At 40.5% G+C, this 62130-nt stretch overlaps 2 protein-coding genes across 3 annotated transcripts; both read right to left on the bottom strand.

Annotated features, from left to right (window-relative positions):
• Nucleotides 1–11487: 11487 nt before the first annotated feature.
• Nucleotides 11488–14006, bottom strand: LOC307136996 (uncharacterized protein). Its single transcript, XM_079834414.1, has 9 exons — nucleotides 13983–14006; nucleotides 13512–13794; nucleotides 13182–13415; nucleotides 12991–13076; nucleotides 12800–12904; nucleotides 12317–12510; nucleotides 12065–12229; nucleotides 11724–11965; nucleotides 11488–11597 (listed from the first exon to the last, which is right to left on the bottom strand). The coding sequence occupies exons 1-9, from the start codon at nucleotides 13989–13991 to the stop codon at nucleotides 11569–11571; spliced, it is 1347 nt and encodes a 448-aa protein (XP_079690540.1). The 5' UTR covers nucleotides 13992–14006; the 3' UTR covers nucleotides 11488–11568.
• An 18807-nt stretch (nucleotides 14007–32813) lies between these two features.
• LOC307136843 (uncharacterized protein) lies at nucleotides 32814–60607 on the bottom strand. 2 transcript variants are annotated; one of them, XM_079834162.1, is made up of 3 exons: nucleotides 60501–60592; nucleotides 34069–34188; nucleotides 32814–33976 (listed from the first exon to the last, which is right to left on the bottom strand). In XM_079834162.1, the coding sequence occupies exons 2-3, from the start codon at nucleotides 34124–34126 to the stop codon at nucleotides 33093–33095; spliced, it is 942 nt and encodes a 313-aa protein (XP_079690288.1). In that variant the 5' UTR covers nucleotides 34127–34188; nucleotides 60501–60592; the 3' UTR covers nucleotides 32814–33092. The 2 variants fall into 2 exon arrangements, 1 of the variants encoding a protein (XP_079690288.1); XR_013817842.1 differs by lacking the exons at nucleotides 32814–33976; nucleotides 34069–34188 and adding exons at nucleotides 57085–58778; nucleotides 60089–60199 and having other exon boundaries at nucleotides 60501–60607.
• Nucleotides 60608–62130: the final 1523 nt, after the last annotated feature.

Below are 62130 nucleotides of genomic sequence, written 5' to 3' on the forward strand. Positions count from 1 at the left end.
AATATCGCAATCCTAAATTCTTTTGACCATAGGTTAAAATCTTATGTCTTTGATAACATGATTGACATACTCACCAACAGCCATGATAAAATTGTAACCTGAAGTAAATTAAACAAATGTGAGTGGGTTGATGTAACCTCCAGACAAATTCTTGTGCGTTTGATTATCATGCAGTCTGACATTAATGCAGCGGAGTTCCCACAGTGTGACATCAGGATCACAGTCTGAAAAGCAACGATTCACAATGATTATAAGCCGCACCGTGTGTGCCAGCTTTGGTGACGAGAAAAACAAAAAGCTCACTGCGAGAGAGCTCGTCATTTGCAGAAATCAGTACGCATGTGCAGACTTTGTCAAACAGTCACACTATATTTACTCCCCGTATATTGTGTTAGTCTCGATAGACTGACAAATGTTGGTGTTTACAATGCGAGCGTAGCCAATCACAGACACGTCTTTCCTGAAGCTCAAACAGTAGAGCGTAGCACCAGCAACTCCAAGCCATGGGTTCGACTCCCAGGGAAAGCAAGATCCGACAAAATACCAAATGTGCACCCTAAATACGATGCAAGTCGCCCTGAACCAAAGCGTCTGCCAAATGCGTAAATGTAAATGTCTGTGGAGCGCTTGAATGCAATGGCCAATTGGAGGAGCCAACACAACACGGAACATACACAATCAGGATTGAATGGCTCAGCGCTTGTTCACTGACCAATTCTGCCTTCTAGTGCATACGTTTGACCAACGAAGAGTAGAACATGCTATAGATTCATGATTTGGTTTAGTCAGATTGACCGAAACGGTTTCCACTAGTGTCCGAGTTTAGTTGAACTGAAGCATTTGACGGTTTCATGCATTTATAAAGGAAACGCACTCTGCTCACTTACTATATTCATAAAAGATTTGAATAATTGTATTCCCGTGCTGCGATTTAGTTGCTGTACAGGATGCAATCTTTATGAGAAATGGGTCGGATTGAGTACGGAATTAAATTACTGCTATTGAATATCCAGTCAAACCTTGTTTATTAAGCAAACCTTACTTGACATATGGTGCTTTGAGTACTAGCGAGATACGCTTTGTTTAATTCATAATTGTAACCATGGCGTCGTAGTACAGAAGGACCGAATGAGACATAGCACTAAATTCTAAAGTTCCTAAAAATAGACAAAGGCATCCAGATATCAGTAGCGGAATAAAACACGAATAGAGTCATATTAACTGGAGTAACGCAAAGACAAAAGCACAATTACTATACATGTTTGCTTTAATGAACTAATTTATTAATATGAAGCGCATATTTATAAAGCAATAAGCAACGGCACCTTTATAAGAGCACAGAACGCTGCGGTTCTTCCTCATGGTAAAGGAAGCCATGTTGAATCACACAAGGAAGCCATTTCAACACTGGGTGCCCTGTATGTTTGAGCAAAATATGTACTCTGCTAGATGACAGGCCCATAACACTTCTAAGCTTGAAATTATGGTGTCAGTTTCAATTGCATTTTGTATGTGACGAACTCACAGCGCTTGCAAGATGAATAGCACCATTGAATGAGAACGGATCAAGCACTGATGTCGGTGCTGTACTTAAAAATATATGCTGAGCAAATTAGCATAGTTAATTCAACTTTAGCGATCTGATAACACTGAACCCATTCGCGATTTCAGCTTAACTTCTGTTAATCATGAAGCCCCGATTAATGGGTGCATATCGCTTTAAAACCCGTGTTGGATTCCTTGCATTCGTGGGGAGAACGATAGAGGCTAATATGCTGTGCCAGCTGTTCGGTTTCAGCTTTTCTAAACAAAATACAATCGTTAACGGTAACCGGTGTCATGCGAATCATTTACGAGGCACTGTGGATAGTTTACAACACGAGCAAGCGATAACGAGCAACGCACAAGCAGGTGCGGGTCTCGTGCACGCATGCTTGCGACAATTTGAGAAAGAGAAAAATACTACACCCGATCGATATCGGAAATGCATAATCATATACATATCACTGTGATGAATGGTGATGAAGTGATGACGCCAGAATGGTGATGAAGATCACAGCCGTGTCTTTGATAACATGCCCAGATAGTCCTCCATTGAAAGTGATTGTTCCGCATCTAAACGCGTGTCTGTTGCCGCGACAGCCCAATGAACAGAATGATAGGCTGACATGGACTTTGAACGCCACTGTATTGCACATTAAGACCAGCGATCGACCGCCACGGAACGTCCGGATCGTCAACTGCAATGCTGGCGTCAGCATCTGTGAACTCAGACATGTGTTAATTACCGATCTTTTATACTCTGAGAATTATGACTTGATTGGATAGGTCTGAATGTGATAAGTGACGTAACATTGAATCTTCCTGCCAGAACTTGCACATAAGCTTCATTTCTACACTTTCATTGAGCTGAGCGGGAGACGCTGGTGGAGCTGGACCGGGATGGTAATGCACAATAGAAACCCTGGTAAGGCCTGTGCCAGCGGGACATCATCTTCTGGGATGAGCGCATATTTCCACTGTCCGCAGGTTTGCGGGGCTGAATCGGTCGACGGCTGGCATGTCATAAAAAGTAGCTACAATTGCATCTGAGATGATGTGAGTTGAATAAAAATAAGTACTTAAATAAAGACTTGGACGTAAATATATAAATGTTTAAAATATATTGCAACAGTTACATTTAACATAATAAATAAACAATAGTTGCAAATTAACGATTAAATATTTAACCATATGCGGATTTACGTGCTTATGGTCCGGTCACCATCATCGCAGGCTTTGAAGCATGTCAAAATCCAATAAAACTCATAAAAAGCAAAAAATAAATAAATAAATTCTGCTCCATTTCTCTTTTTAAAATCTCCTCACGAACGTCCGCTGTCAGTTGTCACACACCTGCTACAGCCCATTCAACGACGCGGTTCAGTGTTGCCAAGTCTGGAATTGGGAAGCATTTACTGTTGATGTGGGTTGTTTGTAGCATATAGTCCACAGGTGTAAGTTGTCTTTACTTTAGCAATATTTGGCATATTCTGGCCCATTTTGGCCGTGATTCCGCTACTTTTGATTAGCAATTGGAGGGGTATATTGTTGTGCAGACCTGGCAACCCTGTCCCTCGGTTCGCCCTTCATGCACTTTGTGCACTTCGAAGGCGTGGCCTGGTCTGGCCTTCGAAGTGCACGGCCTTCAAGGTGCGCACCCTTCACTTTGGGACACAGCTGTAGTAGGCTATACGCTTTTCGGGTTTTGCACTTTGCAGACAGTCCCTTCGGACTTGTCTCTCAGCCGCCTGCTCATATAGACCAAATAAATTTATATTATAAGGCTCGTTTTGAGGAAAAATAGATTGCAGCTTGTTGTCTACGTTAAAGAGACATTGTGTTTTAACAACGTTTAGCTCACCGAACTCATTGAGCACTAGCCTAGTCTATAGCCTAAGTCCAAGTTCAAAATAACTCTAACTGCTCCATTAATGGATACAATATTGTTAACGTAGCCTACTGAGCTGTTTGAAACGGCCCGTGGGACATCTATCTTTGCGAGGGAACGCAAATATCTTTGCGAGGGAACGCAAATATCTTTGCGAGGGAACGCAAATATCTTTGCGAGGGAACGCAAAACTTTTGCGAGGGAACGTCTCGGTTACGGATGTAACCCTCGTTCCCTGAGGAGGAAACGGAGACGTAACGTTAGTGACTAACGAATGGGGGTTTCGCTTAGAAGCCTATCATCTTCGAGCTTAGAGAAAACGCCCAATGGCGTGCCAATGCCATGGGGCATGCGGAATTTGCATACGTAATTCCGCCTCACCGTGTGAGTATAAAAGGAAGTACGTGGCAATATCGCATTATGTTACCTGCTTGAGGAGTCAAGACTGAACTCCTGCGTTCCAGGTAGCACAGCTGATGTGGCAACGGGACGTTACGTCTCCGTTCCCTCCTCAGGGAACGAGGGTTACATTCGTAACCGAGACGTTCCCTTTCGTTCAGTCACTACGACGTAACGTTAGTGACTAACGAATGGGGGTCCCAATATAATCACGCCACTCAGCTGTCTTCCAGTGCCCTGCGTAAGTGCGAGTACCCTGTCGTAAGGCTAGTACGGACGAAGGACTCCCACTTAACACAGGATTACCAAGGTACACTGGGAAGCATATCCCAGTGAGGGAATGCAAAAGATGCCTACCCGTGGGGAGGACTTAAGAGACACATATGACCCGATTAGGGGCTGCATATGGAGATCTCTAGGGTACCAGCCGAAAGTGGATTTTTAACCCTAGGGTTGGCGGGGGACACGTCAAGGGAAGAAACCCGCTCGCTGCGGAGACTTATGGTGAAATACTCGTGTGGGGGTCGCCGGAGGGGAACCATGCACACGGGGCACCTGGCCGGACATGAGGGTCTGGGCTCGAAAGGGCAGACTGAACTGACGTCGGCGTTGACAGTGCTGGAGGAGCTCAGGGCTCTCGGGGAGCTCACCTGAGGAAAATATTGCACGTATCCAGTCCGTGGAGTGGAATGGCGAGCAAGCGAAGACACCTGAGCCTGGTCCATTACCGGCCCCTCGGGGGGGCGAGTACATAGTCGGACACTGGCTCCTCTCGGAGATTGTAGAATCTGGCGAATGTGTTAGGTGTCGCCCAGCCTGCAGTTCTGCAGATGTCTGTTAGCGAGGCGCCATGCGCTAGAGCCCAAGAGGAGGCCACACTCCGAGTGGAGTGTGCCCTCACACCAAGGGGACATGGTCGACCTTGCTGCTGGTAAGCCAAAACAATGGTGTCCACTATCCAGTGAGACAGCCTTTGCTTTGAGAGAGCACTCCCCTTCCGCTCTCCACCATAACAGACAAAGAGCTGGTCTGAGGTCCTGAACACTGCGTCATGTCTACGTAGGCGCGGAGAGCGCGTACTGGACAGAGCAATGCCAAGGCTGGGTCTGCCTCCTCCAAGGCAACGCTTGCAGGTTCACCACCTGGTCCTTAAACGGAGTGGTTGGAACCTTGGGCACATATCCAGGCCGGGGTCTCAGGATCACGTGAGAGTTAGCCGGCCCGAACTCCAGGCACGCTTCGTCAACCGAAAATGCCTGCAGGTCCCCGACCCTCTTAACTGAGGCCAATGCGGTCAGCAGAGCCGTCTTCATAGACAGGAACTTAATATCAACCGACCGCAAAGGCTCAAAGGGAGGCCTCTGCAGAGCACTTAAAACTACTGCAAGGTCCCAAGAGGGTACGAGAGGAGAGCGAGGAGGATTCAGTCTCCTCGCCCCCCTCAGGAACCTGATGACCAGGTCGTGCTGACTTACCTTTTTGTTCTCCAAGAGATCGTGGTGGCAGATATTGCGGCCACATAAACTTTGAGGGTGGAGGGAGACAGCCTTCGCTCCAACCCCTCGAAAGCTGCGCGCACATGGCGACCGAGTCGATGTCCATACCAAGAAAAGAGATCCTCTGCGCTGGGCAGAGATTGCTCTTCTCCCAGTTGACCCGAAGGCGCAGGCGGGCTAGGTGTTGGAGCACCCGATCTCTGTGTCCGCAAACCTGCTCCCGAGAGTGGCCCAGTATGAGCCAGTCGTCGAGATAGTTCAGGATGCGAACCCCGTGCTGCCGAAGGGGCGCAAGGGCTGCCTCGGCAATCTTCGTAAAGACGCGAGGGGACAGAGATAGCCCGAATGGGAGGACCGCGTACTGATATGCCTGCCCCTCGAAAGCAAACCGTAGGAACGATCTGTGTCGAGGAAGGATGGAGACATGAAAGTAGGCGTACTTCAGGTCGATCGCTGCAAACCAATCGTGAGGACGAACGCATTCGAAAAGGCGTTACGCAGTCAACATCTTGAACGAAAGCCGGTGGAGGGATCGGTTCAAGATGCGAAGGTCCAGGATTGGTCGTAACCCACCGGTTTTCTTGGGTACAATGAAGTAGGGGCTGTAGAACCCCGACCTCATTTCGGCTGGAGGGACAGGCTCGATCGCACCCTTCGCCAGCAGGGTGGCAATCTCCGCACGCATGACGGGGGCATGGGCCCCGGTCACGGTATAGCGGACTCCCCTGTAGCGGAGAGGAGCCTGCGCGAACTGAATCGCGTAGCCGAGCCAGATGGTCCGCATGACCCAGCGGGACAGCCCCGGAAGCTGAAGCCATGCTTCCAGAGACTGCACCAACGGGGTCATACGGACGGCCGACGTACCCAGGGTGGGGCAGCGAGGCAGCGTTACCGGCCCGGACAGGGGAGGCTGTTGGGCGTCCCGGGGTCGGGGCACGGTTAACGGCTGCGTCCTGACAGAGGAGACCAGGGAAGGACGCACGTTCCACTGGGGTCTGCTCTGAGAGGAGGCTGGCGACAGAGAGGGATGCGAGTGGCGGGACCCGTGGGTGGCGCACACCATCATCACCGGTCTCTGGGTCCTTAGAGACAGGAACATGAGTTCTTCCCAAGCGCTGCACTGCATGAAAAGTGGGATTTTCGACCCCGTAAACGCCTGTATACTCCCGGAAATCTCCCTAATTTTCGGCAGTTTTCGACAATTTAGAGGCAGCGAACGTCGCGTTCGTCTGTGCCACAAATTGTCGTAAACGAACCATGACGTAGGTGGAGAGCCCCCCGCTGAGAGACAGCGCAGAGGTGCGACGCCTCTAATTAGCATATGAATAGCAGCGAAACCAGAGAGTCAACGGCCAGACTTGAATTTACTCACTCACTATTGGCTGAAGCCACTACATTTAAAAAAGAAAAATCCCTCGTGATTGGTTGGCAGATCACTGCAAACCAATCATTATTGGTCCCCCTGGCTCATTATAAATGTAAACCCCAATAATAATAATAAATATATAATTTATGTTGTAATAATTTGTTTTATATTAATGTTATTGTGCTATGAAGTATTCATACCATCAAGGAATATATGGGAAAATTATACGGACCGTGCCGTTTATTCAAAGAAAGAGCTTCATTTATAAGCATACAGCTGTTCATTCAAAGAAAGGGCTTCATTTATAAAACACAGCTGTTTATTCAAAGAAAGAGCTTTATTGTTAAACACACAACTATGTACAGTGCAGCAGTAATGTCTCGTAATGTAATGTAAAGTTCGGCGTGCTCCAGGCTCCGAGAGCGCGGTGGCCGCACAATCCATCCAGACACCCCGTCAACAATGCGTCTTCCTCGTCAAACATGAGTTCAATGGTCGCGGACTTCCAAATGTCCACCTCATCCAGCACACTCTCGCTTCCAGCAACTGTAATACAATCCATAAAGAAAATAAGCAACCTGAAAAATACTCACATTGACAAAAAACGGATCTAATATAATAAATCTTACCCTTTTTCTTCTTGATCGACTCCGAGCTAAACTCCGCCTGCGATGTAAGTTCAGGTTGTTTGTATCTGAAGCTGCGGGGTGTCGATTCATAATACGTCTTACAGGCAGCTGGAAAACAATTACATGAGACTGGTATTAATAAAAACAGTCACGGTAAAATTAAACAAGGAATGAGAAACACATTAGAAGTTACTTACACACAATTTCGTCGTGATCAGCGGTTAAATCTGGACTCGCGGAAATCGCTCCAAGCAGATAAGAGGTCACGGCTTCGTTATGAGGCGAGGATAGTCTGTGAAAACAAAATGTGCAGTTTTAAGCTCGGATCTATTAACGCATCCATTTCCTTATACAGCTGAATAAAAGCATATTCTTTCAATCGTAATGTTACATTACCCATGCTCTGGTTCATTGCGCCTGCAGTTTGCCTCAGAGTTGTGAAGCCGAAGACAGCCTCCTGAAAATGAGTTGAAAAAGTTGGTCGCGTCCATGCAGAGATTGAGTTGAAGACGGCGTCCTGTCATAGTTGATCACGAAAAAGGAAAGCAGCGAAAAAGATAGGAAATGTAAAAAAAAGTTTAAAGCTCGTCTTCTACGCGTCATGGCCATGACCTCGACCTCGCACGTCATTGGACTAGGGCTCTACTATGGAACGCGCCCGGGGCCAAATCTCTTTATACGAAACGCGTGACTTATGACTGTTTCAACACGCACTGTTTTCTGCGTCAACGCAGCAATTTTTTACGTGTTTCTTTTGTATGTGTAGACACGCACATTCTGGTCGTGTAACAGGCATACACACACAGTCGACGCACAGTTTTAACATGTTAAGAAGACACATTTGAACGTGTTTCTTAACGCGCACATTCTGTACATGTCGAAGTGTAATATTTATATATTTTTTTAAAAGCAGACTTACCTTTAGATGTGGCCTAGGCTACATACATATTAATATAAGATATTAATTAATTGCTTAACTGACTACTGTGCTAGAGTAAAGTAGCCTAATGTTACAATGTATATTAAATAAATGCTTAATATTATACAATTATTATAATTTATCTATATGGGTTATTGTTTGTTTTTTAAAGTTAGGCTATATTTAATTTCTAAAAGTATATATAGGCTAATTTACACAGCACATATGTATAACTGAAAACACACACACACACACACACACACACACACACACACACACACACACACACACACACACACACAACTTTATTCACTTTCACATAATAATGTTTTTGTAATTTGGTGTTTAGTTTTTTGTATAGTTTGTTTATACTGTTCTGTCTCTGTTTTGTTTCCAGGAACATCTGATGAGTGCTATAATAAAATGACTTCATTATATTTAAAATATGTTTTGATATACATTTTATTTATATTATTAATATTTTATTTACCCATAAACGTGTCTTTAGGAAGCCATAAGTTATAGAGACAAGAATAACTTTTGCCATTTAAATGCCACATTAATTTACTGAGGACCCATACAGCCAATGATCATGTGTGAAAACACTTATACATAAATTGATCACTTAGAAATCAAAACTAAGGTTTGAGAAAGAAAGAATATGCATACAACAAAATATATTGTTTCATAGCAGCTTCAAAACAAGTTCTGCTGTAAACCGGCTCTAACAAGCCAATATAGTGTCAATATTCAGCTCAAGTGACTTCAGTGTTGATTCAGTTCAACTGTAAATTCCTCAGTTGCATATTTGTGTGTAGTTAGATATATGCAAAAACAACATTTTTGGAAGAGTTAAAGGAGCTGTATGTAGGACTGTGGCCAAAACTGGTACTGCAATCACTTTCAAATTACTGTAGTGCGGTGTATCTCTCTCCCCCTCCCCCCTGACTCGAGGTTGCCAGATAGGCTGCAGTATCCAGCGGGAACTTAGGCTGCTACACGGAGCTTTCAATGGCAAGTGACGAGTCGTACACAGTAAGTTTTTTTTCTTTCCTTTAATTATATTTATGCTTCAAGAGCGATGTTTTGTGAAGTAATTATGAATCGCAAAAATGTACTAATGGCGATTAGCCAAATATAATCGTAAATATGAACGCTCGTATGTGACAGTACATTCCCACATGAAAAATACTATAGTATATTATATTAAAATTACAGCAAAATTAATCTAGTAAATACTATAGTGTTTTTGAACCATACTGTAGTAAAGATGCTACAGTATATTGTAGTAACGTTATATTATAGTATTTACTACACTTTGTTAATTTACTGTAGTATATTTACTATAGGACGGTTCAAAAACACTATAGTATTTACTAGAGTAATTTTACTATAATATACTATAGTATTTTTTTCATGTGGGTTGTTAGAACAGTAAGTTAGCTGTTAGTCTAACTTGTAACGGTAGAAGCACAAGCCTAAGTCACTATGTGTAACAGATTTGCAGCTATTCATTTAGCTGAAGCTATAAGTGAAAGCGACCAGCTGTATTTTTTAACTTACCCTGCGGTACACGTCCATAACGCTAAAATATGTGATGTGGAAGATTACATGACATTCTATTATTTAGCTTGAAAAACAAGTAAGATAAAAAAACGTTACAAATGGGCCAAATTATTCACATAATAGGCTACAATGTGCTTTTCATTGGTGTAATGGACGTTACAAAAAGTTATTTTACCGTGTAATTGCGCCTAATGCTTCCAAACCAACGCTAACTTACTGCATAGTCCAAAAGGTAGATAATGTTTATTTTGAAGTAGCACTTGTACTGCTCACTTGTTTCAGCCTGATGCAGACCTCAGTTATGAGGTGTCCGCTGTCCTAAGTGAGGCTGATGAGAGCTGGCAAGGTGAGAGGAGGCCCAGACCAAGGAAAAGAAGAGCGAAAGGGAGAGACACAGGTGGAAGTGGTCCAGGAGACACAGAGCAGAGAGAAGGAGAGAATCTAGAGGGAGGAGATGGACCAGGTGGCAGAGGCCAGAGAGCTGGAAGAGGTCAGAGAGGTGGAAGAGGTCAGAGAGGTGGAAGAGGAGGAGATAATTCAGGTCCAAGTGCTGTAGTTGGCAGCAGAGGAGGGAGAGGGAGAGGGAGAGGGAGAGGGAGAGGGAGAGGGAGAGGGAGAGGGAGAGGGAGAGGGAGAGGGAGAGGGAGAGGGAGAGGGAGAGGAGGCAGAGATGCAGAGGAAGAGAACAGAGTTCAGATGATCCAAAATGACCGAAGGGTACGGACAGAGGTTTGTGTTTTCCAGAGTATGCTAAACATTTGATATACTGCAGTAGCATTATATACGGTATAATGTACTATATATATACTGTATTATATACTGTAGCATTATGCCTTGTAATAAGATGTCACCATTTAAATCAATGTCAGCATCTTTTGTAGTTTTAATCAAATGTAAATGCAAAAATTTTTTTTGTGGTTTGTTTAATTAGGCACTCATTCAGGGCATGAGTGAATTGAGGCTACGAGCACTAGCCACCCAGGTCTTCTCCCGGAACCCTGGATTAGTTTTTGATGCTCTTCCTCCATTGGATAGCACAACCCCACCTAACGCTGCTCTTCCATGGTGCACCTGTGGGAACTGCAGGGAAATGGCCACAGATGCTGAAAGGAAATGCTGTGGACAGTGTCCTGACTACTGCATCAGCAAATTGGCACATTTTGATCTGTATTGTCTGGAAGATGGTTATTTACGTATACACAGAGATTACAGAAATGATGTGTTGGTGGTAGCTGAAGTTAGAGAGCCAGGAGATGATAACAGACAATTTAGGTATGCTGCTTATCGTCAATACATCTTTTGGCAGCATGGGTCAATGGGTCAGGGGAACCGGCGTGTTATTCCCAGCTGCTGTATATGGAGAATAAGGGACAAATACCCCGACCCCCAGGGCCAGTACACTGGCTTTGTACCCACCATTTGAAACTACTCTGCCGTGAACAGTTTACTTTTAGTTATTTATTGTTGTAAATATGGTTTTATATATTGTTTTCTGATTTGTTTTGTTTTGTTTTTTAATTTATTTGTTTGTAAAGAGCCTTCCTCCCTTTTTCAATTAAACATTTTTATTCAGAATAACAATGCTATGCTTTTTACGATGTAGAGAAACAGTAACATAAATGGTATAATGATATACTGATAAACAGTATAGATAAATAACTAGACTCAGCTGCTCTGTACTTTTGAGAATTTTTATTCTGAAATTATTCATAAGCAGTTTGTGACACAAAAGGTCAGGGTTGTGAGGCTCTGGAAACTGGGCTTCACGGGTCTTCAGTCTGGAATGTTGATACTGAGGAGAGCAAAATAAAAACTGAAGTTAGTTTATTTCAAACTTGGATGTGTTATGTCTGACATCTGACTTGGTGTGTGGCATGTAGCCCAAGGTGCAAAATAAATAAATTGGCATTCAACCTACCAAGACCTCTCCTGACTTGGGTGTGCAGGAGTTCCTCAATGGTAGGTGCCGGCACAGGGGGAAGTGGGCCGTACTTCCTGGGGTCATCAGGTCGTAGTGTTCTCCGTCTGGGCATCCCCTTACCAGCTAATCTCTTTTGAAGGATCATAGCTTGCAGTTCTGGGATGTAGCCATACGTCTTGGACACCTTCAGAGTGTAAAGCATATACCTGCGAGCATTCTTTTTGTACAGCCTCCTGTACCTGAAATAGAAGCAGAAAGGGGAGGGAAGAAGACATTTACAGCCCAAGGGCCATAATTGTTCAAAACAAATAGCATGTATAAATAAGCAAGTAACTTACTGTTTGCTTCCATCAGATTTGCACAACTCTGGGCGGTCCTTGTGGTAATTATAGTCCATCGCTGCTAGGAGCATCCTGGCCTCAAAGACAGGAGGGCTAAATGCTGTGCGCTTGCTAGCGTACATTAAAATATGGTTCTGGAAGGACTCCAGATCAGCAGTGGACCTGTGGGGGGTGGTTGAGAAGAGACATTTTGTTGGATTTTGAGAAGCACTTTCTAACTATAGTATGTGTACATACTCATTAAATTACCTAAAGTTTAGATATTTGTGGACCTCATTTAGCCACCGCTTGTTTCTAACAATGCTCTTCAGGGCCTCATGTGCCATGGAGCCTCGCTCAAGCCACTGTTGAGTTCCACCTGATTCCAAGTCTGCATGCTGGCAGCCTCCCAGCACCCACCTGTGTTCATTTGTCACATGATGTAGGAGCCCAAGCCACAGCTCCTAGAAATAATATAGAAATATAATGTACAGACAAAAACAAGCATGCATATTGTACATAATTCATTACTAATGATGATGCTGTTTGTAAGTTCTGTAATCTAAGTGGGTCACATAACTGACCACAATGACAACTCTAGTTAGCTACCTAATGAAATAGCCAATATCCAACATCAAGAAACCATCCTAAATTATTATTTTTGCCAACAAGGTATATCTAGTAAGACTGCATGTTAGTTTCAAACAATATTCTTTTTAGATGACAACTATTTTCCAAACTATAACAACTTACAAGGAACTCTTGGTAAGAATCTGCTGTTTTGCAGCACCACCAAAAGTGGTTGACAACATCTTTCAGCCAACTGCTCAAACTGGACTGACTCTTGACCTGTGAAGCCTGGGATAGATATAACAGTAATCATTATAACATATGGTAGATTGATATGCAGAAAATCTAGCCATAGAAATGACAGCTGAACTTACAGCATGGATCCTTTTTGCCAAATTCTTGGCCCCATGCCACATATCCAAGCTGTGCTGAAGCCCAAGGTCTTTGTATTTTCCTTTGTCTAATTAGGAAAAATAACATGTACAAGTAGTACAGTAATGCCCCCCCCACCCCTCCAAAAAAGTTGTTCTATTTCAAGTAATGCATAATGTCAGTGCCAACTTACTCATTAGTGCGGAGATCTGGACATGGGCATCAGTGCAGACCTCCACTAGTTTCACTTCTTTTAAAAGAGTGTCGACTGTCCGCACAAATGCCTCTCTCTCCATGATCACAGAATTTCGCCCTGTCTCCCTTTTGTCCACAGTGATGACAGAGATGATTTCCCTGGATTCGTTCTCCATGGCAGTGTATGTACAGTACTGGGCGCAATGTCCAGGGCTGTCCATTCTTCCATCCGCTATTCAATTTGTAAACAAGAATCAATGAGTTTCACAGAACATCAAATTGACATAACATACTACTCTAGCCTAAATGAATAAGATGTGTACATTACCTACTATTACCACATCTCTGTCTTTTAGCTGTTGTATTGCCTCAGCCCTCCTCTCCTCCCAAAACTCCTTCACAGTGTCTACACCGTAGGTGTCCTGAATTGTGAAAAATGAACTACGGTCCACCATTCCCATGTTCATAAATTGAAACAGAAGCAAGACTTTGGCGTAGTTGCTTCCTGAGAGTAGGATGTTGCTTGCCAACATGAAGTCCCCTGCCAGCATACCGTACCTCACAGTAGGCTGTGACCTCCATCTCCACACAGTGTGGCCAACAGGGCAGGTCTGACAATAAATGGGACACAACTTAGGCTATTAAGCGTTATCAAATGTAAACATAGAATTGCTTCCACTAAGTGGAACTACAACTCTGGAAGCTTAATTGGGTTTCATAAAACCACTGTCAACGTATTACCATTGTCTCCAACATCAATCTACACTTATTTGAAAAGTATTATGATTATAACACCTACCCATTCCATGATGCTTGCAGTACCCCTGCGCGTAATGGAAACTTCGAATGGAGGGTGACACTGACAATCCACTTGGCTGACGTCACAAATGTAAGGGCACTTTTGGACCGGAAGCACAAGGAATGTTGCAAGCTCCTTCAAACAGTCTTCATAAGTGATGGAGGCCCGTTTCCCGATTAGGTCATCTTCAGTCATGACATCCAGTCTATCAGGAAAGTCAGGTTGTTGAAGTGGAGGTACGGTGACTGATGGAGGGTCTACATCCGGGATGTCATGTACTGTCTCACTGGCATCTATCAAAGGCAGATTGTCAAGGCATGGTGGTGCCTGCAATGCTCCACCCAACCTAAAGACATGAAATATATATTTCTCAATTACAGATAGAAATCCATTTGATTAATAAAATTAAAATGGCAAATACTGAGAGGGGGTTATATTTGAGGTACTACAGGGACCAGGAATTCTTTAAAGCACCCACATCTTTTATCTTTATGTGTTTACATATTTCATTGAATGAATATCCGAGGATGTATTGTGAATAATTTGTGAGGATCCAATGGTAACATACCGAATACAAATACGAGAGACACAGTCCTCATCTTCACTATCATCTGCTTCAATCTCCTCATCATTACTAACACCTTCACTGTCACCCCAATCAATTCTGGCAAATTTGATAGAAAATGATATTGGTTAATACACAGCATATCATCTTGTTACACAATATACAGTCAAACCCAGTGGAACTTACACACTGTTCATTAGGTCATTAATCTCCTGCTCATTCATGAGCTGGTTTTCAGCATCCTGGATGCTCATGTTCTGTAGACTAAAAGAAAACAATTCAGCGGTCATAATGGATTTTTAAAAAATCCATGTTGCTTTGTTCAACATAATTTCTTATCATTAGGCATATTAGGAAGCTTGAGAGGCTTTTTCTACCTTTCCTCCAGAACCTCAGATGCATCCATGGTGCGCTCATCATCTTCCAGTCTTTCCTCAATAGGCGGCAGGTCCTCTCTGTACATGTTGTAGTTGTTTTAGACCAAAAATGTTTCCAAATATGCAATGGCAATTAAAACAAATGCTGTACTGACTACTGACCGATTTGAAAGTGTTTCAGACGATGCACATCCAATACTGGAAAGTGATGGTGCAGTCTGGTGGTGCTTCTTCCAGTATCTCTTACTGGGGGTTGAGGTGCTGGGGCCATAATAGCTGAAGAGACAAGCGTTTTTGTCATAAGTAGGCTAACAAATAACAAACATTGCCACAGCAAGTATAACGCGGGACAAGTTACGCCATGTCAGCGTTCAATATCAACAATGGCTATCACATCGTTGATTTCAGTCCCATCAGAAACGATTGAGAGTAACTAAATAACATTTGCAATGGTCATACAGGTCAACTTGCAGCATGTTTTATCCACTATATATACGAAGAAAGAATGAGGAATCATTTTTACGGAGGTAACGTTAGGCTACTGTCTCAAATACGTTTTCACATTGCCATAATAGGCGTGCTAATGTTGTTTTCATCAGCGTCTCAGCATAATGACAGAGAAACGGGCTCTGATAATGCATTACTAATGTTAGCAATGACGACTCGCCATTTTTATTTACCAAACAATTCCTTAACGTTACCTTTTCAATTCAATGACCCACCTCCTCCATCTGCGCTAACCTAACGTTACTTTGCATGAACATGCACAACTTTGTTCGACTGTCGTGAATATTTGAAATGTCCATTTACATTAAGTACAATTTAGCCAAACATAGATGAACCTTACCTGTCCAGGAGAAAATTAGCAACGTTGGCGTCAGTCTTCAAATTCTTCTCCGTTTTCAGCCGTCTCCATCTTTCAAAGGCATCTCCTATACAAATCCTTGTTTTATTTCGGACACTGTCACGACGTTTTTCTGATTCATATCGAGGTCGTTTAGGTTTCGTAAAGTTAGACATTGTTTATCCAAAAAGTTTGTAGCTGCAGCTGTGGTAACTAGCAGAGCTGGCAACCCGAATGCAGAAACACTACTGACTTCGTGATTGGTAGATAGGCGGAGGGCGGCGCTTCAGGCATGACACAACATGTCAACATCAACATCAGTTGAGGGCTGCAACTTCAATTTTAAAATGAAAATATCTTGACCGGACAACTGTTGTCAGTGATATAAGTATTTGAAATTAACATGATTTCTTAATGTCTATTGACATATTAGGGCCATTTTATGATTAATTGAAATACATTTCTTACATACAGTTCCTTTAATATACTATAGTGCTCTAGACATGAACCAGAAGCGTGTATGCGTGCATATTTCATCACGTCTTATTAAAATGAAATGTTTGCACTGATTACACTGATACAACTGTATGTATGATCACGAACGCGCTGACACGATGGGTTATTCTGCTACACAAAAGACAATGATGTAAATTAATAAATAAACTTAATAAAAAAGTAACTGCTTTATTCTTTCTGTGTTAAACTGATTTGTGTCATTTGTACAGAGAGTGCTCTTAAATGTATTACAAATATCCGCGTTTCTCCCTTGTTTTGGCAGTTTGTTGTTATATAGGGTTATTTTTAAAATGCTTAAGGTGCCCTCAACTCAACTTTTAATATTCAGGTGTCTGTAAGTATGACTCTGAGTGTGTTGCAGGTCTGTGTTTTATTGGTTGTCTCTCCACAGCATCATTTTGTGAGGCTTTGTAAGCCTGTATTAACTCTAGTGTGGAATTTTTCTACAATATTCACTCATCATGACAGTAAAACAGGGCATTCTAGTCAATCTCCTGCAGTATTTCCTCTCTTAATCAGTAGAAAATGTGATTAACACCCGGTCATGCGTAGGGGGAAAAAATACCGTCATATACCGTGAAACCGATATATTTAGAAAAATACCGTGATATACATTTTTGGTCATACCGCCCAGCACTACATTGAAGCAAATGTAGGCCCCAAATGCCAACTTATGACGGGGACGGGCTTACAAGGCCGTCAAATATTCGTTAGCCCGTCTTAGTTTTTTCATAAAGCGAGGACTTGTGCCTGCAGTGCAGGGACATCCAGACTGTAGGATCTGGTTAAAGTAGAGGGTGAGGACGCACAACCTGCCGATCTACAAATGTCACCCATAGAAACTCCACTAGACCACGCCCAGGAGGAGGCCATGCCTCTGGTGGAGCGAGCTTTGACACCTGTGGGGCATTGGAGGCCCATAGTGTCATATGCTAACGCTATCGTGTCCACTAGCCATCTGGCTTGGTTTGGTGACCAGAAGTCCCTTAGTTCGGTCACCAAAAACATACAAAGAGCTGCTCCGACTGTCTAAAGTGGGAGGACCGATAGCTGCCGTGTAGACTTTGAGTGTGGATGGAGTGTGTCCTGCATCCAACATCTCTTATAGAAAAACGAGAATTTGTGATATCTCGCATGACACTGGGTTATAGTTCCTGACTGAACACCAGTCAGAGAACACTGACCATTTAAGGGCATAGAGACGTCTAGTAGACAAGGAGCTCTAGCTTCACTGATGGTGCTCAAAACACTCACTGGGAGATTCGCGAGCCCCCCTTGAGTGGCCAAACATGTAACACCCACAATTTTGGGGTGGGGGTGCCAGATTGTCCCGTTCGTCTGAGAAAGGAGATCTTTCCTCAGGGGAACTGGCCATGGGGCTGCTGATAGTAACTAAATCAACTCGGGAAACCTGATGTGGGTTCGCCAGAGTGGAACCACTAGCAGGACTGTGTGCTCGCATTCCCTGATCCTTTTTAAAATCTGGGGAATGAGCAGTACTGGTGGAAAAGCATAAAGTATGCAGTTGGGCCATTCGTGGGCCAGCGCATCCTTGCTCTTTGAAAAATAGATTGGGCAATGACAGTTGTCTTCGGAGGTGAAGAGGTCCTCTGCCCTCCCAAAAACACTCCATATCATTTGAACCGTTTAGGAATGGAGGGCCCAATCCCCCAGGGACACGAGTCTGCTCCCTGGTTCAGTCTGCCTGGCACATGCACTGCTTTTAGTGAATGTAATTTGCCTTTTGCCCATAGGAGGAGATGTCTGACCTGTTGGTTGAGCCATCTCGACCTGAGCCCGCCTTGGCGGTTTATGTAGGAGACCACAGTCGTGTCGTCCATGCGGACTAGAACATGGTGACCTGAGAGACGTGGTAAAAAAGTCTCGAGGGCTAGCTCTACTGCAGCATTTCTAGGCAGTTTATGTGCAACCGTGACTCTGTGCTCGACCATGAGCCGAAGGCCGGTTTATCCTCGTACAGAGCGCCCCAACCTGAGTTGGAGGCGTCCGTGGTGACCACCATCCGTCTGGAAACTGTTCCCAAGTGACCACGGGGCCAGGGCTTTGACACAGCTGCGGTCCACTTTGATCCAAAGCTGGCCTGAATGCCACGCTTGGGAAGGAACCCGTGATTTCAGCCAGTACTGCAGGGGGCGGATGTGCTTCATACCCAGCGGAAGTACTGGAGAAGCTTTTGCCATTAGGCCTAGCATTCTCAGAATTTTTTTAGGGGTCTGTTGGTTCCCATTTTGAATGAACATGCAAGCTGCTGTGTAGTCAGAGCGCGTTCGTCCAATAGCCACGCCCTCATTTGGGCTGAGTCTAAAATCGTTCCCAGGAAGGAGGTTCTCTGCCTGGGAAGCAATGAGCTCTTGGCTGTATTTATTCTGAGACCCAGGCACTCTAGATGGCTGGGTAGCACAGATTTGTGATATTTTATTTCTTCCTCGGACTGGGCCAGTATGAGCCAGTCATCGAGGTAGTTCAGAATGCGCATTCCCGCTTGTCTTAAGGGGGAGAGAGCTGCATCCATGCACTTCGTGTAAGCCTTCCTTCGAACGCAAATCTCAAAAATGGTCCCAAACGGGGGGTTTGCGAGCAAATTGGAGCAAGTATCCTTGTTGAATTGTTTTTATACCCCCTGTAACACACCGGGGATGGCTTTCCAAGCCTCTGTCCGATCGCACAGGGGTTTTATAGTGTCAGAAGGCGGTACGCTGTGCAGGGCACCGACTTCCGTGTGGTGTAGAAGAGAAAGAAGACTTGTTTGTTGAATTTTTATATATATATATATATATATATATATATATATATATATATATATATATATATATATATATATATATATATATATATATATATATATATATATATATATATATATTGAACTCGCCTTTATGGCAGTATGGAGGGGAGCATGCATTAAAGTGGACTCGTAGTTTACATTCATTGCATGAAAAACATTCAAAACAGTATTTTTCTCCCTGACCGGAACAAAAACGAGCCATGGGTAGAGAACTCGGAGTCTTTTGGGAGACGGACCGGCCTGGGCGGGACTCAACCCTCCTCTCTTCCTGATCAGCCTTTCAGGGCTGCTTCCTGTGTTCAGTTTTGTCAGCATTCTGAAAGCCGTTTGATAAGGGCCCTGTTCAGATGTCCGCCGGTTGGTTTTTTGTTTGTGACACTGTGCGGACAGCACTTATGTGTAGCAGCGCACACTTGTAGTGGGCGCGCATTCTACATATAGAGCGCTCTCAGCGCAATGGATAATCTGTGAGAACAGTGCTTATTTTTTCAAAATCTGTAATTTTGCTTTTACTTAAGTATGTTTTGTTTTAAGTATTGTACTTCGCTACATTTTAAACCACATCCGTTACTGAGTAAAATAAATAAATAATAGGAAAGTGGGGAAAAAGCGATCCAGAAGCGACTGCATTGAATTGAAGGGCGGGAGAACGCGCAAAAATCACAAAACGATGGAGACGGACAAGACATGTCAGTGATGCCGATCCAGCTGAAAGCGAAACGCTGTCGTGAATCAGTTAGTATGAGAATACTTTGGATATAGAAAAAAATAATGTGGTGTTGTCCTGGAGGATAGGTTATCAAAGTTACAAAAAATGTTGATGCAAACGTGGAAACGCATAGAACATGTTCGGGAACATCCCTCTGTAGATAAAGGTATGTTTTTAACTTAAGGCCGAGTGATTTCTGTGATGCAGAGGGAATCCCGGAATCCAGTCACGACAATTAATTTACAGTTTAACGCAGATATCACGTAAAACAAGCAAACTGATGAATGAATGAATACATCGACGGTAGAGCTGTACAATAAATCATATCGCAACATGGTCTGTGAATATTAAAGCAAAACACTGCTATATAAATACATGATCTGCTTGTTCTGTCTCTGTGATGAGCAGTGCCGTTTCGTCTACTACAGAGGCTACTCAAGTATGCGATGCTCGTGGTGTTTGTGATGCTCGTGGGGTTGTGAGGCGGGTTGTGAGCGCGTTGTTTGTGTTTGAGCTCCGTCAAATTGATTCATAATCCTTGATTTTCTTCTTAATACTCGCTTACAAACGAATACTTTCTATTATTTACAGCGTGTGAACATATCTCCGATACGATTCTCTATAAAAAACAATCGGATTGCTTTGATATCGCTACTTATATCCGAACTTCCGCTACTAGCCGTAGCCCGCTAGCCTTGCACGCGTGGTAACTTGTTTACACCGGTAGCCCGCTAGCCTTGCACGCGTGGTAACTTGTTTAACGTTACACCCGGTAAACACTGATAGCTACAATTCGCCATCGTAGCACTTCTGCTACAATGGCGAATAACTCGGATGTGTGTCTAATGTTACCTTTGAGTGCAGGTGAGGACACGTTCGAGCTGCATTCGGTGCAGTTGGAGTTGGAGTCGTTGGCGAGTCAGATTCGCGGCCTTCTAGACAGACAAGCTGTGCTGAGAGAGCGGCGAACGGCGCTTGAAACATCACGCGCCGATGCGCACAAGTCAGTGGATACTAACATTTTGACTCCGACCTCGTCTACTCCGCGTGTTTCTCTGCACAGGACCCAAGCACCCAGGACGCGATCATCATCCCTGGTTTCGTTCACTCCGGCACCGACACAGCGCCATGGACCCTGGGTGTTTCCACAGCGGAAGACGCGAGCCAGGACCAGAGCGAGGACCTCTCCGCCCCTCCCGGTCTTCGAGATCTCCACCCGGAACCGCTTCTCCCCTCTTCGCGAGACGGAACGCGACGCTGTGGTCATCGGTACTTCCATCGTCCGGCATGTCCACGCTACCTCAGGTAAAGGCAAGGTTATCACTCACTGCTTTCCTGGTGCTCGAGTTCTCGATGTCGCTGCGCAGGTTCCCGAGATCCTGAACGGTGACGAGCGCATCGGAGCTGTCGTGCTGCACGCGGGGACGAACGACACCAGGCTGCGACAGACGGAGGTTCTGAAGAGGGACTACAGGAGCCTGATCGAGACGGTGCGCAGAACATCGCCTGAAGCAGCGATCATCGTGTCCGGACCGCTTCCCACGTACCGACTAGGACATGAAAAGTTCAGTAGATTATTTGCTCTAAATGAATGGTTAATGTCATGGTGTAATGAACAGAAGCTGCTCTTTGTAAATAATTGGAATCTGTTTTGGGAGCGACCTAGGCTCTTCCGTCCTGATGGCCTTCACCCCAGCAGAATCGGAGCGGCTCTTCTGTCGGACAACATCTCCAGAGCGCTGCACACCATCATATGACTAGTAAGTCAAAGTCCAAATAACAGTATTTGCTGTCCTAACTTAATTGACATAAGTACCAATGTAGAACATTATATAGAAACTGTGTCTGAACATAACTGTGTAGAACATTATATAGAAACTGTGTCTATTCCTCGTTTAGTGAGGTCAAACATTACATCTACTGTAAGATCTAGGAAAAATCTAATTGTGATTAAACCAGAAAATCTCAATATTAGTGAACAAAACCAATTTTGTACTAACTTAATTGACATAAGTACCAATGTAGAACATTATATAGAAACTGTGTCTATTCCTCGTTTAGTGAGGTCAAACATTAAATCTACTGTAGGATCTAGGAAAAATCTAATTGTGATTAAACCAGAAAATCTCAATATTAGTGAACAAAAACAATTTCTAAAACTAGGTCTTCTAAACATTAGATCGCTCACACCTAAGGCGGTTATTGTAAATGAAATGGTCACAGATAATAGTTTCGATGTACTTTGCCTTACTGAAACCTGGCTTAAGCCAAATGATTATTTCGGTCTAAATGAGTCTACTCCGCCAGGATACTGTTATAAGCATGAGCCCCGTCTGATTGGTCGTGGCGGCGGTGTTGCAACAATATATAGAGATATTCTTAATGTTACCCAGAAAACAGGTCACAGGTTTAATTCATTTGAAGTACTAGTGCTAAATGTCACGCTATTAGATGTAAGAAAGAAATCTGTATTATCTCTAGCCTTAGCTACTGTATATAGACCTCCAGGGCCCTATGCTGCTTTCCTAAAAGAGTTTGCAGACTTTCTCTCAGATCTATTGGTCAACGTCGATAAAGCATTAATTGTTGGAGATTTTAACATACACGTAGATAACACAAATGACGCGTTAGGGGCTGCGTTTACAGATCTATTAAATTCCTTTGGGGTCAAGCAAAACGTCACTGGTCCCACTCATCGTCTTAATCACACACTAGATTTAATTATATCACATGGAACCAACCCAACCGATATAGATATTATACCACAAAGTGATGATGTCACTGACCATTACATGGTAACTTGCATACTGCGTACTGCTGAAATCTGTCATGTTGCGCCACGTTATCGACCAGGCAGAACAATCCTTCCAACCACTATAGATAGATTCTCAAATACCTTACCTGATCTGGCTCAGCTGCTAAGTGAACCCAAACAAACAGATGAACTAGAGGAAATGACTAGCAGTATGAGCACCATTTTCTCTAGTACATTAGAAATTGTAGCACCAATTAGATTAAAAAAGGTTAGAGAGAAAACTAAAGCACCATGGTACAACAGTGCTACACATGTTATCAAGAGAGAAACTCGTAACTTAGAGCGTAAATGGAAACATACTAATTTAGAGGTCTTTAGAATCGCATGGAAAGAAAGTATGTCACGTTATAAAAAGGCCCTAAAAGCAGCCAGGGCTGAGCATCTCCGCAAACTAATAGAAAATAACCAAAATAACCCAAGGTTTTTATTTAACACTGTGGCTAGACTAACAAATAAACAAGCATCGCCTGAACAAAATATTCCGTTACAGTTTAGTAGTAATGATTTTATGAACTTCTTCGCTGACAAAATAGAAAGCATCAGAAACAAAATTGTAAATGTACAATCATTAATGATGTCTTATGATTCAACCGCAATTATCGCCCCTCAAGAACTACTACACCGCTTTACAACCATAGGACAGGAAGAGCTAAATAAACTTATCATTGCATCTAAACCAACAACATGTTTATTAGATCCAATACCCACTAAACTACTGAAAGAGTTGTTACCTGTAGTGGAAGAGCCTCTTCTCAATATTATTAACTCGTCTTTATCTTTAGGTCATGTTCCAAGAATATTCAAGTTGGCAGTTATAAAGCCTCTCATTAAGAAGCCACAATTAGATCATAATAACCTAGCAAATTACAGACCAATATCAAATCTTCCATTCATGTCTAAAATACTAGAAAAAGTTGTGTCCGCTCAATTGTGCTCTTTCTTGCAAGAAAATGATATCTATGAAAAATTTCAATCAGGATTCAGGCAGCATCATAGCACAGAAACTGCACTCGTTAAAATCACAAATGATTTACTTCTAGCTTCTGACCAAGGCTGTATCTCAATACTAGTTCTACTTGATCTTAGTGCTGCGTTCGATACTATAGATCATAAAATACTATTAGATCGACTTCAAAATTACACTGGTGTTCAGGGACAGGCATTAAACTGGTTTAGATCGTATTTATCAGACCGCTACCATTTTGTCTGTCTAAATGGGGAAAAATCAAAGATAACATCAGTAGACTATGGGGTGCCGCAAGGATCCGTGCTAGGCCCTCTGCTATTCTCAATATATATGCTGCCACTTGGTAATATTATAAGAAAACATGGAATTAATTTCCACTGTTATGCTGATGACACTCAATTATATATTTCATCACGACCAGATGAAAACGCTAAATTATCTAAACTGACAGCGTGTGTTGATGATATTAAACACTGGATGACGTGTAATTTTCTGCTATTAAATTCAGATAAAACGGAGGTGTTACTTATTGGTCCAAAAAATTGCCCACAAAACCTCTCACAATACAACTTTAACTTGGAAGGATGTCCTGTCGCTTTATCCACTACAGTAAGAGACCTGGGTGTTATATTAGACCGCAACTTATCTTTCGAAAGTCATATTTCATATGTTACAAAAACGGCATTTTTCCACCTTAGAAACATTGCCAAGCTACGTAACATGCTATCTATTTCTGATGCAGAAAAGTTAGTTCATGCATTCATGACCTCGAGACTAGATTACTGTAATGCTTTATTAGCTGGTTGTCCTGCATCATCGATAAACAAACTGCAGTTAGTCCAAAACGCAGCTGCTAGAGTGCTTACTAGGTCAAGAAAATATGATCATATAACACCAATTTTATCATCCCTACACTGGTTACCTATTAAGTTCCGTATCAATTACAAAGTATTGCTACTGACCTATAAAGCCCTAAATGGGTTAGCTCCAGTGTATTTAACTGATCTTTTATCGCCCTACAATCCATCGCGCTCTTTAAGATCACTAAACTCGAGGCTTCTGGTCATTCCTAGGATATCTAAGTCCACTAAAGGAGGGAGGGCTTTTTCACATTTAGCTCCTAAACTCTGGAATAGTCTTCCGGATATTGTTCGAGGTTCAGACACGCTGTCCCAGTTTAAAACTAGATTAAAGACGCATCTCTTTAGCCAAGCATTCACATTATAATTAAGTTTTATACTACAGTTAAATCGCACCAACAGCATTAATATTCTGAACAGCAGCTATGCTAATTATTTCCCATCTGCTTTTCTGTTGTTATCTCGGGACACTAGTCCCGAGGTAACTAGTTCGTCAGCTCCAGTTTGTATCCAGCCTCTGATGGAGACTTCAGATGCCCCGACACCTGTGATGAGACGACTCGACGCCTGTGAAGAGACGACTCAACGCCAGCGTTGTTATGGCCTAAAATAATACATGATTGATTAACTTATCCTAACATTTTTTCTTTAACATTCTCTTTTCTAACATTTTTCAATGTACATTTATGAAATGCACTTTCTGTGAAGCTGCTTTGAAACAATGTGTATTGTGAAAAGCGCTATACAAATAAATTTGAATTGAATTGAATTGAATTGAATTTTAACGTCTCACAAACCATATTTTGACATGAACACATGAACAGGAGATTCCCCACCCCCACTGTTAAAAAAGTAACTCAGAAACTTTTACTCTGAGTACATTTTAAATTAACTACTTTTTACTTTTACTTGAGTACATTTTTAGACCGGTACTTTTACTTGTAAAATTTCATTGAAGTAATAGTAGTTTTACTTGAGTACAATATTGTGTTACTCTTTCCACCTCTGCAGGCTCGTTTACTACACTGTTGAACCTTTCCAGTCGCCTGAATAGGGGACTGAGAGAAGTTGTGGAGGGCTTGGCCGCCATTCACTAAATTGAGACTCACTGAGAAACCTGTGAGAGCGGGGCTCGAACCGGCAACCCTGTGTGCGAAAGTGCACCGTACCAGCAGAGAGCGCAGCTATGACGTAAGTCGCGCTCTCAACGGTGTTTTAGTGTGTAGAAAGCGCAAGCTGCTGTGACAACAGTCTGTTCTGGCATTCTCTGTCCGCGGCGCTTCTTAGCGTGGCCCAAGTGAGAAAAAAAGTAAGAGCGAGACGCTGGTAATCGTACGGATTCGTCTTCCTCATTGCCGCCGAATGAGACCAAGCCCTCTGCGTCGAGCAGAGGGAGCAGGTCTGATCGAGGGAACGTAACAGGGGAAACGTCTCTCTGAGGCGAAGACGAGTCACGCGGGCACTGGGCCGACGTGAACTCGCTAGCCTCGGTATACTCAGTCCTCTGGCTCTGCCGTTCTTTCCCGCTGAGGCTCGGACGGAAAGGGGAATGGGAGAGCGCGAGGGCCGGGGTCGCGCTCTGAAAAGAGTGTTATCCGCGAACAGAGAGAGGAAATGGGCATTCCCTCGCAGTGAGAGCAGCCGGACCCGGCGAAAGCAGCGTCCGCGTGGGCCTTGCCCAGACAGATCACGCACTCGTCGTGGTTATCCTCCTAGTGCAGGTAAGTACTGCACATGCCACACAAGTGATATGTTTTTCTCAGTATTGTACAGAAAGGATACACCGTAGTGTTTCGCCAAAGAGCGCAGGGGAAAGGCGTGACAGCTCGCAGGATCGCTGGCTATTTGAGCGCGCTGAAAATACAGCAGGCCGCTGACTCTCGCAGGACGTCCGGCTGGCTAGCTCGCTATTCCGCTGCAGGCTCCTCAATTCATGGTGAAGGTGGTGGAGTCTGAGTTTATCAGCGAGGACCGTAGATCGTCGCTGAAGGAGATTAATCTGACATTTTTGACAGTTACAGCATATTTTATATTCCCCTTTCGCGGGCTCTTGATCTCAGCTTCGCGGGCTTTGTGCCCATTGGTTCGCTCAGATTACGCTGTTCTGCCATTTGTTCATGCAGTTCCCACTGGCCAGCCAATAGCGTGCGGGATGTCTCGACACTGTTTTGACTGGGCAGTAGCACTGCGTGATTTTACAAATTACTTCAGTATATTCGAGAATAGGAGAATTCCCATGGCGTCTTCGACGCAGTACGAACTGACCGTTCGAAAGGGAACGTAATGTGTCTGCGGAAGAACATTGTGGCCTGGGAGATACTTCTCTGTTTATGTCTATGACTAGTCACAAGAATTCATAATGTACTCACTATTTATATATTTAATATTCGTACATTTTGAACAAAAAGGTTGATAGTGAAGGTTTATGAATCACGATGGATTCAACAAGATCACGAGGTTGAAATGAAAGCAAATGGCGCCATCTAGAGAAACATCTGTGGCGCTGACAAACTATTGCCATAACTACAAATAGAGAAGCTCATGCAAGATATTCAAAGGATTGAGATGACACAAAATCATCTTAAAACATGAAGAGTTCAATTTTATTTTAAATTTAATTTTAAAACAAATTGTTTGTCAAAATACAAGGTTGTGTGAGAATAATTCTAAACTTTAACTACTAGCTGCTGTAAAACAAGTACTGCTGTTGAATGGCCACAGACACAGAACACATTCACTTTTCCTGAGCAATTTCATCTTCTCTCAGTAATGAGTTTGTCAGAGTCTATATTATGAGAGGAATCGCCTCTTTATATATAATATATATATATATATATATATATATATATATATATATATATATATATATATATATATATATATATATATATATATATATATATATATATATATATATATATAAAAACATTGAGTATAGTGTACCAACAGTGAGTATTGAACACAAACACACACTGTGAACACACAGCTGGGCAGCCATTTTACTGCGGTGCCCGTGGAGCGAATACTAATGTTGTTGACTTAATTTTAAAGTTAGATTGTACAACTATTATTAATTTAAAATTCCAGTATTAAAAGTCCATGATAACAAAACTTTTGGCCATTTTCTAAAAGAAAAATAAAAGAAAAATGTATACTTTTTAACCACAAATGCTCGTCTTGCACTAGCTCTACGATGCGTCATGCATTACATCATCACGGCGGGTAGGGTGAAAAACTCATCTCATTTTCTCCTCCAACTTCAAAATCGGCCGACTTCATTTTTACCTTTTTTTGTAAAGGCTGCTTGACTTAGGCTGTGTTCGAAATCGCCCCCTATACCCTCATTCACTATTCCCTACATTAGTCCACTGATATAGTCCACTTTGAAAACAAGTGAGTGATTTCGGACACTAAGGCTGAAGTTTTTGCAGTTTGTGCTTGCTGTTTATTTGAAACGTAGCAAACCGGCAGCTCCAGTAATAATGAAAAGATTTATCTTGAACTCTGCCACGGAAACTAGCATGTATAAACCTTAATCAAACAATATAAGAATCATTTTAAAAAGGAATTTATACCTGTATGCATGATATTGCGCTGGACCAGTACGGTTTGGAAGATGGATGGATGATTGATTCAGCTGTGGGCACTATTTGAGGGAACAGCCATTTAGTGGTGTCCAAAACCATAGTGGACGTTATTAAGTGCACTCATTCAATCCCACAATGCACCACAATAAGGAGTTTACAACCGATGTATGCTCGACGGCTAGACAATACCCATAATGCACTGTCAAAGTCGCACCGTGCATTGAATGAATTCCCGCGTTTTGCCAGGAGATGGCATAGTCTCACACACTTTTTAAGACCAATGATATTGGACCCACTCACTTTTATCGTCTCTAATTGAGCACATGTCTGTTTACACCCTGATAAACACTGATTAAGCGCGTTAGAAGCTTTATTTCCACTTTTCTAATATTTTCTTCCTTTTCATTGAAAATAAATGCCTTTCCTATCTTACATGTGATGGGAAAAAGGAGTAGAGCGAGTTCGGTAAAAGGCAGATTCGAACCGCGGGTTGATTTGCATCAGATCTTCATGCCATTACCCCTACACTATTGTTGCTGCAAAATATTTTGAGTTTTCCGTAGTTTTGTCTGCCTCAACCAGACATTTAGTAAACAAGTCGATATATATATCAACTTGTTTACTAAACGTCTGGTTTAACTTGCCATCTATGCAAAAGAAGCAAAAAATGTGGGTGGGTCCTACGTAGGTGCAATTTACATTAGTAGATGCAATTTACATTAAGTATTGCATCTACTCCAGTAAAATGTTTCTGTGAAAGGACCCACCCACATTTTTTTGCTTCTGACGCCCATGCAATAAAGTATAAATAGTAGCCTACTATATAGTATAAAATATATACTATACTATATATATTTTATACTATAAAATGTGTACATAAACATATTAAGTCTTTATTTTTAAATGAAATGCCTATGAGTTACTTTATTATTCATTACCCTTTCCCAGTAAGTTCAGTAAACCACACAAGTAAAGAGCTATAGGGTTAACTTTAAGCTTGTTGGCTCGTTTTTGTTGAGTAATGGAGAATGAGGGTACATGGGGCGAATCGGACAGCGGTAAGTTAATTCATTCAGAGCGCGACTCTCACAGTGCGTTGAGAGCATAGATTGTTGAGAGTACACTACACAGTCTGGTTGAGAGTGAGAGCGATTCAAAAGCATAAGGAGTCTTTTCTCGTTTGCTCTCAAAACGCTCTCATGGGACTTTGCCGTCATACGCCGATCGGTCGACGCAGCGCTGGTGCATCGAACAAGCATCCAGCGCGTACATCTACTGTACACTCGGTATTGCGATGCATTGTGGGATTGAATGAGTGCACTCAAAAACGTCCACTATCGTTTCGGACACCACTACAAATGGATGGTCGCTCAAATAGTGCCCTATTTAAGGGTATAGGGGGCGATTTCGAACACAGCCCCAGTCTTTGCACATTTGCTTTGTAAACCAGTTTCCTGAAGAGATCAGATGTGCCCCAACAGTAGTCACTTTCAAATCCAGACTCAAAACATCTGTTTAGCTGTGCATTTACTGAAGGAGCTCTGTACCACTGTAGTCCGACTGATTGCACTTTATCTTTTCCATGTATCATCTTTTTGTAACTGTTTTAATTTAAACTTGTTTTTATTTTGGGTTACGATTTTATTCATTTTTGGTTAGTGCTGTCTGGTTGTGAGACGGTACACACTCCGATGTGTGGAAGCCGGGTTGCTACTAGTGTGTCTCACGAACCGAAAATCTCTGACTCTTCTGTTCAGACAGGGAAGCCCCAAATTATTTTCTTTCTTATACATGATATTATTATTTCTTATGCATATGTTGTGATTATTCTATCAATATGTTAATACCTTTTCTATGTAAAGCACTTTGAATTAACATTGTGTATGAAATGTGCTATATAAATAAATTTGCCTTGCCTTGTCTAAACACTCTGTAGGTACTTCCACCTATGCCACGCATAACCTTTCCGACGTGATGATGTAATGCGTGACGCATCATAGAGCTAGTGCAAGACGAGCATTTGTGGTTATAAAGTGTTTAAATTTCAATTACATCACCGTCAGAGGTTCAAGTTCAAGTGTTGTGTTTGCACAGCCGGTCACACACAAAGTTTTTCCCAAAGCGTTCAGCGCAGCATCTTGTTCCCGCTTTTTCAGAGAACAGGGTTACAGTCAAACAACCCAAGACGTTTCCCTTGATTTCATGTAAACAACTTTATTCATCAAGTCATGTCATGTGTTCCTTTTTATTTTTCTAAGTCTCAAAATGTACAGAGCATTTCTTCAAATGCAAAAAAAAAAGATTTAAATGCAAGAATATATTTTCAAAATGTGAACTCCTTAACAAAAATCTCTTCATAAATCACAGCATTTTACAGCAACACTAGTTTCATGAACTATTACTGACCCTGCCAAAATGTCCTTTGTATTTACATTTATGCATTTGGCAGACGCTTTTATCCAAAGCGACTTACAGTGCACTTATTACAGGGACCTCCCTGGGATCAAACCAGCAACCTTCTGCTTATCAGTTCCATGGTTTAACCCACTGGACCAGCAACTCCTTTGACAAATGATCAAACTTCACTACTAATTTTAGAAAATGACTCTCTTAAATCACTATGGTTTCCTAAATTCCAGCTTTTGCTGAATCTGAATGTCAAATTGTTTACTTGTAAGTGTATTATTTGTGAGTGATGGATCCGAACAGGAACATTTGCTCATTTAGACGCCTTCTGGCAACGGTTTTTCTTATGATACTGTAGACTAGATGAATGGGTGAAACTCTTCCCACATGAAGAGCACTGGTGCGGCTTCTCTCCAGTGTGAACTCTCTGATGATCTTTCAGGTTTCCTGACTGAGAGAAACTCTTTCCACAGTGTGAGCACTTGTACAGTTTCTCTCCGGTGTGAATTCTCTGGTGTTGTTTTAATTCTCCTGATTGACTGAAGGTCTTCTCACAGTCAAAGCACATATAAGGTTTCACACCAGTATGAACACGCTCATGCACAGTTTTCAGTTGTGAAAAACTTTTTCCACAAAAAGAACAAAAGTGAGGCTTCACAGCAGCATGAATTGTAAGATGTTTTCTTAAGTTTGATAAAGGGTTCCTTTACATGTGAATCTCTTTCCACACTGAGAGCAGGTGAAAGATCCTTTGTCTCCAGATTTTCCAGCTTGTTTTGGGGTTAAATTATTTTTAGTGTGTGAAACGACTGTGTTTCCAACTCCATTTTCTATCTTCTTTTGAAACTGATGCCTTTTACCTTCATTCACTTCCATCACGTCTAAAAATTAGAAACAAAAATAAATTTAGAGAGCCCCAAATTATCAAATTTTCATCTTAATGTTCCTCATTAAAGAGAATGAAGGAAAACAACCTATTTGTTTCTCTGTTTCTTCATCTTTTATTCTGCAGGGTTCTTCCTCAAACTCCATCTTTACAATAGTATGTCCGTAGTTTCTCCTGGAGTAATTCCTCCTGCTTGCTTCTTCTTCTCCTGTGGTGGGGTAAATTAAATACGGTAATGTCACATTCGTGTTGCATTGTGGTATATGAAGCTGCCTGAAGTGCACACATGAAGGGTCAGGGTATATTCTGGCAAAGCGTTTGCCAATCGTGTCTAGCAATAGGCAAAGCAAACCGTTGTACACGCCATATGCGAACACGTGATGGATAACTCGCCAAGCAAATCATTAGTTTACCTTTTCCCAGCACGATATTGATGAAGGAATTAAGTATAAGAGAATGAAGCAGCAGGAGGCGAGTCAACAGTTAACAATTTTATTATTATTCTTCCTTCTGCATACTTTTTCGGCGCGCTTCTCCTCCCACATTTCTTGTCACAGACCCATGAATGAGGCGTCAAATCGACCGGCTATATGGGAATGGTGTGCTATATCTGTCAATTTAAGACCTGCGCATCACAGACTCCTAGACACACACCGATTTTACTTTCACTTTAGACATAACCGACTGTGTTTATGTTAACCTTGTGTGTATTTGACAGTATTAGCCCAGTAAGACGACTACTGAGTCCAGTAATCACATGTTTGTCAGGCGTTTAGTGCGCATGCTCGGAAAAGCGCATGTTAAAACCGTGCAAGGCTATAGTACTATAACTATAGTATTCCATCTAGGCCCTCTTGACAAGAAAACACAAAATATTACTTGCCATCCATCAAGGCCCTCTTGACAAATAACCCCAAACCTGACATACGCTTTTACATATTTTTTGATATCCTCAAGGCCTTTTTGTTAGAAATTATACTGCATGCATTTATTCTAAAATCAAACATCCTTTTTAGTTCTTTAAATTTGGAGAAGCTGCCTCACCATAACGGGTACATTTCTGGCGAACAACACAAACTTAAGCAAAAACTGCTTACCTTAGATTAGTGGCCACTTTGTTTGTGTTGATTCGTCCAGGAACGCCAGAAGAGGCTTTATTCACACCAACCAACGCAACAAAGCCAGAGTGGCGTTTGCAACTGTCACTCCCGTCCCTTGGATTTTCTGACCTATATATACCATAGTTGTCTTCCTATTATGGTAGCTCTAACCTTCAAACTCCTGGCTCAAATATCACCACATTCCAAGTTCTTTTTCTGTAGGACAAATCTTCTGGTTGTCATTTTGAAGCACGTTCACAGAATCAGCACACACACACACACTTGAAATGTCAACACACATTTGAACATAAGTGTCTTTGCATTAGCCTTAAACTGCTAATTTGTAAATAATAAAATCTTCTACACAGTCAAGTATCCCGAGACGTTTCCCTTGATTTCATGTAAACAAGTTTATTCATCAAGTCATGTCATGTGTTCCTTTTTATTTTTCTTAGTCTCAAAATATTTACAGCAACACTAGTTTCATGAACTATTACTGACACTGCTAAAATGTCCTTTGACAAATGATCAAACTTCACTACTAATTTTAGAAAATGACCCTCTTAAATCACTATGGTTTCCTAAATTCCAGCTTTTGCTGAATCTGAATGTCAAATGATTTATTTGTAAGTGTATTATTTGTGAGTGATGGATCCAAACATGAACATTTGCTCATTTAGACGCCTTCGGGCAATGCTTTTTCTTATGATACTGTAGACCAGATGAATGGGTGAAACTCTTCCCACATGAAGAGCACTGGTGCGGCTTCTCTCCAGTGTGATCTCTCTGATGATCTTTCAGGTTTCCTGACTGAGAGAAACTCTTCCCACAGTGTAAGCACTTGTACGGTTTCTCTCCACTGTGAACTCTCTCATGATCTTTCAGGTTTCCTGACTGAGAGAAACTCTTCCCACATGAAGAGCACTTGTACGGTTTCTCTCCAGTGTGAACTTTCTCATGTGATTTCAGGTGTCCTGACTGAGAGAAACTCTTTCCACAGTGTGAGCACTTGTACGGTTTCTCTCCAGTGTGAATTCTCTGATGTTCTTTTAAGGTGCTGTATGTGATGAAGGTCTTCTCACAGTCAAAGCACATATAAGGTCTCACACCAGTATGAATACGCTCATGCTGTTTTAAAGACCTCAGGTGTGCGAAACTCTTTTCACAAAAAGAACAAAAGTGAGGCTTCACACCAGAATGAATTGTAAGATGTTGTCTTAAGTTGGATGCCACAAAAAATGTTTTCTCACACTGATCACAGCTGAATGATCTCACTCCAGAGTGACGGCGCAGATGCTCATTGAGAACACTTTTCTGAGTGAAACTCATTCCACACTGAGAGCATATGAACGGTTTTTCTCCAGTGTGAATCCTCATGTGTCTCTTAAGGTTTGCTTTACTTGTGAAACACATTCCACACTGAGAGCAGGTTAAAGATCCTTTGTCTCCAGATTTTCCAGCTTGTTTTTGGGTGAAATTCTTTTTAGTCTTTGAAACGACTGTGTTTCCATCTCCATCTCCATTTGCTATCTTCTTTTGAAACTGATGCCTTTTGCCTAAATTAGAAACAAAAAGAAATTCAGAGCCACAAATAAAATTTTCTTAATCTTAATGTTCCTCATTAAAGAGAATGAAGGAAAACACCAACCTATTTGTTCCTCTGTCTCTTCATCTTTTATTCTGCAGGATTCTTCCTCAAACTCCATCTTTACAATAGTGTGTCTGTAGTTTCTCCTGGAGTAATTCCTCCTGCTTGCTTCTTCTTCTCCTGTGGGAAGATGGGAATATTCCCAGCATTTAAACTCTCATGAACGGCTGTGGGAGCGGCTTCACTGACTGAAGGTGTGAATTGTGGTCGCTGTTGCTCATTTAGCAGATGATCATCACACTCACAATCACTCTCAATTATCCAGCTTTAAGGTGACATGAAAGCCCCTTGTTTTAGCCTGGTCGTTCACGCCTCAGAGTTGCAAAAGCTCTCTAAAATGGACGTGTAAAGCTGTGGAAAAGTAGGAGTAGAAAAATTTTAGTGCAGAGCCCTGACTCATGAATAAATGCAGAGAATTTTGTCCACAGCCTAAAGCACGCTTCTACCTCAGACTCTGATGTGAGGTAGAAGATGGACTATTGCCTGAGAAGTAGATGCGTCGTGTTGCTCGGTGAGTTCACGTCAAAGGCCCAAGCGGAAGACAAGAACTTGTTGGATAAAGTCGTTATTTTTATGTTTTTTGCGCACAAACACTATTCTCGTCGCTTCATAAAATTATTGTAGAACCACTGTTGTGAGATGGACTTTTTAATAACGTTTTTAGTACCTTTTATGGGCCTTTTGGAGCCATAGGACAAAAATATCTTAATTTGTGTTCCAAGGATGAACAAAGGTCTTACGGGTGTTGAACGACATGAGGGTATGTAATTAATGACAGGGTTTTCATTTTTGGGAAAACCCTTTAACTTGTTGAACCAATCGTTTCGATTCTTAAACCTACACTATGTAACTTTTTTGTTCATATTTTTGTACACATATTTAAAGAGTGGGTACATTATGAATCCAATCAGTACGCCTGATAAGTGTTTAGCCTATATTCGGACCCGCAAGTGCCTGCGTGACTCGTCATAGACATAAACAGAGTAGATGTTCTTCCACAAGACGGCACCTTACGTTTTGTTTATTAGGCACCAAAAGCTATCAGATTAAATTCACTGTTTTTATCAGACTGTGGTTTTATTTTTTTCGGGGGAAAATCTAATTCAGACAACGTGTGTTGAGCTGCTCCGAGTTTTTAAGGTAATCATTAACTCTCACATTTGTATTAATAATAGGCCTACTTGTACCATACAACTTTAAAGTCAATATTTATATTTAAAAAAACTAAATCAGTAACAATTGAAGGAGTCCAGAAGGTAAATACAATTTCAAACTCCTTAGCAGATATTTGAAGTCTGAATCTATCTAAAATACCATCTATAGGCTAATGGTGAAACAGCTGTCACCTATAAAATGTAATTTCTAAATCAATACTTACTCCAAATCAAACATTGTGTTTTTTATATATCAACCAAGATAACAGAGATGTAGTGGTAGTATATAATCTATGAAGGTTATAGTTTAATAAGGGATTGTTTTCCGCCAGTGGAGGCGCTCCCGCTACAGAAGCAACGACACACATCCGAGTGTAGAAGAAGAAGAGAAGTGAGCGAGTGAAGAACATAAACATGAGAAGTCCGTTCACAATCTGCATTAAATCTGATGTTTTCACACTGTGAGTACATTCATTTATCATTTATTAGGACAAATCTATATGACTCTTAAATATTCGGTTCATTTTAGTGAATCCCATCCGAATTAATCCGATTCAGATCCTGACTAGAAGTGAACCCCTAATGAAATTTAGCTACGGTTTTACAAATTAAACCAAAAAACATTGTTACGGTAGTTTAGCCATGGCATTTGCATTCAAAACTGGTTATGCAAATGTTAATTAATCCGCAATTAAGCACTTGGTTACAGCACTTTTACTCACACAACATTTTTTATTTAAATGACATTATCTTGCTGACTATTCCTTTATCACTGCTTTTCACACGTTTGATCGATGTATAATTACAGCAATCAACCCTTATCAATATTCTTTCAGCTTCTCTCTTAACTGTTGTGGGAATGAAATAATTGAAAGAAGTGTTTGTTTTTAACATTAATCTCCCAACTACTTGAATTGAATACATCTTTGAAAAACCATATATCATGTAAGAGCAAAACAAAAATCAGCTAGATTAGTTAAAGTTAGTAATTAAGATATTTTTATTGGTATTGAACTTCTGGAGTTCGGTGTTCGAAAATGCTTAAAAGTAGGGTTAGATAAAGTAAGTAAGTACAACGTAGTAAGCACTATTGTTTATATAGTTAGTTTGAGGTAGGGCTGGGTGATATGGACAAAAAAGTTATTACCATACTTTTTTTTATTATCAGTCAATATTGATAATTACCAGGATACATGTCAAATCTTTATTTCTTTCAAATTTAAAGGTGGACTTTTGCTAGAAGCTGCGGTTTTATTGCCAGAATGTGCATCTTCAGCACAGTTTGCAGTGCAGGCTGCAATATTAATAATATAACATGTTTTGTCTCTTATAAACGCACATTTGACAGTAATTGAGTTAGGATGCAGATAGAAAATGTCTGTCATGAAACTCTAGATGGCGCGCAGGCTAATAGGTCCTCGTTTAACTACATGCTGCGATTTTAGTTAAATAAATGTATGCACAGTGTGGTACGGTTTGCTTTTCCAATGCATGGTTCGGCTCGCTTTTCCATTGCAGTACAGTTTTAAGTGGGTGGGTGGTATTAAGTTGTAGTTGCGCTGACACAAAACAAACGCGCAAAGCAGGAGCAATGGAGCCTATTGAAGGAATGGTGTTCTTGATTATCCTTAGGGATGGGCGATATGGTCTAAAATCCAAATGCGATATACATTGCAGCCTCTTGCGATAACGATATATATCACAATGTATAAATTATAATAGAACCATTTCAGAACAGGTTTCATAGACACTAGAGAATTTAACAAAGAAAAACGTCCTGTGTAATATAATGGCAGTGAATGGCGACCAGGCTAAAACTTTACAAAAATGATACAAAAGTATCACGCAATGATACAGTGAGAGACAATGATAAATCTACTGTAGGCTACAATAGCCTAATATATTCTGTCAATTTCTTCACGTTTAAACCTCATTTTTATTTGGACTGGTTGCCGTGAAGACCTTTGAGTGTCTGTGTTCATTTCATGATATGACAGTTTTCTCAAATGAAATGGTAAATGCTCATGAAGTTTATGAGTTTGTGTCCTCATATAGTGACACAGGGCAGAGACTACAAAGACAGCGAGCGTCATGCGCGCGTGTGTGTGTGTGTGCACGCGCGCCCACCATTCACACAGAGAGGCAGAACATGAAGGAGTAATATTTAAATAGTATTTTGCAGTTTAATATTCACATACACCAGTATATATTTGGCTACATTCTGGAGCCCTGCATGTAGATAAACACGGAAGCGACTGAATGTTGTTGCCCCACACACTCTACAGAGTATAGTTTGCTGCTGCTCGTCGGGCGGCTTAAGTTCAAATAATGGATGTTGCACCAGTCTTTTTCACCATCTCCTCCGTTTCGCTTTCAGCTATGTTTACTCAAGATTACGAATTCGATGATGCGTTGAAGCTTGTGGTTCAAAATTTCAGTGGTAGATTGCGTCATCAATCAACATGCATTATCGCAATAGTGCAATAGAATTAAAATCTCTATCGTAGGCCAATTTTGTATCGTTTTTATCGGCCATTACTAATTCTATTTATTAAGTAACCCCCCAAAGCCTTGTGGAGCAGTTATATGATGGATATATGCACTTTTATGGACTTCAAAAATGACCCAACAAGTCACTGCCATTTATAAAGCTTGGAAGAGCCAGGACATTTTTAATATAACTGATTTTATTCGTCTGAAAGAAGAATGTCATCTACACCTTGGATGACTTGAGGGTGAGCATGGACTAATTTTCATTTTTGGGTGAACTAACACTATAAGCGAGTCTACCGAGCCAGTGGAAAAGTGCCATTACTGGTAAGATAAAATGTTTTGTAAAATTGTTTGGTTTTTGTTTCATTTTCATCCCACATACATTAGCAAATGATCCACACTCCAGTCCAGACGGTGGTGGTAGGGTTGTGCCGATGGACGATATCATCGTCCATTGTGATGGCTGACTGACTCACGCTCCCCATTGCGTGTCTTGTTGTGAGTGTGACACACACTAATCCTCTTCTATAGTTAAAATAAAAACTTTGCAGGGATTGCTCTGTAAATTAAATTGAGAATAGAACTAAGGCATATGTATTCTATTTTAAATACTGTAGTCTTTGTCAGATCTATATAGCCTACATTTTGAAATAATAAACAAGGCTCAAACATCCATTTCATAAGCATGCGTGTTTATTTTAGCACTTCCGTCAGTGAAACAACACACCACAGCCTGTAAAACTAGTGATGCACCGAAATGAAATTCTGGGCCGAAATCGAAAAATTTAGGATGCACTTGGCCGAAAATGGCTTCTTTTAAAAACGTATACTAATATATATATTAGTATAAAGTAGGGATGGGCGATATCTTATCGTTTGCGATATACCGGTAAAAATTCTCCCCACGATAAGAATTTGTCTTCCCGCGATAATAACGATAAAGCCTAGTTGATGGCGCGACCCATCCGCACAGTGCCACCGCTGGCCGTCATGATGCTCTAAGCGTTATTACTTTATGATGGCCGCAGTGGCTGCGTTCGTCACTTTGTATAGCTGAACGGGGGTTGGAGAGAGAGTGTCCTACGCGCAGCGCGTGATGGGACGGCACTGAATCCGCAACTCACGTGCAGAGCGAAAACAACTATGGTGGAAGTTGCGGAAGAGTTAATAGCTAAACGAGGGACTACCTGAGGGCAATCTGAACCATACAGATGGACTGAGCGCTTAAGAGATTCGCGCTGTCTCAATCGATCGGTAAAGCAAACTATTTCAGTTCAACTCAATGAATACGCAGTGCATTTGACGCACAGTAAACACTAGTGTGAGGCGCGCGACTGAGAGCGCTCAGTGTTTCACACACACTCAAAGAGAGAGCGAGAGAGTCTTATACCACACAGAATTGATGTGCTACATGTAAACAATATTCTTTGTTGTATTTTCCTGTAAAATAATGGCGTTTATTTGGAATTATTCAGCCTTTCATGAACAGGAAGAAACGAATGCACAAAAACGGGAATCTCATTGGCTGGCGTGCACCTATTACGGTGTTTTGATTTCAGGAAATCAGTTTGAATGAGCGCTGACAACATGATTAATATTCATGAACCCAGAAGCTCATTATTCCTTAGTCCAGTTTTTTTTTATTAGTAGAAGAATTTGTGGTATTATTAACTCAAATTACTGAAGTTCTATCATAAAGCATTATTTTCAACTTTTTTGTAATCTGAATACATTTTTGGGATAATTACTTTAGCTGTTTCTGCTATTTTTACCACTGTTTGCACAATGAGTGTATACAGAATCGGTTTACATTTAAAACTTGTCATTGATTTTTAATTATTATTGTTTGTATTGTGTGATGTTTTTCAGCACAGTTGCACTATTTAAAAATTACCTGCACTTTTACAGAAGACAATTATATCTGCAACTTTTCCATTTCTGAAAAGGCTGGTGTGGAATTTTACATAAAAAAAAAAAAAAAAAAAAAAAAAATATATATATATATATATATATATATATATATATATATATATATATATATATATATATATATATATAAATATATATTATGCATTATGTATTATAGGAGCCTATTTGATGACAGGTATGTTTTACTAGATCATTGTTTGTTTTTCTGAGTCTCTCAAGAATGCATGCAGCTCTCACTTGTATCCAAAAACATGGGGAATGATGCTACATTTATCGTCATTGATATCGTTATCGCAATAAATACTAGAAAATATCGGGATAATTTTTTTAGTCCATATCGCCCATCCCTAGTATAAAGTCACGTAGACCTGTAACTAGGGTTGGGTATCGTTTGGGTTTTTTTCGATTCCGGTGCCAAACCGATACTTTTAAAACGGTTCCGGTGCCTAAACGGTGCCTGAACTGATACTTTTTTTTTTTTTAATGGCCACAAAACGAGGTGGATAACATTAAATGGCTTTTTATTTATTTATTTAAATTGAACCATTTATTAAAAGTTTAATGTATACTTAAATGTATGAATATAAATAAATACAAAACACAATTGACTTATTTACAAATTCACAGTAAAACCTAATAGCCACCCAACTACAACAAGCCTAATATAACTCTAAATAACAGTTACAGTAATAACAGCAGTTAGCCTAGTCTGTATTCTCGGTCTGCTAATAACCAGCTTCCAGCTTCGAGCTTCAGCTTTATTTTGAAATATGATCATTTTCTCTGGCTAAATATTTTAGAACGCATCGCCTTAATGTTTCCATGACGACGCGTCATGTTTCTCACATGACACAGCAGCCGCAATAGCGCTGACAGCTCAGCTGTATCGGGTTTATTTCGTTTTTTCTTTTTATTCAAAATATTCACAAACTTCTTAACTGTGTCACGAACTATCTGATGTTCAAATGTGTGAGTGAATGTGTGTTAGTTGATCTATAAAGCGCAATGGGCGGCGCCATGTTAATTTGCGCCTCAGAATCGGATCTGTCGGATTTATAACACTTGAGTTCATTCTCGTCTTACAAAATACATGAAAGTAAGTGACCACCAGTGAACTGGAAGAAGAATAGAGTAAACGATATAGCTACTATTTAATGTGCATGTATCTGATGTGAATAAAACATGTAACGTTAGTCAAATTATAACCGCCTGAAAGGATTGTCATTGCCGCTTTCATATACATCAGTGTGTGTTTTTTGCTAGTAGCCTACTTATGAAACCTGGAATAAACATGATGTCGTTGAAAACACTGAATAGTTGTCATGAGTTGTGATGTGACCAGCGCTGAGCGTCTGTCTCTGGCTCGGTGCCAGCCAAAGCACCCGAAAGCACGTTTGAATTTTGGCACCGAAATGAGGAACCGAAATCTGCGTTCTGATTCGGTCCGGTACATACCGGTTATATAAGTACCGGTGCCATATTGGAACCGGATTTCGGTACCCAACCCTACCTGTAACATATGTGACCCTAAGGTGGATATGTGTCTAGGATATATGTCTGATGAAGCCTTGACCCTTCAATTCACACTCACAAGACCCATAAAAGGCGCTAAAAACGTCGTTACAAAGTCCATCTCACTACAGTGGCTCTACAATAATTTTACGAAGCGACGACAATAGTTTTTGTGCGCAAAAAAAAAAATTCAAAATAACTAGGGCTGCACGATTAATCGAAATCGAACCGCAATCGTGATTTGGGTTATGTGCGATTATGAAAGCGCAAAGGCTGCGATTTTAATTAAATGAAAAATTCCCAGCGTGTCAGTGAAGAGCGGCTCTGTGATCAGGAGGAAACGCTGCTCCGTCTGAGAGCACTGCGAGTTTGAGCAACATGTGTCAAACATCTTCACAAACTAGTAATGCGAAGCGTTCATAAACCTGTTGTCCAACCAAATACAACGTTTAATAACATGTTTTAACTCGCTTCATATCGTCAGTCGAGCTGATGTGGCTTCTTATCACAGAATGTCAATTAGCACTGCTTTATTATTATGAAAATATCCGAGAAGGCTTGAAGAACTCAAATACACCATATCTTGTCGCAGAAGTATTATCTTCATGTTTAATCAGTCAAAGCATTTCTATCTTTGTTTTATTCAGCTTACAGCGGGAGCTTCACATTAGGGATTTCCCATAGGGATTTCCTGAAAACAAATGATTACTTCTCTGGTGCAAATGTGGCGTTTCTGCTCGAGGGAGCCCTCTGGCCCCCAGTATGAATGAAACTCTTGGGTAGAAAATAAGAAAAATAAAACTTCTCTCTAAATAAATTTATATGACAATCCATATGTTTTTCTTCAATGTACAGGAGTTTTAATCCCCACAGTGGATGCATAAGAGGCTCATATTTCATATTAAAGACATAGACTTTAAGAAATTGGTATCACAGATAAAAAGCACAGATTTGTATAATAATAGTTGTTTTTTTTTACAACAAATCCTTAGACCTTTCTAATGATTTTTAGTCATAGGCAGTCTGCATACTAACAGGTAACCCATAATTTTTAGTTTTCTGTAAAATATAAATATTATTATTATTATTATTATTATTATTATTATTATTATACTGTTATATTTATTCTTAAATGCTCTATTTTTTTTTTTTTTAGGGATGCACCAAATATTCGGCCACCGAAAATTTTCGGCCGAAAATGTCCCAAAAATGCATTTTCGGTTTTCGGCCGAAATACTTTTATCACCGAAACAACACGGCCGAAATGTTGTGATGACGCAAACAGAAACCGCGACCTGCACGTGCTTGTCTGAAGCAACATGTCTGCGGTGTGGACGTATTTCAGTATATCTGAGAAACACCCACGTCTGCTCCATGCACAAGCACTGACAGCGAGTGCTTCTCGATGAGAAGAGGACCACACTTCACTGTGAAACCCAACGGTTTCCGAATGCAATCTTTAACAGTGGGCATGTTTTAAGCGCGGAACACACTTCAATCCGAGTTCCCACACCAACATCGATCAACATGTATCACGAAATTCAAACGACAAATGCCGTTTTGACGCTCTCTAATGTGGCATCACTGATCACATCACAGTTCAAGCGGCGGTGTGCGCGAACGCGATCTTCTGTGAGCGGGATCGATCATCTCTTCCTTAAGAATAAACATGAATGAACATCTAAGGTGTGTTGAGGATACATTACAACTTACTGTCACGTATCATATGTGGTGTAATCGCTCAATCAGTGTTTCAGAGGCAAAAAGACGTCAATATAACTGCTTGTAAACTAAACAATGTCATGTAACGTTAGCGTCACATTTACCTCAGGCAGTCATTCAGTGTCCACAGAATTTTATTCACTAGAGTAAATCAACTCTTTCACTAAGGCCCAATCCCAATCTTGTTTTACACCCCTTCGCCTTCCCCTACCCCTACACCTACCTGAAACAGAGTGCCAAGGCGTAGGGGTGAAAATATTCCCCTAAGAAATGGGACACCACTACTTAACCATTACACGTCATCATACCCCGTTTTATTTATTATAATGTCCTGTGACATTTAACCAGTATGAACAGCAATAAAGTGCGTATAGGCTATATCTAACAGAAATCAGGCGCGAGCACGTTTAACAAATTATTCACTCCCAACAGAGTTTTGCGCTGTATTTTAACTTAATAAAATTTCGCTCGTTTTCAGTTCAAAACGAGACAGAGTTTCCTAAGATGATACAGAATGATACAGCACAAGATGGGTGAAGCCGCTTTTCCATTGGACCAAACTGTTCTCTTTGTTTATTAACCGTTCCATTCCGTGCTGATCCGAGCCGGCCAGTACGGATATGGTTTCGTTATCCACTGTGGTGCTGCGATAATGTTCATAAGTTATACGTAAAGTCAGTCGTTGCCTTGGTAACGCGAGCGTTTACAGACGATATGTGATGTAAATATCGACTGCATTATGAAGGATTACCAGATATATATTTTTAAACTATTATTAATATGTGTTCAAAACACCCAAATAGTGCATTTAGCAAGCTACGGAGAAAACGGCAGCCAGGCGACGCGCAAGTGATCGATCCTGAGTGGCAACACACACACATTCTATGCAGCACGGTAGTCGGTGGAGGGAAACTCCTCATACCCCTTCGTTCGAAGTGTGGTCCTGAAAAATCTTCGTTTGAAGGGCTATCTGGCCCTTCCCCTTACCCCTACCACTCCAGCCAAAAAAGAATCGAGACACCCCTACCCCTTCACGTGAACGCGCAAAACGAAGGGGTAGGGGAAAGAGAAGGGCTAAGGGGTAGAAATGGGTTTGGGCCTAAATATATGCTCTATATTAGCCTATATATTCATTATATTTTACTTAACCTGTTAATGATATCTTGATTATTTCATGTATGTTTAAATAAACCTGTCATGAAAATGACAGACACTGTGTATAAATGATTATATTTCAACAACGAATTTGATAAAAAACTATTTTATAATTAGAAGTTATTGCAAAAACTGCCTTATGTGAAGTTTACATGTTTGCGGACTATGTTGTTTGAGTGTTGATTATTAGACCTAAAAATAAATAGCAACTGAATTTAGGCTAATAGTTTGGGCTCTGTTGTTAACCTTTAATATTAATGTGCAAGTAAGGGCTCCCTATATAGTTTACAGCAATATCTTCAATAAACTTTTAGTTATAATTTAAGGACAGATACTTTTTTTTTCCAGTTAACCAATAAAAATAAATAAAAAGCCATTTTGTAAAACTGCTGTACTGAACCGTCAGTTTTGTATACCGTTACACCCCTATTCTACAGTTAACTTACAGTCTTTGGCAATGTGCTAAATAAATATTGGCATAATTTGTAATTGATTTATTCTTTGAAACTTTAATATGAATTTATGCAATTGCCATGCCTTGATTTTAGTAAAGTTAGTACACAGTCATAGCCATAAATGCAATGGTACTAATAATAGGCATAATTTCTTTCGGTTTTTAGGTTTTCAGCCTTGGTTTCCTCTTTTTTGGTTTCGGCCAAGAATTTTCATTTCGGTGCATCCCTAATTTTTTTTTATAATGAATGTTATTGTAATAGTAATATTTCAATTAAAAAAAATGTATTTAGCAAAATAAAAAAATAACGATTTTATTCCACAAATTCTTTTCTTCCGTGTAGGCCTCGGATGTGAACTCACAAAGCACCACGATGCATGCGCGAGAAAAGTGTTGTCAAAAATATCGATATTTCGATTTGTATCGATTCTGAAATATCTGAAACGATACGATACTCCTTTTCTACAGTATCGATACCAGCTGTGCTCTCCTCTCTGACCGACAGTGAGTTGACACGCACCCGCCTCCTCTCATTCAGTCCGGTTAACCCTCTGAACACGGACAGCGTCTTAGTGTTGGTGTGACCGGTCTGAATTTCACGCGGGATTACACATAACGTTAATTCTAGGGATGCACCGATACCAGTACTCGGGTGTTGGTCCGATACTGTTGTGAAGTACTCGTACTCTTACTCGTAAAACTACCCCGATACAACCGCACCCGATACCACTTTATGACAACGGATCTTCGGATGCGGAGCCACGCGGAAAGTTACATAATTCGCCGTGCACACCCGCACACCGTGGCGCCAAGTGCAAAGGGGTCTCACGCTCTCAAAGCGCACGACTGCCATTATATGGCTTCATTTTTGCCACGTGCACCTGAGCGCTAGTGCGGACGCCTATAAACCAAGCTTAACCGCTCGTGAGGCAGATACCGCTCTCGGTAGTGAGTACTGAAAGTGAAGGGCTGTTTAGTAGGGATGTGCGCAATGACTAGCCTAACCCCGGTATTATAACAAGCCTAAGCAAGCTTAATTGTCATACTAGTTTGACATGACATGGAATAAAATGGAAAAGTTTTGTGTAAGCTTTCAAAATCCTCCTTCACCCGAGTGGAGATTTATCTGAAGCCTCCGCGAGCGCCAGAGAAAACCAACGCATGCAAAACCTGAGGTAAAATTAAATGATTTTGTTTTGCTGCAGATATACACTTTTCAAAATAATATATTAATTTCAAGATATACACGACAGTAATTTAAACATAGCCTTTGTAAAAATATATATATATTTAAAGCAAAACCTTAAATGTGCCAAAAAAGGTCAACGACTAGTATTTTCCAAGTCGTCTTGCTGCAGCATAACGTTTTAATTGACTAGTGTCTCGCACATCCCTAAGTTAGCTCAGTGTCACACATTGTAGATGAAAACAGAAACAGGCTCATAGCTGATAATGCAGAGAAGCTTCTTTTCATCAAAAAGAACCTGCCTCTCACTTTTCCGAAAAGGGCTGTATGGCTATGATAACATATAATAATTTAATTCAGTTGTTCTGCTACTATGTTGTTTGGTACTGGAATCCACAAGAATGTTACAGGTTACATTTATGTGAAATGGGCAGCAGTGCCATGTTTGTTTAGGAAAACACCAAGTTGAATGTTAAAATGTCAGCAACAGCATCAATTTGTGTATTTACTTTGTTACAGTCAGAAAGTGAAAAACATCTGATGAACATAAAACATTGTTATAAGAACCGTAATGGTATTATTAAGTACTCGTATCAGTACTCGGTATCGGCAAGTACCCAAATGTAAGTACTTGTACTTGGTCTGAAAAAAAGTGGTATCGGTGCATCCCTAGTTAATTCTACTCATTCCCGCAGATTTCGCGCTCGCATCTGAAGCGCGCACACATACCGTAATAAAGCCGCCTCTGACATACAAGTGCAAAAATGAGCCCCTTTTCCAGCTTATTATAATGGTCAAATACACTCAAAAAATGTCTCAATGCCCATCTTGGTGAGTATTAACATAAACACAGTCGTAAACAGTTCAGGAAGAATGTGTAGCAGGAACAGTGTTTGGGATCCATGTGTGCGTCGGTACTTAAAGGGACAGCAGTTATTTGTTTTTCACACTACAAAAAGACAAACGATCACTTGCTGCTCTTGACTGATTAACTTGTGTAACTCTAATGGATTCATCTGTATTACATTTTTTACAATAAAGATTATCCAATGTTATTTTAAATTTGATTACTTTGTTTTGTTATTCTTACCTGAATACTGTTAGACCTACAGTCTAATTTATTTGTGCTATTGTTTGTCATTTGTTTATTTGTTCTGATTTTATTACTGTTTACTCGTCTTTTTAAATTCAATTTGAAATCAAGCTTCCTTGTGCTGTATGTAAGCTATTGCAACAAAATTAGTTAGCAAATATTTGTGAGATAATTGTAATGGTAATTGATCAACGTTTATATATGAGAAAAAGCTTAAAAGCTTTATCATATAAAGTGATCTTCTGAAGAAATTTTTTATTGCCTAGACTTTCAATAGACGGACAAAAAACTAAATTATATTAAAAATATCTATTTGACAGTATATAAGCATTTTTCCCCCCGTGGTATCAAAAATGGTATCGAATATCGATACTTTTTTAGGTATTGTATCGAAGTTAGAAATTCCAGTATCGTGACAACACTACGTGAGAATATTACGCAGATCCCGCGTTCGGACACATGACCCAGAAGCGAGGAGGAGATTTGTTTACAAGCAGAGGAAGACGCGCCGTATCTAAGCTGTTGAATTCTACATTGATCGTGCTTTAGGTCTCGGCATAGTGCTCAAAATGGGACAACATTGTGTATTTCATGGATTCCCGAACGCCGGCGGTACGTCATATTCTCACGCATGCGTCATGGGGCTTCATGAATTCACGGCAGAGGCCAAAACGGAAGACAAGAGCTTGTGGAAAATGTATTTATTTAGATTTTTTTTGTGCACAAAAACTATTGTCGTTGCTTTGTAAAATTATTGTAGAGCCACTGTAGTGAGACGGACTTTGAAACAATGTTTTTAGTGCCTTTTATGGGTCTTGTGAGTGTGAATGTACTGAATGCCAATGGAGGCCTATCTGAGGCCTTTCTTAGCCATCAGCTTTCAACAAAAATATCTTGATTTGTGTTCCGAAGATGAACGGAGGTCTTACGGGTGTCGAACGACATGAGGGTGAGTAATTAATGACATAACCCTTTAAGTGGGAGGAAGCTACTTTTTTCCATCATGTGCAACCTAGCGCGGATGAGTCATTTATTTGGGTTAGTAAAATAACGAAATTATATAGTTTTTAAGTAGAAAATAGTATTTATGTAAAGTGATAGTAAAATACAGATATAGTAAATAATATATTTGTATTAATAAAAAAAAAACGTCTATCATCGTCCATCACGATGTTTTACTGTAAACATCGTCAACTGCCAATTTAGGAGACATCGCCCAACCCTAGGTGGCGGTAATGCACCTCCAATAAACACTAAAGAAGAAAATAACAACAATAAATGACAGAAAACAACTAAACTGGTGGATTAAATGCCGTTCATGCTGCTGTAAATCTGCTGTAAATCAAACTGTAAGTACAGTCATTGTATTATTTATCAGTTAAAATAAAAATCTAAATGTTTGAATGTTAACTTGAATGTTAACCGAATAATCCGATTCAGAGTTTGAAAAAGAAATTAATTATTTCGTCATGTCCGATTTGAAATTAACCGTTGTAGATTACGAGCGTAAAACTCAAGCTGGTACTGACTGCTTCCTCACGTGATGATTTGTGAAGTGAGTTTTTGTTTGTTTTAGCATAAAACTCCTGAATTCTTTAACTGAATCAACCTGTGATAAATATAACGTAAAAGAGGCAAAAAGTAGCTAGATAGGTGAGTTTGAAACTGAAATTATGAAATTGTTTCTAAACAGCTATTATAGAGCAAAACACTTAAAGCTGGATAATTGAGAGTGATTGTAAGTGTGATGATCATCTGCTAAATGAGCAAAAGCGACCACAATTCACACCTTCTGTCAGTGAAGCCGCTCCCACAGCCGTTCATGAGAGTTTAAATGCTGGATATATTCCCATCTTCCCACAGGTGAAGAAGCAAGCAGGATGAATTACTCCAGGAGAAACTACAGACATACTATTGTAAAGATGGAGTATGAGGAAGAACCCTGCAGAATAAAAGATGAAGAGACAGAGGAACAAATAGGTTGGTGTTTAATACATTTAAAGCTAAATACTAAACTCAGCGAAAAAGAAACGTTCTCCCATTTTCAACTGCTTTTTCTTAGCAAATTTCTTATGTGTAAATATTTGTATGAACTAGGGGTTGAACGACTTCCGTTTTTTTTCAAGTCAACATTTATGTGATGAAAGTCGACGTCGACTAGTCGGTGATGACGTCATTAATAAACAAATAACCCTGAACCTTGAGCTGAGACGCGAACACGAGTTTTCTCGTGCACAGGACAGCTATGGCATGTCACAGCGCTGCCCATAAGGTTATTGCTCCTACTACAACAGCTTTTTTTTTCAGTTCTTTTGGGTTTTTGGGTCGTTATATTTCTCACAGATTTCTGCTCGTTCTGAATCAGATACAGATAAAGTAGCACAATAAAGATGACATGTATATGAAGGCATTAGTGGAGAGAGCGATTGCGTGTGAATTAATTCCACCTGCAAGCGTCTCTCTACTAATAGTTAAGCTGTGAGTTTTAGTTACTAAGAAATATATGCTATAACTTTTGAGTTTCTAAGCTATTTTAGTGATAAATCACAGAACAGTGTTGATACATTTCTGCGCTACTGAATGGTTTTGTGTAAGGCACGCGCGATCTCCGCGTGATGTGCGAGCTATGTCTGTGTGTTACAATGCATCACGCATTTAGAACGGTGATTAACTGACCTGTACAATAAGCGTGCATTCTCCCGATCAATTTTTAGCTTCCAGGTGTTATAATCAAAAATGTCTTGTGGAGAGCTCTCTGAGTATGTATTTATTTGTCATTTTTAACTGTTGGAAACAGAGCCTGGCAGCCTATATGTCAGGAAATGGCTCATCCTGTCGCGCCCTCTATAGGCTAGCGACTACTCGACGTCAAGCTTAAAGCGTCATGGCAGAGCATTAAAGTCGATTAGTCGATGCAACCCCTAATATGAACATGAAACAATTCTGAGACATCCACTCACTTAAAACTGAGACATAGATTAAATCTATGTAAGACTATAATGAGGTATAGTTTGAATTTTAACGATTTTGATTCTGCCTATCCATTAAAATTATTTTTGATTCCTAATTTCGATTCCAATAAGGTGAAGGAGATGGCAACTCGAGATGCTAATTTTAAAAATCACATATAAAAAAAATAAGTTAAAAAAAATGGGGGTAATGTTAAATAAATTTAGTGCTAAATATAGCCATTATAATATAGTGCTGTCTCTGTCATAAGATCATCTCAAAACCCTGAAATAACACTTTGAACAATAAAGCCAGAATATTTTTATTGGCAAAATGTATTGCCATTTGTCATTTTCAGAAATTAAGTTATCCATAAGGGGCAATTGATTTCCAGCAGTATTTTTTACCTTTATAGGCTATATGATTTTTTTTCTTCTTTCTAATCTTATTAAATATGTATGCCATCATTAAAGGGGTCATGAATTGTATAAACTTTCCCTTGAGCCTTTGATAAAAAGCTCATCGTGACATAAGAATATCCTGTAAGTTTCAGAGCTGAAAACTTCCTTGTTAGTCAAAAAAAAATATTTTATTGACACCAGGCCCAGAAAATGAGAGATCTCAGAAATATGTAGACCCTTGACGTCATCGTATGCTGAAACGCAGCCTCAACAGATAAATATGTACGTCTGATTCTGTAGCCCAGCCCACCGACTCGTGGAGCTAAATGGATCCGAGCAATAAACATGCCGAAGATAGCAAGATATTGCGCTGTGCCTGGTTGTGGAAGAACACAGTCTCTTCATATGCTTCTTTGGATTCTAATATTGGAAATGTGTGGTTGAACTTTATTTTTAATGTGAATATCCAGCTCACGTGGGGAAGACATTGCACGCATGTTCATTAACCACGGATTTGTTTGTAAACAAGAGACTGGATTTGCAGACACGATGAGATTATATGAATGAATGATTGAAGCAACACACTTGTGTGAGTAAAACATGTTTTTTATATGTGATAGTATTGCATTGTTACAGATAATTTGATATCTATTTATTATGTGTACATGTCTAACTAAACATAACTTACCACTGTCACAGGGCTCGCAAAGCCCCAACGTCCCGGGGCTATGTGTTTTCCAGACGGGCTACCAATACATATCATCTTAAATAGTGAAATAACATTCCTTTCTTGATGCGCATTGTTCACTCTCTTGACTTGATATTTGAAAGAAAAATACAATCGCAGAAGTTTTGATCATGCTGTCTGCAACGTACTTGGGCACACGCGTGTGAAGCAGGTCTATGGCATGTTCACACAGGCAATTAGACCAAAATTATCTTTATAAAGCAGTATCCTGAAAAAGAGACGTTTCTTTTTTTGTTGAGTTTATTCTCAGTAGTAAACTGGATTTGTGCTAAGTTGTAATTGAACCATAGTTTCTCATTTGTCCTTCTTTTATTGAATTACGGGAATTTATTGTTGATTTTAGACCCAGTGGAAGTGAATGAAGACAAACAGGAAAAAACTCATCATTTCACAAATGAAGATGGAAACAGAGTTTTTACACGAAAAAGGGCTCTAAAAACTGGAGTCAAAGGATCTTTGACCTGCTCTCAGTGTGGAAAGAGTTTCACAGATAAATCAAACCTAAACAGACACATGAGGATTCACTCTGGAGAAAAACCGTTCACATGCACTCAGTGTGGAAAGAGTTTCAGTCAGAAAAGCCATCTCGATGATCATCTCCTCTTTCACTCTGGAGTGAGATCATTCAGCTGTGATCAGTGTGAGAAAACATTTGTTGTGGCATCAAACTTAAGAGCACATCTTAAAGTTCATGCTGATGTGAAGCCTCACGTTTGTTCTGTATGTGGAAAGTATTTTACACAAGTGCACGCTTTACAAGAGCATAAGCGTATTCATACTGGTGTGAGACCTCATGTTTGCTCTGACTGTGGGAAGACCTTCAGTACATCAGGCGCATTAAAACGACACCAGAGAGTTCACACTGGAGAGAAACCGTACATGTGCTCACACTGTGGAAAGAGCTTTGCTCAGTTGGGAAACCTGAAAGATCATGAGAGAGTTCACACTGGAGAGAAGCCGCACCAGTGCTATTCATGTGGGAAGAGTTTCACCCATTCAACTAGTCTAAAGATTCATAATAAAAAGCATTGCCTGAAGTTTCCTAAATAAGCAAAGTTCATGTTTGTATTGAAAGTGTGCCAATTAAATATATAAATACACCGATCAAGCATAACATTGACATGTAGGGCTGTAACGATTTGACCAAAAACAAAAAATAAAACTTAAGTCACAGGACAGCGTTGACACTGCATTTCTGCGCTGCTCTCTGCGCTGCTCTCTGCGCGTGATCTTCACGTGATGTGCGAGTGTTCGATTGTCACAATATATTGGCATTGGTTCAACATAATACACATCTGATAGTCTTAAATCGCTTTAAAGGACAACTCCGGTGAAAAATGAACCTAGGGGTAATTAACACATGGTTACCGAGTAGATCGTTCTCTGGGATGCGTTTTCATGAAAATCGAATGTAAAGAGTTTTATCTCTAAAAACAGATTAGCTTATAATGCTAGTCGATGGGGCACATAATAAGTCAAATTAAATCGCTAGTTAATACCACTAACAAGGCTCAAAATAGCCTCACACTAACACGGTAGCATAATGAGGGTCCCTACATGCAAACCGAAGCATTGAGAACTTTGTAAGTGTACAAACAGTTTAATAAGAAGATACTTTATAAAGACAGTACATTACGCGCATACAGACAGGAGCCATCTTGGAAAACAGTCTTGACAAGTCGAGCCACGAAAGCTGTGCTAAGTGATGAACTGTGACTTGGAATCTCCTATCGACCAGCTCACTTAGCACAGCATTCGCGGCTCGACTCGCCGAGACTGTTTTCCAAGATGGCTCCTGTCTGTATACGCATAATGTACTGTCTTTATAAAGTATCTTCAGAGATAATCAGTGTTATTCACTTCACCTGTCATAATGTTATGCCTGATCGGTGTATAGTTTAAACAGGTATGTTGAATGTGGGTAATAAATGTTTATGTGAAATTGACTGACTTTTTGATTATTTATATTTGAGAATATTCTACATACATTTCAGCAGATAACACTTTGTTTTCCAACAACTTGTTTTTGTACTCATTTTAACTTGATTGAGGGCTTTAACACTGTATTCAATATTGCTAATAAACTTTATAATAATACAGCATTTTTTGATCCACACTCCAGTCCAGTCAGTGGCGGTAATGCACCAATAAGTTAGGTTACCTACCGCCAATTAACACCAAAGAAGAAAATAACAACAATCACTACAGAAAACAACTAAACTGTGGGATTAGAAGGCAACAAATATCTGAATCACACTCGATCACGATCACTCACCCTGCTAAAATCCATGTTGTAGTTATTTATCGCCCTCCAGGTCAACTGGGTAACTTCTTGGATAGGAGTTGGATATTTTACTCTCTCACTTCCCTGAGGATGGCACTTCTCTGGTACTGCTTGGTGACTTGAACATCCACCATGATAAACCCCAGGCTGCAGACTTCACCACTTCTGACCTCATTTGACCTTAAGCGGGTATCTACTACAGCTACTCACAAATCAGGCAACCATTTGGACCTTATCTACACACGCTACTGCTCCACAGACAACACTTTAGTTACTCCATTGCACACCTCAGATCACTCTTAAAGGGTTAGTTCACCCAAAAATGAAAATTCTGTCATTAATTACTTACCCTCATGTAGTTCGACACCCGTAAGACCTCCGTTCATCTTCGGAACAGAAATGAAGATATTTTAGTTGAAATTTGATGGCTCTGAAAGGCCTCCATTGGCACAATGGCACTTTACACTCTCAAGACCCTTAAAAGGTACTAAAGACGTCGTTACAAAGTCCATCTCACTACAGTGGTTCTAAAATAACTTTACGAATCGGCGAGAATAGTTTTTGTGCGCAAAAAAACCCTAAATAACGACTTGCATAGTGATGACGATTTCAAAACAAGGCATCATGAAGCTTTGAAGCGTTATGAATCAGCGAGTCGAATCAGCGGTTTGAATCGCCAAATTTCAGCAGTTTGGTGGTTTGACACGCGATCCGAATCATGATTCGGCTCATTGATTCATAACGCTTCGAAGCTTCATGATGCCTTGTTTTGAAATCGTCATCACTATGTAAGTCGTTATTTAGGGTTTTTTTGCGCACAAAAACTATTCTCGCCGATTTATAGTTATTTTAGAACCACTGTAGTGAGATGGACTTTGTAACGACGTCTTTAGTACCTTTTAAGGGTCTTGAGAGTGTAAAGTGCCATTGTGCCAATGGAGGCCTTTCAGAGCCATCAGATTTCAACTAAAATATCTTCATTTCTGTTCCGAAGATGAACGGAGGTCTTACAGGTGTCGAACGACATGAGGGTAAGTAATTAATGACAGAATTTTCATTTTTGGGTGGACTAACCCTTTAACCTCCTACTGACTCATGACACAACACACACTCCTCCGCAGATCACCTTTCGGCGTAATCTACGCTCGCTCTCTCCCTCCCGTCTATCTACTATGGTTTCATCCTCACTCCCTCCACCTGCTCAGTTCTCAGCACTGGACACTAACAGCGCTACTGACACTCTGTGCTCCACTCTAACATCTTGCTTAGACAACTTCTGTCCCATTTCATCCAGGCCAGCCCAGCCCGCACCGGCCCCTCTGCCCCCTGGCTGTCTGATGTACTCCGCGAACATCGCTCTGGACTCCGGGCGGCAGAGAGGAAGTGGCGCAAAACTAAAAACGCTACTGACCTAACCCTGTTTGTCTCTTCTCGCTTCTTTCTCTACTAATGTCTCCACTGCTAAAACTACATACTACCACAACAAAATCAACAATTCCTCTGACTCTCGTGCACTTTTCAGAACATTCTCTTAGCTCCTTTGTCCTCCCCCCCCCCCCTCCTTCATCAACTCTTACAGCTGATGACTTTGCATCATTTTTCACAAACAAAACCTCCTCCATCAGCAGCCTATTCTCCACACCACAAACTGACACGCACATCTCAACAACCATCTCACACACGCTCCCCTCTTTCTCTGCTCTCCGAAGATGATGTCTCCAAACTCATCCTTTCCAATCATCCCACTACCTGTCCGCTTGATCCTATCCCCACTCACCTCCTTCATGCCATTTCTTCTTCTGTTACTCCTGCACTCACTCACATTGTCAACACCTCTCTTCACACCGGGACCTTCCCCACAGCATTTAAGCAGGCTCGGGTAACCCCACTGCTTAAGAAACCCTCTCTGAACCCAGCACTTTTAGAAAACTACAGACCGATATCCCTTCTGCCTTTCATTGCAAAGACTCTTGAGCGGGTTGTGTTTAATCAGCTCTCTACGTTTCTTGAACAGAACAACCTCCTGGACATCAACCAATCCGGTTTCAAAAGCGGCCACTCAACTGAGACTGCCCTGCTCCCGGTTACGGAGGCACTGAGACAGGCAAGAGCAGCTTCCAAATCCACAGTACTTATCTTACTGGATTTGTCGGCTGCTTTTGACACAGTTAATCACCAGATCCTCCTGTCAACTCTCATGAAGATGGGCATCTCAGGAACTGCCCTGCAGTGGTTCAAGTCTTACCTCAGGGTGTCCTTCAGGCTGTCATGGAGAGGTGAAGTGTCTAAGTCACATCATCTGACTACTGGAGTTCCCCAGGACTCAGTGCTTGGACCACTCCTCTTCTCCATCTACATGTCATCACTGGGATTTGTCATTCAGAAACATGGCTTTTCCTATCACTGCTATGCCGACGACACTCAACTCTACTTCTCATTTCAACCAGATGATCCCACGGTTGGTGTTCGTATCGCTGCCTGCCTAACAGACATCTCGGCCTGGATGAAGGAACATCACCTGCAACTCAACCTTGCAAAGACAGAACTGCTTGTGGTCTCAGCCAACCCAGCACTTCACCACAATCTCTCCATTCAGCTAGGATCATCAACCATAACTCCGTCCAGGACAGCCAGGAACCTTGGAGTTGTGATTGATGATCAGCTAAAATTCACTGACCACATTACTGCAACAACCCGGTCCTGCAGATTTGCGTTATACAACATTAGGAAGATTAGACCCTTCCTATCAAAGCAGGCAACAAAACTCCTGGTCCAAGCTCTTGTTCTCTCCAGACTGGACTACTGTAATGCTCTTCTAGCGGGCCTTCCAGCATGCACTATCAAACCCTTGCAACTGATCAAGAATGCAGCGGCGAGGGTGGTCTTTAACGAGCCGAAGAGAACTCACGTCATGCCTCTCTTCATCAGTCTGCCAATTGCTGCTCACATCAAATTCAAGGCACTGGTGCTCGCCTTCAAAGCAACCACTGGCTCCGCACCAATATACCTAAACTCGCTTGTTCAGACTTACACACCCTCCAGGAGCTTACATTCTGCCAGTGAACGACGCCTTGTGGTGCCATACCAGAGAGGCATGAAATTGCTCTCACTGGACCTTTTCCTGGACCGCCCCCACCTGGTGGAATGACCTGCCTATCTCAATTCGTGTGGCCGAGTCTGTAGCCATTTTCAAAAAACAGCTAAAGACACATCTCTTCCAGCAGCACCTGACCAAACAAGAATATCACTTATCATTCTATTCATTTTCTGTCTGTCTAATTTATTAAAAAAAAAATTTTTTTTTAAATATCTGTCCTGTGTATTCTGTCCTAGATTAACTGAGACTTGTTACAGCACTTGCATATTGTTGCCCTTGACTGTTCTAGTTGCTTCTATTGCTCTCATTTGTAAGTCGCTTTGGATAAAAGTGTCTGCTAAATGACTAAATGTAAATGCAAATAGCTATGAATTATTGGGCATCATTAAAAGGACAGGGATAAACACCAACTAAGTGTGTTTAATGAGAGTTGGGAACATACCCAAGGGAACATTAATAGCATAGGATAGACAGGAAATAGAATGGCCCAAAAATGGGTATAGATCAGCTGAAATACACTCAAAGTGTGCCATTACCTGAAGTGCCTTCATGGTTGTTTTCTATGCCATGTATAGATACACGAGTACAAGAACTAACTAAAGGAAATAAAGACACGACAGTTGAACATTTAGTGAATGAATATATAAAACAAAAATACATTAACATTTTGGATATTTTTATGGATGGATCAAAATACCCAGAATCTGGAAAAGCAGGAACAGCAGTTGATGGTCCAGAATACCAGTTCTTTCAGATCATTTAATGGTGTTTATATCTGAGCTTGTGCCAATATATTTGGCTTTACAGGGGGTGGAAGAAACGAGGCTAGACAAGGTAATCATATGCTCTGACTGAAAGCCTGAAATATTTTAATTCTTACTGTAAACAGGATTTAATATATGATATACAGCAACTAGTGTACGTAATGCATAGTCAAGGAATTAACGTTAACTTTCTTTTGAAAGGTTGGATTCTGAAATCCACTGCCACTTCAATATACATATATATATATCCAAATGAAATTCATAATCAAAGCCATAATCAATATTTATTATCCTATATGATTATAATGATTTTTAATTATTCTTTCCAGTTATGATTTTGCTTAAGAGAACCACTGATTGTTTGTTTCTTCCTTTGTGTTTTCTAAAGTGTGTATTTGGTCTCTGAGTGGTGACTTCATTTTCTCTTAGCCAATCAAAATCATCCAATGACGTGGCTAGACCTTGAAAACATTATAACTGTTGAGAAATTGTATGTACAATGGACGGTGAGAGGGAGCGCGGCCTACAAACTCCTTATGAGACTTGAAGCTGGCTTCTGCTGAGGAAACTGCAAACTATTCTTAAGTAAAATTGTCTAAAATTTGCACTCCTGATTCTTGGTCTTCATTTTTCACTCCTGGTCCTGGGTCCTAAACTATTACCCCAACACAGTCAAGTAACCCAAGACGTTTACCTTGATTGTAAACAAGTAAGTTTATTCATCAAGTCATGTCATGTGTTCCTTTTTATTTTTCTAAGTCTCAAAATGTACAGAGCATTTATTTTAATGCTAATGTGTTCTCGGTGCATTATTTCTATTTGTGCTCGTGCACAATTAATGAAAATAATTGAACTCCTTAAAGAAACAAAACATATCTTCATAAATCACAGCATTTTACTGAATCTGAATGTCAAATTATTTACATGTAAGTGTATTATTTGTGAGTGATGGATCGGAACATGAACATTTGCTCATTTAGGTGCCTTCTGGCAATGCTTTTTCTTATGAGTCTTTAGACTAGTTGAATGGGTGAAAGTCTTCCCACATGAAGAGCACTGGTGCGGCTTCTCTCCAGTGTGAACTCTCTCATGAGCTTTCAGGTTTCCTGACTGAGCGAAACTCTTCCCACAGTGTGAGCACTTGTACGGTTTCTCTCCAGTGTGAACTCGCTGGTGTTGTTTTAAGTCGCTGGATGTACTGAAGCTCTTCTCACAGTCAAAGCACACATATGGTCTCACACCAGTATGAAAACGCTCATGCACTTTTAAAGATTTCAGTTGTGAAAAACTCTTTCCACAAAAAGAACAAATGTGAGGCTTCACACCAGTATGAATTGTAAGATGTTCTCTGAAGTTTGATTCCGCAACAAATGTTTTCTCACACTGATCACAGCTGAATGATCTCACTCCAGAGTGACGGCGCAGATGCTCATCGAGAGTGGTTTTGTGAGTGAAACTCTTTCCACACTGAGAGCATGTGAACGTTTTTTCTCCAGAGTGAATCCTCATGTGTCTCTTAAGATGACCTTTATATGTGAAACTCTTTTCACACAGAGCACATGTGAACAGTTTTTCTCCAGTGTGAATCCTCATGTGCACAGCAAGGTTTGCTTTATATGCAAAACTCTGTCCACACTCAGAGCAGCTGAAAGATCCTTTGACTTTGGTTTTTCCAGCTTGTTTCTGTGTGAAATTCTTTTCTGTATGTGAAATGAAGGTCCCATCTTCATTTATGAGATTCAGTTTGTCGTCATTCACTTCCACCTCATCTAAAAACAAAATAAAATTTCCATGGTTCAATAGAAGAGGGAAATTAGAAACAAAACCAGGGAGCCCCAAATTAGCAAAATCCAGTTTACAATTGCAGGGCTCGACATTAATGCTTGTCCGGGACAAGTGGATTTTTTGAAGGGGCAAGTGAAAGAGAATTTTACTTGCCCGACGGACAAGTAGCCTGATAAAACGTAATTAACAAAAATAACTAGGGAATCACCCAAATGCAAGAATGATTCTGCATTCATTACTGTAAGTGGCGATTGACAGTGAATGATAATAATGTATAATGAACTGACGGTAACTAACGTTGCACTGTTTACGCTCGCGCAGCCTCTCGAGGAGAAATCGAAACAAATGTGCACCACTCACACAGAGAAACTCAGTTAACACACTGCCGTAAAAATGTCGAGTTTATTTATATTTATAACATGATACAGTTGCAATGTCACATTACCAAGAGTGCTGTTTTCCTGAATAACATCACGACTGAAAATGACACTGATTTCAAATGACAGCTCCATAAACAATTATTAACATTAAGTCACTTACATTTTTAGATGCAATATTGAGTGTTTTTGTTCTATTTCAGCAGCGAAAATAGTTCCAAAAGATCACAGCAGAACGCGTGTCACTGCAGTGTTTTGAATGAATCGATAGAATCAAAGATTCAATGAACTATTCGTAAACGACCGCCTCATTCTTGAATGAATCAGCGTTTGAACGAATCGACTCAATGACTCACTCATTCAGACGGTCACCTGCTGCCACCTACTGGTGGTTTAGTTTCATCTTTCCAACATTTCTTATTTGTATATTCAAAAAATATTTAAAACAATCTCATAACATTATTTAATGCAGTTGTAATTTTTCAGTGTAAATTATTTAATTTGACTGGTAACAGCCAGTGTCGTCTTCTAATTTAATTTACTGATCCAATTTAAGAATATAAAAGGAAATCTGAATCATAGCCTATATTTAATAAGATTAGGGGGAAAATGCCCTTTATAAAAGGTAAAAATATCACAAATATGCATATATCAAAGCTGATTGAACTCTGGTGAGAATATTGCTTCAGAATACATTTTATTTACAACACACAAAAAACAAAACAAAAATTCCGGACAAGCACATTTATTACTCGGACAAGTGGATGACAGATTTACTTGTCCGAAGGACAAGCACTTGAACAAGCTTAATGTCGAGCCCTGTATTGAGTCTAATAATAGCTAGTTTCATATGTATTGTTTTATGTCAGTTTTCATCTTAATGGTCCTCATTAAAGAGAATGAAGAACAACACCAACCTATTTGTTCCTCTGTCTCTTCATCTTTTATTCTGCAGGGTTCTTCCATCTTTACAATAGTATGTCTGTAGTTTCTCCTGGAGTAATTCCTCCTGCTTGCTGCTGCTTCTCCTGTGGGAAGATATATATTTTTTTGTTATTTTATCAAAAAAGGGAATGCCACCCCTTTCAAACCGAGCCCTGCTTACATTAGATTTGATTTATCATTAAAAAAATGTTTACCAGGTTTCATTTTTCCATAACATAAAATGAAAACACACCTTATAAGCTTCACAAATTGTAATGTGAAGTCATTGAGTTTAGGCTTCACTTCACGAGTGTAAAGAACATCAGTCGATTCATTTCTGAGTGATTCACTAAATGAACCGACTCGTTTGGATTTAGATTTCTCCTAACAAATGAATGTACTCACAGTGTGAAAACATCAGCTTTAGAGCAGAATGAGCGGCCGTGTTCCACTTCTCATGTTTATGTTCTTCCCTCGCTCACTTCTCTTCTTCTTCTAGACTCGGATGTGTGTCGTTGCTTCGGTTGCTCGAGCGCCTCCACTGGTGGAAAACAGGCAATGCGTCGCGGTAAAGTTGCTCATTCAAAGAGACGCCAAGATATTCTAGTCGATCTATGAAAGAAGGGGAAAAAAAACCTCTTCATACTTTAGTTTGCATAAAAACAAAACGAAAGATCCGACTTTTAGCATGTACAATCTATTATTTCTTATGGTATTTTAGTCTTTTATCTGATCAATAGTGGCGTTATTTTCAGAAATGAGCTCTATATTTTTCCAGCTCTGTTAAACTATCAATTCTTCAGTTCAGTTCAAAGAGAAGCTGAAAGAATATTAATGAGGGTTGATCGATTAAACCTGTGAATGTGTGCAAATTACAGAAAAATAATTTCATTTGAAAGAAAACATTGCAGCATAGCATAACGAACCAACTCCTGACGAACACATTCATTATTATTTTAATTATCACTCTGTAAGTCATTTAAACATGTACTGCTGTCTTTGGAAAGGTTTTGTCTTTTAAACTTTGACTTTGTCTTTTCAAAATATGTTATTATTTTAAAGTTAGTTTTTATTGTTATTATATTATAGAACATTTTATTAGTAGTGGTACATAAAACATTACAGCACTCTAATAAGAGCAGTATTTCTTAAAAGCATGTGACAGCATATGACATCAAACAGAAGACCCCAGAGGACCCCTTTGATGCAGTAACAATGGCTGAATCCGAAATCGCCCCCTATACCCTTAAATAGGGCATTATTTGAGGGGACAGCCATTTGTAGTGGTGTCCGAAACCATAGTGGACGTTATCGAGTGCACTCATTCAATCCCACGATGCACCGCAATAACGAGTGTACAGCCGACTTCACTCACTCGTTTTCATTCACTCCTTCTAGTGAACAGTATAAGTGGATAACATAGGGAATAATAGTGAATGAGGCTTTAGGGGGCGATTTCGGATTCAGCGAACGTTAGTCACCCTCCTATAAATATTAGATAATTTGACATTTTTGAGTAATGATGAGGTTGATTCAACTTATCATGTCAGGTGGTATGACCCCTGGAACACTTGGAAAATGTGTTGTTATTATAAAAATGTGTATTTGATTTTTAAAAAATGTATGTATAACCTTGAGCATATGGTCAAACATTTGTATAGGTGTCCAAGTTAATGCCTGTTAGATTTGAATTGAGTTTGAAATGTCAGGTGGTGCGACCAGCAAATTTACATTTCCTGTTGCAATTGCAAAATGTAGAAAGAAATATAACTGTAAACGACTTTAGTCCGGCCCATAACAACAATCTTATTATCAAGTTTGCTGACACAGAGGTCGGTAGTAGTGGGAAGTTCGGATCATTTTACTGACTCGGATCTTTGAGTCTCGTTCAACAAAATTAACTAATCTTTTTTCGAGTCATTTCGAGTCATTTCGTTCATTTCAGAAAAATATAATTAAAATGACATGTTAAATAGCCCAACCCATCTAGTACTTATGAAAATGTTGATTACATTTGTAAAACTAAATAAAAATA

This window comes from Gobio gobio, assembly GCF_949357685.1.
Source record: "Gobio gobio genome assembly, chromosome: 14".
NCBI classification, from domain to species: Eukaryota; Metazoa; Chordata; class Actinopteri; order Cypriniformes; family Gobionidae; genus Gobio; species Gobio gobio.

Bases quoted from the DNA above. Each gene is read 5' to 3' on its own strand.
- LOC307136996 (XM_079834414.1), bottom strand. The intron at 13,416-13,511 runs GTAATGTACACA...CAAATTGAATAG, and splicing joins CAGAGATGTGGTAATAGTAG to CGGATGGAAGAATGGACAGC. The intron at 12,230-12,316 runs GTAATTTAATGA...CACCCCCCACAG, and splicing joins CACAAATATCTAAACTTTAG to GTCCACTGCTGATCTGGAGT.
- LOC307136843 (XM_079834162.1), bottom strand. From the start codon at position 34,126: ATGGAGTTTGAGGAAGAATCCTGCAGAATAAAAGATGAAGAGACAGAG. The intron at 33,977-34,068 runs GTTGGTGTTTTC...TTTCTAATTTAG, and splicing joins AGAGACAGAGGAACAAATAG to GCAAAAGGCATCAGTTTCAA.